The following is a 72,089-nucleotide window of genomic DNA, read 5'->3' as shown; positions in this document are numbered from 1 at the left end:
ACCTGAGACATTCTATCTCTTCAGGACAGATTGCTTTGCAGTTTCTGAAATGTATGTTCCTACATCAGCAATATTTTATGATATCTTTGTTTAAAGTAGGTTTACACTTCCTTTATAATACCTATGATAAGTATAGGGATATAGCATATGCCAGTCATACTATGAACAAATGATTTTGGAATATTTTTTTTAAAAGAAACTGGCTCACATATGCAGTGAACATTCACTTTGGTAAATGAACAGTTTCCTTTGCTTTAGTTAATCAATTAATTCTGTCAATGGGCATTCTTACAGCAAAGACCTCCATTTTATACTAGCGATTTCACTGTCTTTTCATGTGCAGGTTCCTATTTTGCTTTACACAATGTTTGCAATAAATCAATATGTATATTAACCTATGCATATTTTATAAATATGATTATCAATAAAGCCAATATAACGTATATGGACCTCTCATATGTGTATTTTTGTTAAACACTTCAATGTCTAGCTAGGCCCGTTTTTCTGTGATATCTTATGTTTTAGTAAGAAACATAATCCATTCTTCTCCAGCGTGATAAAGTGGACTGAAAAAGGATTGATCATGTCTGAGTAGCTAAGAAAGGTAAATCAATATTTCTGAATGTTTACTGTCTACAGTTACATTCATAATATGTCGGTTAAACCAAACAAAGGACAGATTACTTTTTTTTCTTCAGTTAACAATCAACTGCTTCACACGGCACTATAAGAAAACATGCCAGTTTTTTTTTTGTTTTTTTTAAATATTCAAAAAAAATACACACATGAAAGGTCCATATTGGTTAGGTAAGGGTTTGTCTAAAATTTCTGAAACTGCACAAGTTAATTCTACTTATTACAGTCATGCTAGTGCTGCTGAGTAATAAAAAAGGGGAAACTTCTCCTCATCATTACCCGTCTTTTTTATTAACAGAACGGGCAGGGTTATTGGGAACCTATTATTGTGTGCCTTAGAACTGCAGATATTATGAAAAATTGGAGGAATGCCCTTTCCAAATTTTAGAATTACATTGTTAAAATAATCTGGTGAGCAACAGCCCCAGTGGACGCATACCATGATAAGTGAACCAATGCCCATCGAACAGATCATTAAAATCAGAAAACCTAAATCTAATAGTTCTAGTATTGGATTTTTTATGACATAGTATGAAACAGAATAGGCTTTCTACAACATACATGTAATACAAATGTGGACATGCCTGTGCAATTTTTATATTTTTCTCGCTGTAAACTTTTCATAGGATGTTGGAAGCCAAATTAAAAAATAACTCGACTGTTCACTTGCTTCTGTGCAATGCAGGTTACAGTCACAGTTGACATTTATATGGCGCAACTCCACCAAACAGAATAGCAATCATAATATGCCTTTTGGTGCATCAATGACGATTGAACATGGGTTCTAGGTATAAAGCTAGAATTTGAATAGTTGTTTATAAAGTTGCTCAATTCTTGAAAATGTGTTTTTAATAGAAAAAAAATGCCACTTAAAGATAAAAAAGCACGAGCACATTTAAAACAGAAAGCAGCAACTTTTCTTAACCTAACAGGATATTCATCAATTAACAAAGTGGACGTGTCTCTACTATTGCTTGAAGAAGGGATCCTATAAGGCGCCAAAACAAACTTCAAACTTTTTTTGGGGGGTGTTTTGCTAATCATGTATTGTATACTCATTTACATGCTAGCCTCATCCTCTTTCACAATGTAACCCAATTGTTTAGATCCCTGAACCTTTAGGAGTGGACAGTTTTGAGTAACCTCACAAGTAGTTTCACTTTAGTCATATTTAATTGACTTAAATGCTGGTGATTATACAATTCTCTCATTTCTCTGTTATATGACAAATGTATCAAAATAAAAAAACAAATTCGTCCCTTTCCAAACTACAACCATTTAATTCAAATTAAAAATGATAAAATTTAATAAATCTCACAATAGAGATGATTATTAGAAACAAGATCATGGAAAAGGGAAACAATGTTCATTGCAACAGATTAGAATGATTGACCAACACTAGGTAGATAATATTAGTTACAATCTGAGTGCTAAAGCTATAAACAGCACTTTTTTTTTCAAATCCCAGTTGTGTAATTGTTTTCAACTTCTTTAGTAGCGTAGCCTAAATCATCTAGCAATATGGCAGTTTATGAGAAAACCATACTCACAAGAATCACCTTGAAAATAAATGCTCAGTTTGCAAAGTGAATGATCATGAATGGAAGATGGCTTATTTTGAATTTGCAGTCAGTTGCTAGCAGAAATATATAGATTTTTTCTGAGCTCATATAGTGATCGAGTGTGTACAAACAAGCATTTATATGAAAATCATGGCTTTTTGGGGCCCTCCAGGACTGGGGTTAGACAACCCTGCTCTAGTAAATCAACTCCAATACAACAGATAAATCTTTTTTTTTTAATTTTGTCCTAAATGATTCCCAAGAATCCTAAAAGCAAAGGTGTTTCTATAATTTGACAATATAATTAATTTTATATTTAAATATTGAGACAAAGGAAGAATTAATTTTTCGATCAGATGATTTGTAATGCCATATAGATTTGCTTTATATTATTTCACACAGTAAAGTATTGGAGTATATAAAGGTGTTAAAGTTTTTTTAAAAAAAGAGGGCAAACCATGACAAAGACGATTTCATAGTATTAGCAATAAAATGTTCATACCAGGACTTATACACATCTACAAAACTTTTAGATCCTGTTTTATTTAATACACATTTCTGGCATTTTGCAAGATCCATGTTATATGGTGGTGGGAGGGGTCTTTCATTATAGGTCTATTCGTAAAAATCCAAAGCATGCTGTATTACGAGTCATCCATTTGAACCTGTGCTTTTGCCTAGCTATAGAATTGCCCTCATTTAGAAATAACTGAACCCCTTTATGTTCAATGCCAGTGTTCTTTAATAGGAGCATTATTGTAGATAGATTAGGCCTTCAAACCAATAAGTGATTTTAATAAATATATTTGTCAAATATAAGAAACATATGACAATACCAGACTCTGAAAAGTCTACAGATATATACACACATACTGAAAGTGGAGGATCTATATAAATATCTGCTTTTGTAATAAAGCAACAGGCAGCATGCTGCAGGAGCAAGATAAAGTTACAACATAAAGTTACAGTGAGACTTTTTTTTTAGCTTCTCTTGTCGCATTCGGAATTGAAAAAACATTAAATACATTTTCTAGCTATTGCATATACATTATTTTTAGTTTCCATACATAATGTCAGTGGGAAAAAAAAGCTAATATCTAACTTATGTTTGTTTAAGCCTGGTAAGGAATATAGAAACATTTTGAATAATATTCAATGAGTAAATTCAAATAATCAATATACCTCCAGTAAACTTACCAAATAATATGAAGAAAATTCCCCTTTTATTGGGTTAGGTAGGTAACAGGCATGCGTTTCTTGCTGGCAGCTCACTTTAATGAATCCAATTCTAATGTAAGGCTGCAAATGCTGCAGCTGTTATAGGTTTTCTAGCATGAATGGGAAGGAGGAGGCTATCTGGGCGGGAGCTCTGCTCAGGTGTCTGAACTTGGAACGCTTTGATAAAAAGGGAGTGCATGAGGCAGACCTGTGTGAATATACTTTCCACAGCAGATCTAAATTACTGAGAGACAGGTGTGATTGTGATTATATCCCAGGAAAATATTATCACATTGCATCAAACTGCATGGTCTATATTCAGCACAAAAATAAAATTTATGTACATAAAACTTTCAAGGAAAATAGAACTATAACATTTTTTGGAAAGAGAAGAGTAGGAATAGTTAAAGCCTTTATTATGGATTACTTTTTTTTGTTTCCCTGTTTCACTTACATTGAAATCATGGAAATCTTAGAAATCACAATTAGAAAAGAGAAGAAATCACCTAGCCGGTCTTCAGTTGCTCTTCAATGTAGTTATTCTTTCGTATGTACAATTGTAGATATAACACAAGTTGATAACGTCAGCTTACCTGTATCAGCAGGATGTTACTGGTTAATCTGTTATTAGCAGAAGTGCTGTTCAAAACCTGTAAGACAGGTGTGCGCAGTGGACAACAGAAGTTGTCAAGGCATAATCCAGATAAATGATGATGTAAACGATACAAACTAATACAAATCATAGTGCCCCATTTGAAACTTTATTACAGATATTCTTATATTTTACAGAAGAAAATATACATGAGCAGTGCTCAAACAGTATGTGGGAAAGGGTGAAGGTGCCACCAATTTGAATTCTTATGTCATTTCCTCTATTTGTCTAGTTTTTTGTCCTTTATTAATAATCCAGGGATTTTTAAAACCAACTCAGAAACTAGTAGAATATATATATAATTTTTATTTTATCGTTTTACTGAATAATAATAATAATATTAATAATAATAATATATAATAAATACATTTTTATTTTTTTGTTTTACTGAATATTATTAGTAATAATAATAATAATATTAGTAATGACAAGATAGATAATACAGATTTTGTATTAGATAGATACTAGATAATACAGATTTTGTGGGGCCTCTCCTGTACTGCAACCAATAATTTTCTTTCATCATTTCCTGAAACTGATTTCTTGAACCTAGCAAGTAATACAAAAGATACACAGGAATCATAAACTTTTCTGCTGGCATGTTCATATATATTCATATATAAAATTATATACATAAAACTTCCTTTACAGAAGAATGCATTATCTGTGTTGTTGCATTTTGCATGAACTAAAATAATATTACATCATTATAATTTTAGTGCTGTAAACATTTTCCTTCCTGACGCTGTTAATCATTGTATGGGTATGGGCCAATAAGGTTTATACAGGGGGATTGTATGTCACGTAGTCACTGTTATCAATGGTTCTAATGAAAGGTAATCCTATTGTCTTAGAGACACGTAATGATTACCTGGACTCTCAGGGCAAAAGTTGTCAGTTTCCAACTATGTATGAGGATAATCTTGCCATACTTTCCAAAGACAAAATGGTCCAGACAGGTATATATTGGTCTTTTGATTCTCAGTGCAATGCAGACAGATTTTAGTTTATTGGGAAGGCAAACAGGATTCTGTATATAATTTCCCAAACACATAAAAACCCCCTTGTCTTAGTACTTCTCTCAAGGGCCCACTGTTCTGATACAGGCAGTAGGCTGACTCTTAAGTTATGAAATATTATAATGCCTGTATAGGCAGGTGTAATTATGGGGTAGTGTGCATCTATGTATGCTAGATTAGGATGCAGATTGCCCTCAGTAATGCTCACATGTGAAATTTGTGGGCTAGGGATGGTAAGGCTGTGGAGAAAAGTGCCAGATGAATCTGGATGTCCTCCAAGACATGGAAAGGAATCAAGACTCTAGGTGGCTTACTTGTAGCGTGTAATTTGTGAGGCCCTCACAGTGTGCAGTTGAAGCAGACTTTGTATTAAAAAAAAGTACTTTCAGTACTGAGATGGAGACTGCACAGCTAGTCAAGGCTGAAGGTAAGGTTGGAGTTCACCTTATCATGTACATTTACCATAAAGAAAGAAGGCCCATGTCTATATTTGGCAGGGATAATGAAGTTGCTTTTACATGTATAGTTATGTGTCACACCTTTTTTCCATCATCATTTTCCATAATCATTAGAAATACAATCTGTCATTTGCTACCCATATTTAATGTACAGCGCTAAGTAAAATGTTGGTGCTATATAACTACTGTTTATTATTAATGATAATAATATGTTTTACAATTTGTGGAACTATACAATAAAGTATATTCTTTGCTTTAATTAATTCAGAGTTGAGAAAGTACCAGAACTTGAATAAGTGAAGACATAGTATACATTGCAAGCATCGTACCAAGATGTCAACAATGGCTTAAACCATAGACATACAGCCATTACTAAGCCCTGGATCCTTTTTGTGTAGGTTATACCAAAGACAAACTAAGACATAAGAAGACCCATTCCTCCAGCCTGAACTATAATTTTTGTGAAAGTTATCAGCATTCTACTTTGTGCAGTGATCTCCCCTGTAACAATAGTTGGTGGTGATGTCTCACATGGTTATTGGTTCAAGACTTGGTAATGATATTTTACCTTGGACAGGTTAAGCAGTGCTAAAAGAGAATCATTATTTGGTGTCTTTTTCGATTTTTTTTATTTATTACATTCCTAATTTAATAGCCAACATTTCTGCTATTCTGCTCTGGCTGGACCCCATCTTTTCTACCACATTTATATGGGCCCTGGTTTACCTATCATTACCCTTTATATGATCAGAGCTGGTTTACAGAGGAAAAGAATGTTGCTGGCTGTTAACAATAAGATGTTATTCAAAATAATATAGAACATTTTAAAAAAAACACTAAATTTTGAAGTTTTCAGTGAAGTTTAAGGTTTAAAGGCATCAGATTATTGATGGATAACCCTAAACCCTATTACACCAGACAATTTCTACAAATACAGTAGAAACTCCAGTGCCTAATACATTTCAGTAATACTATATATTCAAAATGTAATTAAACATAAACTGATACGATGTTATTTTTTTAAAAGGGAAAACTGGCAGAGGATAATTTCACATGTGGGCAGCACAGTGGCTCAGAGTTTAGCACTCTGTCCTTTGCAGTGCTAGGTACCAACTTTGCAACTTGGCCAAGGAATCTGCATGGAGTTTGCAGGTTTTCCCCATATTTGTGTGGGTTTCCTCTGGGTACTCCTGCTTCCCCCCACATTCCAAAAACATGAAGTTAAATTAATTGGCTTTACCCCAAAAGTTGACCTTAAGCTGTAATAAAAGACATTTGACTATGGTAGGGTCATTAGATTGTGAGCCCCTTTGAGTGACATGCATAGGGACTTGTACAGCGTTGCGTAATATGATGGTGCTATATAAATTCTAGTTATTATTAATATTACACAGTATTTATATAGTGCCATCATATTACGCAGCGCTGTACAAAGTCCATAGTCGTGTCACTAACTGTCCCTCAAAGGAGCTCACAATCTAATGTCATTAATGTAGTCTAAGGTCAATTTTTTTTTTTTTAGGGAGAAGCCGATTAACCTTACTGCATGTTTTTGGGATGTGGGAGGAAATCGGAGTACACGGAGGAAACCCACGCAGACACGGGGAGAACCTGCAAACTCCATGCAGATAGTGTCCTGGCTGGGATTCGAACCTAGGACCTAGAGCCGCAAAGGCCAGAGTGCTAACCACTGAGGCACTCGCGCTGAGCACCATGCTGCTAGGTTATAACATTAATCACACTGTTCACAGCCTCTAAATCAGATCCTGTCTCTCACTCAAGGAATGGAAAGTTTGCAGCTGTTGGCGCAGTGACAGAAGCAAACTTTTTACCTACAGGGACAGTAATAGACAGATCTCACCAGATCAGATCTTCAGACAGATCCTCCTCCTCTTTACAGATGCCTGTCCCTACTTAGGACATTCAAATTGTCTGAGAGTTATGCTCTAACAGGTAATGAATAGGGGAAAAGATTGGGTAAAGGAATTCAGCTTTAAATCTTGAAAACCACTTTTTTGATCCCTTGTGCACCAAAATTCAGACTAAATAAAAGAATTCTGAGATACTGAAGAGAATACATTTTTACCGGATGATCCAAAAACATGGAATGGATCTGGTCCAGGATTGAAATTATTTGCTAACAAAAGCAATGAAAATCCATTACAGTTTTGCTGGATTACCCAGCTTCATTGATGAAAGTGTATCCTCTCCAGCCTTGGAGAGCTTTCATTTAATTTATTTTTTTTACAGTACTAAAGAGCAAACAAAGACCTCCTCTGTATATGTATGCTCAGTTTTGGTCCAATCAGCAGAACTGGGGCAGAGAAATATTTGCTATGTTATCCTCAGTTTACTATCTGTAAAAAGCTAGTACTGTTGTGAAAAAACAGATCTAGATCTACAGAGGAACTAGATCTACAAGGACATGGCTGAAATACCACTTTACTTTTTCAGCAAAAATTTACTAACTGTATGGAATCTAACTGGATACGCCCAAACCCTTGTCATTGTCCTATAAACTTGTAGATCCCCCCAAACATACTAATTCTTTTTTATTCAATTTGTATTATCCTATTTTTTGCCAAAGTATATTCACTCATATCTAGTTAACTTGGAAACAAATAAGTACTTTAATTGAATGATTTCACTTTGCAAATTGTATATTAACATACTGTTCCTTATCGGTACATGTCCTCTATGGCTTTGGCATGGGGAATGTTCTAGTATGTCCTCTTCATGGTTGAAAACTTCCTCTACATAAACTGTATAATTCGTAACATACACAAGTGGTCCTAGTGACCTTTATTAGCCCTTGCCAAACTTACAAAACTTACTTTTTGTCACTTTAATGGAACAAATATGTTATGTTTCTATATAAAAATGTTCCACCCCTAGCATGTGTTTTGCAGGTAACATTATATAATTAATATAAAAGGAGAACCTATTGGTGTAAAAAAAAAAGCTTGATTTATAGCTTGATAAGTTTAAAATGCATATTTCACTGTCAGATATAAAACCTAAAACAATGAAAAAGGTGTAAACTCAGATTTTTACAATCTATTCAAAGCCAGGTCAAATGATCAATGTATTATCCTGCTCTACTACTAAAATATAAATCATCATGAGGTTCTATTTCCCCTTAGGCTAACAATTAAAGGAGTTCCCTTATGTCTGTATATTTCATCAGATGTGCTTTGACATTTAAACATACAAGTGGTACAATCAAGGCTTCAGGCATAGGTGGTGCTACTTTTCAGGTTGTTTTATGTTACCTAATTCATTCAAATTTTTTCCAGGTTTTTAGAATGTAAAATGAAATAAAAAACTTAAAAAACTAAAGATAACGGTCAAATAATGTTTTTCCTATTACCCAGGGCTATAGTCACATCAAAAAATACTAACTGATTAAATAATTCATTCCAAATTATATCATATTATTTAAACAGTATCTACAGTACCCATCTAACAGGGCAATAACAAAAAGTGAATAGTGACAATAATTGGAGGATTTCAGAGTGGCAAATGTGACACTACGTCTTCCACATCATCAGATCAATATTGTAGTAAATGTTGCTGCTGAAGAACTAGATGGACTAGACAGTCCTGTTCTTCAAAGGTAAGAATGGTGCTGTCCAAATAATCCTGGGATAAAAAAAATAGGACACAAAAAGGGGTAAGAAAAAATAGACCCCATCCCTGATTCTACAGCCAATGAAAGAAAATAATCCTAAACCCCGGGCATGTTCAGGGACCTAAAGAGTCATGGGATATTATGGTAAATGAACCTGCAGTTTCAGTTGTCAACCTATAGGTAAAGTGAATGAAAAATTCTGATATTATGGCCTAGAATGTATGTGTACTTTTGTTGTACCTATACCAAATACAGTCCATAACTTTTTTTCTCAGCTATATTTAATTACTTTTATGTTCCTTTTCATGAATCATATGTATTCAAATAGTAATAGACTTTGCTTGATATCACACTAACATGATTTTATTGCTAATAATGTATGATCACAGTATGGTTAAGTTTTTTTTTTTTTCATTTTGATTTGTAGTATCAAGAGTAAGCCATTTTGGTTGATGGGGCTAAGAGCAGTGGGGAGGGTGGGAAGATACTCTGCATACTGGCAGGGTGGAGAAGTAAATTTTCACTACTAGCAAAGTAGTGAAATCCGGGGGCCAGCGAGGGAACACACTTCTCCCGAGGGAACTCACTTGTACTCTGACAATAAACTTTATTGCTCTCCCACTCAAGCGGTACTTTTCACAAAAGTAGCAGGAATCCTGTGCCTATGACTTCAAGTTAACCCAGGTGATATGTCACTACAGATGGTCTCCTGTTTATTCTGCATGCACAGTACCAGCTGCAGTCTCTGGCAAAACAGCAGCACTACTGCATTTGGGTATGCCCCCAAATAACTTTTAACCTGTTAAAATCATTCAGTTAACTCAAAACCACTACAAGCAGCACTGTATGTTTAAAAACATATGTTAGTAAATACCTGCCATGTGATAGTGGTACCATTTTCTTACAGACTCTTCAGTCTCTATTGCCTGCCATTGTTGGGGCATCATCCCTCTCTATAATTGCAACCATTTTTGAAACTTTTTACAGCGGCCACTATTGCTTCAAAATCGTGAAGTGATACATTTAAAATGTCTGACTTCAAAAGTCACCTTGGTTTTTGGTAATTTTGCAAGTAAATATTTTACTTTCAATGCTTTACAAAGATTTAAAATTTGCCATGTAAACTAATCAGACATTTAGAATATTATTCTGAACCTGTATTTTCTGTGAGAGGCTAAGACTAAGCAGTACACAAAACTCCATTATTATTTCTTGTATTTCTGTTTCATAAATATAGGCCATTCATCCATTTCTTATTTCATTTCCCGTCAATTACAGGTGATAGTGGTTTCACCAGATTGGAATTCAAGGGATAATCTCCAAACAACACAGAAATAAAAATTGTTTAAAGCTTTTGCCACTGTTTTTGTATTTTGTAACCGTTATCCCCAAGACAAAAAGTGAGGGGAAAGCTCTCTAACAAAGCATCATATAGCTAGAGTACAAACCTTACATGGATGCTAATCCTTCCCCTCTCTAATAAACCTTAAAACAATTGAATTGGATCCTTGTGCTATTCCTTTTCAAACTCCAGACCCTCTGGTAACTTTGAGAGGCTGATACCAGGTTGAATTCAGAAACATACTGCTTGCATTTAAAAATGCATTTAACAATGTATAAATAACTATAAACTTTATACTCCAATATTGGAGAAAGCTGTAGAGACATAATAATTTGCAATAAATAATTTGCAATAAAGCTGTATTCCTAGTTTAATTTTGCATATTTTAATATTGCATATTTGATATATTAAATCGGCTTTAACAATAAATCTAAACTTGAATGTTGGATAAATCTTTGGAAATGTATGCTACAGCAGGTCATTGACCAAGGTTATTCCCAAACTGTAAAATCTTGTTGCAGTGTACTGAAAGGATTGCTAAAACCATATAACCTATTGAAGGTTGGGTGGTCAGAGGAATAGGAGAACAGAATAATAGTTATATCTCGGATATTTTTATGCATACCTCTTTCATTTATATGTGCATGTTTTATACCAGTGGAAGTCAATTTTAAATTTTCACCGTTACCAAGGCCTGGCAGATTACAGTGACTCATATCCTGAATTAGTCATCAAGTACTCCTCCTGTATGCATACCAACACCCACAGATAACATACTTAATTTACTGGAAAAGGTTAAACTGTGATTGATTCACCAGAATTTATGAAAACAATGAATTCTATCACACGGATTCTGCTCTCATTCATACACACATAGAATTTTTAAATTGCAAAGTCATGATATGCTCTAACTCCAACTGTTAAACTCCAAAAAATGCCTAACAGCAAATCTGATTTAATACCAATACTATAATATTAATGATGCATGAATGAATGAATGCACATTAGCAGCACTTACACATTATAAAGCCAAAAAGACAAAATATGTTGAATACTTAGTTTAGTTTAGGTTAGAGACTGCAGAAAGGCGATGGTCAGAAACTGTTGGCATGCTATCGGAAGGTATATTGTTGAAGGCTGTGGACATGAGACAGTCATAAACTAGAGACATGTTACATGACACTGTTAGAGATCACTACATTTACAAATTATTTGTTTCACGTCTGTGCTCCTTCTTACCCATTTATAAATATTTGTGCCACATTTGATTTATCTCATAGCAAGATCCATGACAAAAAAGCAAAAAACAAGAAAAGAACTGCAGAGAAAAACATAAGTAGAAGCTAGGGTAAAGAATATTTTCCCTTGATTAAAATGTTTTCCCTTTTGCAAAACACAGAATTCAGTCTGTGAGGGACTGAGGACCACATAGTAAGGGCACCAAGTAACTACATAGTACCTTTTTATTTGCTCTAGGATTAGAAATCATAAATGCTTAAATCATATGGTGGGTAAAGGGACATTTTGGGGCTTCCCAGTACAGTTTGCTGTCCTGAGTGGATATATATTAGGACTTTTCAATGTGGGTGAAAGCAGATTTGGTTTACTTATATCCTAGGTAAGGCTTACAGTGACAAATCAACTTTGAGTATCAGTGTAAATGGGTTTATTCAGCTAGTAATTGTATAAAGCCAAACTCCCTACTGATTGAATAATGGTTCCTTTAGAAAGCAACAATGCCCAGGACTAAACTTGCACAAATGCTGCCTTCTTTGCTTGGCTTAACTTGAAGAATTAAACAAAACTGTTTACTAATGTGCCAACTCTATTCTCAGACTTTCATTTCTAAATGGTGTGAAGGTATGCTACATTATTTTTTACAGTTCATCTTTTTATTATACAGAAGTCACACAGAAAAAGATAACAGTTAAAAGCATTGGTGAGCACTGTTTTAGGGTGGTGTAATAAGAGCTATCTTTGAAAATAAACATCTATTAAACATAAGGGGTGTTTGGCCTTTGAGAAAGTATATAATATTTATCCTAGATCCATTGTATCAACAGAAACAGAGCTGGAAGAACTGTACATGACTTCTGAGAGAATGTTTGAGAGAAAATTGTGTATTAGACATTTAAATTGTATGCTTTACCTGGCCAAGAAAATAACAGTCCACCTGATTTTAAATTACAAGAATGAAGGTGTGTACTGTAATCTGCAGAGGAAGAAAATAATATAACGAAGACATTAACAACAGAAGGTAATAAGCTATTATTATCCAGTAACTGTTTGAACAATGTTGGTAGCCGGTTATAGCTGTCTTATGCTATTTGTTCAGTCATAGATTTGGTCTATACATATTTTACAGATACATTTTGTCTTGCAAGCCGTTACCAAAGGACAACCTATTTATTTGAAACAGCAGCCGCATTTAACGTGAACATTTAACATTTTTGGAGAAAAAGGTAAGTATACAAGACTTTTTGGGCATACAACAAGCCATGTAACAAAATAAATTCAAAGATCACAATAATCCTGGTTTACATACACATACAGAAGTATGTCTTAGGAAACCTCTATTAAGATGTGTGGCTGAAGTCCAATCCTATATATATATATATATATATATATATATATATATATATATATATATTCCAATATAGTCCAATCTATTAGGGTTCCAGCAAACTCACATTTTTTTCATTCTGAACCTGTTTCATAGATCAAACCTGCTTCTTCAGGAATATGGTAAGTTTAATATTATAGACATAGGTTCATACTGAAATTCAAAGAGTAAACAACATTAATATATTTGTACCCCATAAAATAAAATGGAAAACAAATACAATCATGATTAATGCAAAGACTCATGTGAATTTAATACAGAACAAAACATGGCAATAAACATTCACCTCAAGTAGAAGAGGGAGAGATGGAATTCTCCACCCATTGCATTGTAATATATAAAGGCTACACGATTCAATATTTGAGTAGTAGTATACATTTGTTTTTCTACATGGTAGTCACTTCCATTGGATTCCTAAAAGACTACATAAACTGCATTTTACTGAGCTGATGCTGCAGCAATGTTTTGTCAGTTGATTTCCCATGTGGTCTATGCCCACTTAGAAGACTTTGGGAAATTTAAACTGGAGTCTCAGTACCTGGTACTGGGGAGAATTAGGTGTAAATTTAATTTGTTTTTCACCACCAAACTGCTTGAATAATACCAGGTTTGCTGGATCATTCATGTTCACCCATTTTATTCTGTCATTTCCAGTCTTGGAAAGCTTTAATTAATCAGGCCCAATGCCTGGAGGAATTTGTTTTGACAATTTTGTATATAATTCTTGGTTCTGGATAATAGAGTAAGTGGCTTAAAAGAGGTTGGTGACATTTTTTAGGCTATTGATTTTCCTTACTGTTGTCCTATAGGGAGGACAAGCTACAGCCAATAAAACTTGCAGCCCAATCATGCAATCAATGACGTTCCATCAGAACATCCACTACTAGGCCTTGTTGGTTTCATGTTTTAGATTTTGGAAGATTATGATTTAAAATTAGAAAATGATTAGAAAATGTGAAAGACTCCAACTGGGTAACAGGTGATCCATTTATGAATAATAGGGTTGAGGGGTAGTTCTTCTGAAATTAATTTTTATCGCTCCAGTCTTGATAAGAATAAAGTGACACTAAATTAAATATGCATAACAACTTTCAGTGCCTGCATAGTTATATCTGCTTCTAATAAATAAAAAACAGCATTTTTCTCTTATTTCCGCCCTTTAGAACCTTTATGCACTGTGCTGCAACCCCCAGCTTCCCAAGAACTCTTCTACGTGTACAGCGATCTGTCACCAAGATAGGGACATTCCTGGGTAGAAGGGATTTTATAGCAATTTTATAATAATTAATAATGTAATGGGATAAGTGTCAGTGCTGCATTCACATGGAGTTGTAGTCTTCAATGGTAGAAAGCTAGGGAGGGCAGCTACAGCAAGTAAATCACAGGAAAAAGGGAAACACTGTCGCCCCCCTCATACAAAAAGTGCAAGCAACAGATTTTCTAGATACATTAAGCTATATTTGGAAGGCACAATATTAGAAGGATGCTAGCATGGTGAGTCCTGTAGTTTGGATTTTTATTCTTAGTGCTTATTGTCACTTTAAGATTCAAATTGTAGTTGCTACACTAGAGAACAGAGTTGACCCAAAACACACCTATATGCTGACTCATTACCATTGCATAAGAGTCCCAATGCTGTGTCATCTGCAGACTTTAGAACTTTACAAATGGGTCTGTGGGTGTGTAGGCATAGGGAAAAAAGCAGAGGGGGAGAGCACACAGCCCTACAGAGCATTAGTACTAAGGTTCAGAGAAACTAAGAAGTGCTTCCTTAGCCTAAACTCACTGTCTATTATCAATCAAGAATTCATCATTTATCCACATTCAAATTTGATCAGGTACAGACAGCTTGGAGAGTTAGCAGGAGAAATGTGCTTGGTAAATTAGAGGTTTGAATGGGATGAATAGGGAGGGGAAGCAGAGCATGTGGGTGTTGTAGAGAATGTCTGGCTGCTAGAAATCAAAAGTAGATCTTGTGATTAGTTTAGTGGTGGAGGGTTGGTTTTGACCTACAAGTTCCTAGGTTTTTTTGCAAGTTGCAAATTGTCCAAGTTGTCCACTGACCGTGATTTTACACATGCCCAAAATGTTGTTTTAGCCTTTTAAAATACTTTTGTGCTTGTTTTGCTTGTACAATAGTCTGTATCAAATTTGTAGAGATTATTATCCCCACTTCTGTATGTCTGTGAAAAAAAAGTAGGTAGTAGTAGGAGGTAGTACTATTTGACAAATAACTCTGCTTCTGATCGCTTTTTGCCAAAGCTCTAAACCACAGGGTATCAACCATTGGGGTTAAGGTAATTCCTGTGCACACGCCAGGTTTACATCACTCAATAAGTGGGGAGGATAGGCCTTCCATGCCTGCAGCGATGACAGGTCCTGGACTTGTAACTGCTGCAGAACTAATGCACGGGGTAAGTATGTGCCATAATCAGCACATATGATATTCATACTTCCTGATTATGGCACCCACTTGTTATTCTCCAATCAACACTAATCTATACCCTTACCATTCAACAGTCTATCAAACTGGTAATTTCAAGGGTGGGAATGGGTGGTGACACTTAGTGCCAACTTAGACAAAACCAATGGTCTAGTATTTAACTTGAAATAAAGGGGAACAACTTTTAGGGTTTATATAGAGTGTCTTATATATGATTTATCGGCACTATTTTTTTTGTCGCAACCTGAGGGCCCAAGGAGCAAAAGAAATCGGTGTTACTCTGCAACATCTGCAAAAGTTAGAATATCAGTTCTGGATAAAGGGAAAATTTATTACATGTTACATAAAAGTGAGACAGAAAAGATAAACCAATTATATAGCACTGCGAAGCAGGAAGCAGAAGTTCAAATATAAAAGCCACGTATGTATATGTATATGTATATATAAATATATATATATATATATAGTATATTGAACAAGTTAACATATATATATATTTATATATATATATATATATATATATATATATATAAACATTCCCTTAAAGAAGAAGAAACCAGTCCCAGTATATTTTGTGTTCTCCCAGTCTTTATGTGTATTTGTATCCATAGTAGCAAGGCAGCTTTACTAAGGAGCACGCACACACAAGTGAATAAATTACATTATATAATAAGTTAATTTATAAAGAAAGACCCAAAACGATAAATATCTATGAGTCACTTATTTACAATTTTACCCATCCCTATTTTATATACAACATTAATAAAATTCTTAATAGGTAGGACACTGACTTAAGGCGCTCCCATAATGCTAACATCACCATAGTTCAACTTCATCATCAGGCTCAGATGCCAGGCTTTGATATTCATCATTTTAAAATCCAGATGATGATTCATCCTTGGTGAATTAAACTTAAACTCTTGTTGAAACCTGGCGATCTTGGGACCTGAATGCTATGCAGCTATGTTGTATGACTCATCACTGCTTTTATTACCACATTCCACAAAATCATCTACTGTACACTGGCACATTGGCTGCCTGGATAGCATATAACTACTTTCTAATGAGGTCTGATAATTCATCAGTCATTTTTACATTAAGAGTTCTGACCGGTATCAGAATAAGGTGGTCTAACCTGTCATAAAACATAAAGTATCCACCCTATTCGATATACTTGAAGATACAGAAAAGCAGTATGTAAAATTTGTAAATAGGATATTCATTTGACAGATGTACCTGATAGAAAAGTGAGACGTGAGAATGGCCTCTCCTGCTTTTCCAGCTCAAGCTCTCCTGATAGGTAAGCGGCCATCGCTGGGGCAGTGGACTGGAAGTGCATGCAGAGTTGCAGCAGAGAGGTTTACAAGGTACTTTGTAGTGATCATCAGGCAAGAAGAACTAGGCAGATACAGGACATATAAAGTAAACATATAAAGTAATCTAAGCTAACAGTGCTGACCCCCTTTATTAAAAAATCTACAGATGGAAAAAAGCATGCAACAAATCAGTATCTTTGAAAATCATTTTATTTGTATTACAATGATTCAGAATGTATTGAAACAAAAACCTTGCCATATCTGTTAGTCAGCTAGCATTTTTTAGAGGCAAAGGTTAGCAATAGCTACCTACAAATTTCTTATCAGCTTTGCCCAGATCTCCATGTGGATTACAGAACAACACCCACCAGCACTTTATGTAATGAGGAGACAAGGAAAGTGGAAGGCATTCTGTAGTCCTAGCACTTTCTACCACTTTATAAGTAAAGCAGAATGAGTAAGCATTTTAGTAAAGTGTGTTACTAAGTGAAAAATAACTACCCTGTTTCCCCGATTATAAGGCACTGTCTTAAATTTTTTGAAATGCCAAAATATGCCCTAGGTCTTATTTTCAGGGGATGTCTTATTTTTCCATGAAGAAGACTACAGTACACATTTATTGTTGAAAGTCACTCATGATCACTCATGTGCCATTCATTGTCCCCTTCTGATCACTCATGTGCCATTGATTGTCCCCTTCTGATCACTCATGTGCCATTCATTGTCCCCTTCTGATCACTCATGTTCCATTGACTGTCCCCTTCTGATCACTCTATGCCATTGATTGTCCCTTTCTGTTCACTTACCGGCAATTAAGTGTAGGGATCTCCGTTAGGGAAGGTAACTCCATTAGGGCAGGGATCAGCAGTGTGCTTCCTGGTTCAGAATCGCGGGGGCGCGTGTGCCGGCTTTTTACTTTCAGTTTGGCTCTGCACTGCAGCCAGGAGGAGACACGCGCTGCAGCCAGCATCAAGGAGACACACACAGGATCGGATATCGGGGGATGTCTTATTCACGGGTGAGTGTCTTATTTTATTATTTTTTCAAAAATCGGGGGTGGCTTATTTAATGGGGATGACTTAAAATCGGGGAAACACGGTAGGTATTACTAGGTGAAAAAGGTGGGAAAATGCTTGAACAAAATAATGAAGCCACTACATGTACAAACTAGTAAACTGGTATTGTTAAAAACTGAATTGAAAAGTGTAGAATTTTGTTAAATTCTTCCATTTCTAAAACAATATAGTTATGGTATTTTACCTGCCCAATGTATATGGTTTGTGTAAAATACAGTGAAGTCCATCTCAAGGGAGTGTGAAAAGGCTGACAGACAAGAACATACACCTTGTATGTGAATATTGTGGTATTTTCTATTCTTATATGAAATGTAGACAATTGTACAAAAGTTTGTGTCCCAGCCAGTCTTTTCCAGCAACAAACATATGATGTCTATCTGTCTGTATAGGGATTTAAAGTCAGTAGAAAAAAAATAAATAAAAAGTGGGAATGTAAGGATCAGAAATCTCAAACTTACTACACAAAATATCCTGGCAGACCTGTGCTCATGTGGCTGCCATGTAAAAATGATTTCGGTCATTCTCATGGTGACCTGCTTGCAGATCTCATTTGCTGTTCTGGTTATGACCATAGCTTGTTCTGTTGTTCATGTCTGTAAACAGCAATCTCAATGACAATAACTGTTCAGAAGCTTTGCAATAAATTTGAAAAGCAGTCACCTCTAGACTTAAATACAAATATATACATTTTGGAATGCAAAAATATTCCAATAAAAGATCATTACAAAAAACATATCCTCTTCACTCCTCTTCACAATTTTGGTGATAACTATATGTTCAGTGGCTTTGCACACTAAAAATTGATGATTGATGAATAGGGGTGGCAGTGAGCGGTACCGTGAGCCATCAAATCCTCAGACACTGCTTTTTTTAAGAACCAGCACTACAGTGTGAGTGATGAAGCAGCTGGCACCTTACCAACCACAGGGGAGCGGCGTGGAATCACTCAATCCAGAGGCAGCTCTGAATCTGCCCTAACTCAAAAAGTTGTCAGCCTGCTTCAAAAAGGAAGCGAATCACTGCTATACTTTTTCTGTTGAAAAAAAATACATGCTATTTATTTTTTTTTGTGTTCCTAAAGCACCCATTAAGAGCCTCTGCTCCCTCACAATCTTGATGACAATATCAAGTTCAGGGGCTTTTCAATGAACTCTGGTGGCCATTCGTACAAATAGTTCCAGTTAGCAGTAAATAGATTTTAAGTACTTTGATATGACCAAAAGAATAAGAAGGAATAATTCCAGCAGGACTGTTGTGGGTGAAAAAGACCAGGATGAGATATACAAAAGGAGATTTTTGAGTAATACCATGAACATACAATCCTGAACAGAAACTGTTCTTTTTCCTAATGATTGTGTGGCTTTAAGAAAATGATGTTACTTATATGTTTTTTCTATTTTAGAACTCCTAGCAATCCTCTTGACAGCTGTGCAAATTTTTCAGTGTGCATGGAGGCTTCCTGTGAGAGGTGTGCACTTATATCATATTCTTCATAGTAAGATATTAGGGGGGGTTCCTTGAACCTGTAGTCTAATAATAGTAACTTACTGTGTTTTCAACAGTTCTTAGTGCCAGATGTACTCCTTGACTTGATCTAGCTTGTTTTCTTGCAGATCAAAGATACAAAATTCTCTTGTATAGCGTACGTGACAAACATCTCAAACAGGCAGAAATAACATCTTAAATCCAGATAACATGAAATGAGAAAAAACATCAAAGTTTCTTCCCTGGGAAAAGGCTTGGAAATAATTTAAAAGATTACCAAAAGCACAAAATCTCAAGGTGTCATTTTTCATTATGTTGTAAATAGAAGTACTGCATATTGTGAGAAAACCAGATCACCCAGGTTCACTGATGAAATTGTATCCTCTCCAGCCTTGGAGAGCTTTAATAAATCAGGCCCAATATGTGCCACAGACTCCCTGAGCATTCTGGTTAGCAAAGGTATAGTAGGCTTGCTACATAAAGCTAAGATATCCAGAGTAGGTAATATGTTTAATAGACTTTGTGACAAAGGTTGATCATTAATCTTCTTCTGTTTCTTTCACCATGCTTTTATATTAACACCCTTTGAACTCCAGTAAACAAGTATTTATATCACATCAGAATTCTTTAGATGATCTTCATCTGAGGAAGCCACTGAAATAAAATATCATGGTATAGTTAGGATCTCCTTCTCATCAAACAGAATACAATTCAGCATAAACAATTACTATGTAATATACATAGCCTTAACAATGTGAGGAATTACACAATGGTTTGCTTATGGCAGACTAATGTAAGAGAAAAGTAAAAAAAATAATATTTTATTATTCCATTTATACTCATTTTTGACAAAAAACAACTTGTGTTCTCATTACAAAAAAATGTGCCTTTAGAGACCAATTTTGAATTAAATAGTGTATCTTCATCATCTCATGTTGTAGACAAAATTTACAATTTTTTTACACTGGAATAAATCAGAAAATGTAACAATCAACTGTTACTTTTCATTCATTCATTCATTCATATATTTTTCTAACTGAATCCAATATGAAAAATATAGGTGAAAACATTTATAAATAGACTTTCCGATTTTTTTCTGATTATTCTAATATGCCCTTGACAGTAAAGGCTGATACAAACAATAATGCACCATTTTGCTGTTATAAAAAGTAAAGGTAAAGCTTTTTAATTAATGTGGAATTCAATGCAATTTTTTTCATATTTGTTTTGGATAGTGTAGGGAAGTATATGATCTGGCCGTATATGATTTTAACATTCATCTCTGTTGATTAAGTCATTTTCCCTAAATTTAAGAACAAACAACTTAAGGATGGTAGATCAATAGATAGCTGATAAATTATAGATGGTGGTAGATAGATAGATACTTTTTTTGAACAGCAGTACAGAAGATGTGGATGTTATATTATTAAATCAATACAAGTCTGTGCTTTCTTTCGTTTTCTGAGTTTGCTAGATATTACCACAATGTTTTCATTTATTCTTTATATGGAAGGTGAGGCTTTTGTGTCAGCCTATTAGTACTACCTATATTTTTACAATACATTATTTCATTCCCCACAGCAGTAATTTCTGCCCCCAGTAAATATAATGATGTTCTTATTTGTTTCCATTTATAAAGCATATGCGTGCTTATTTCAAAATAGATTGCTATGCAATGCAAGTGTCCCCTATTAAATAGAAAATATTTTTTAATCACACATTACTGTAAGCCAGGTTTTAATTTAAACCTGCCCATTCACCATACTCTATAGTCTGTAAAATATTTTATGCAAAGGCAAAACTTTGTTTTTTTTTTATGGATGCTTATATTTAAATGCAATCCAGATCAGACCAATTCTTCTTTTAACATCGGAGATGTATCTTGTGTTTTAGTGTTTTAAAGAGAATCAGTCAGGTATTAAATTTGTAAGAATCACTATTTCCCCTACTAGAGTAAACTTCCACATCAGAACATGTTCACCCCTTTTTTTTTTTTTTTTTAGCTAGTATTTGTACTTTGCTTGGGATAAAATGCAAATAACAGCACACACAGCCACCCCAAAGGAATAAGGTTACAATAACACTACAGTAATAAACTTAAAAAACCTTAAAGTGGAACTAAACTAAAAAAATAAAAAAATCACACCTTTAATTTCGCAGATCCTTCAATCGAGCTGGAGAACTGCTTGATCGGGTCCCGCACCGTCCTGGAATTCTCCTTCATCACCCCCCGATTCAGCCTCCCTCTGGCTACATCAACTGATCACGGACTGCTATAATGGTGGAATAAAAAAAAAGTGCTGATCCCACTGTGCATGCCAGAGATCGGCATCTCTTTCCCCTCAGTGTAGGAAATTGCCCCAGGGGCCTCCCAGGATATGTGAGGTTTCAAAAAAATGATGTTGCAAATAAAAAAAAAAAATGTACCTTTATATAAAAGTGTACAGAGGCCAGAAGGGGGAGCAGCTGCTGCACAAAAGTCAGAACAAAAAAACGAAAGTGAATTCTGTAATTTCCAACTTTCAGTTGGGAAGCCCCAAATTCTGAAAGGAAACTCAAAATTCAGAATGTTACAAATCCTCCCTAGGGCTCCAAGTTCGGCCATGTGCAGAAGGAGTAGCCAAAAGCCTCCCCGGATGCATGACGTAGTTATATCGGGTGGCTTTGCGCTCAAATTCTGTCCTGAATTGCCACGGCAATCAAGACAAAAAAGGGATGTGCTGCACCCTTTTTTAAAAAAAATAAATAAATAGAATTTTCACTTTACATAAAAGGGTTGTCTATCCTTTTATGTAAAGTAAACATTTTGAGGTTAGGTCCCCTATAAACTTAGGTCCCCTATAAGACTTGGTCTACACGTACGTTTTTAAAAACGCATGTAAACGCTCCTACTGTGTTTATATGCACTTTTATTCGCGTTTAAAGCTTGTCTTTAAAATGCTGGAAAACGTCTATGCTGCATTTTCTCGTGTTTTGTTGCGTTTTTACTGCGTTTAGGTTTTAAAGTGCTTATGAGAAATAAATGGAACTATTTACCCGCGTTTTCCCTTGTTTTTTGCTGTTATCCCGAAAATATAAAGCTCATAAACGTCAAGGAAACATCCTGGTGTAGATAAGCCCATTGGAATGCATGGGAATTTCAAACGTGGGCTTTTAAAGCCTCAGGTTAAACGCTGGGGAAAACGTCTGTCCGTGTAGACTAAGTCTAAGGCAGTTTATAACAAAAAACAACTTGGTGTCAAGGGTTATTTTTGTTTAAAATGTATCATAAACACATTTATTAAAATGTAAAGTCAAAACACTTGGGTTAAGTAAGGAGTGATGGCCTCCTACCCTGTTTCCCCTATAATAAGGCACTGTCTTATATTTTTTGAAATGCCAAAATATGCCCTAGGTCTTATTTTGAGGGGGATGTCCTATTTTTCCATGAAGACTACAGTACACATTTATTGTTGAAAATCACTCATGTGCCATTGATTGTCCCCTTCTGATCACTCATCTGCCATTGATTGTCCCCTTCTGATGACTCATGTGCCATTCATTGTCCCCTTCTGATCACTCTGTGCCATTCATTGTCCCCTTCTGATCACTCTGTGCCATTCATTGTCCCCTTGATCACTGACTCGCCGGGTAACAGACTCTGTTAGGGCATGGATCAGCAGCTTGCTTGTCCTTTGAAGTTACTTTCAGTTTCACTCTACACTGCAGCCAGCATCGAGGAGTCACACAGAGGCACACAGTATCAGGTATCAGAGGATGTCTTATTTGCGGGGGGTGCTTTATTTTAATTGTTTGAGCAAAAATCGGGGGGTGGCTTATTTGATGGGGATGCCTTATCATCGGGGAAACACGGTACTTTGATGACAGCAGTAACAATTTTCTGTAAATGTTTATTCAGAAAGACAGTAAAAAAAATCCCGACAGGTCTTTTAACCTTTACCTTTTTTGTCCAAAACAAACATACAAAAAGCCTTGATACTCTTTAATGTAAAACTGTATTCCATCAAGAGTGTAAAGATGATTTTTCAAGGTAAAAAAAAAAGCTGGGTTTTTTTGGCAGTAAATAATTATATTGATGTCAAAATATCTGCTACATCAGAAACAATCAGTAACAGATATTTTGATATCAATATAAATATTGTTTGCCAAAAAAAACCCAGCTTTTTCAATTTTTTTTACCTTGAAAAATCATCATTACACTCTAATTATCAAATTGGGGTAGCAGTACAACCACCTAGGAGGAGGATTGAAGCCTTTATTTTCCAGTTCTGTATTCTACCTTTAATAGGTTTACAGGTTTATTACTGGAGACTTGTGTGCCTGCACGTCCTTGTGCTATACCACTATCTCTAGTGGAAGAACCAGCTGGGAAGCTGTTTGTGTATTACGTAATATTATTCTGTTTCTAAAATAATACTTTGAGGGGGTGCTGAGAAGTTTCTGGCTTTGCCCCCTTCCAGATGAAATAGAAAAATGAGTGTGGGGGCATATGACAGCCTAATATCTTAGTAGTAGTCCAGGGAAAGTCAGCAAAGGACATTCACACTGAGATGTCACAAACACTGGGGGAGAAGTGTCCTTCCTTTTCCTGGAGAAAAAAAAAAACTTCATGACGGCCCGTAACTTCAACGATGTGAAACTTGCTTGTGCCTCTGCCATCACAGCTTCTCACTAAAAGAAAAAACAGTTATAGGAATCACAAACCTGATATTTGCACAGTTACATACTAAGATATTAGGCTGTCATATGCCCCCACACTCATTTTTCTATTTCATCTTGAAGGAGGCAAAACCAGGAACTTCTCAGCACCCCCTTTAATTAGCCACTAGATTTTGCTCTTTATGTACTCGTATGTAACATTTACTCCAGCCCATATCTTTGTATGGCTTGACCTGAAGTTTCAAAAACATTGCTTCTGAAAGTAGACCGCCTCTGCTGTGCCCTTTCTTAGAGTGTAATGGACTTGTGTTTAAAGTTTATATAGGGATAATACATTTATGAAGGTCCTCATTTATGTAAGGGATAGTAAAACTAGTAATAATTAGTGACATTTACTTGGATCTGTTCTTCAATGTTGAAGATGTTTTTACTGTTTATTTAAACAACTTGTAAGCAGACGCTGGTTCTATTAATGGATACCACTATTTTTGGCGGAGGAATCAGCTGGGAAGATAATGTTTGTGTATTACGTATTCCTATTCTGTTTCTACAATAATACTAATTAGCCACTAGATTTAGCTCTTTTTGTATGCTGCTGCCATCTCAGGCTGCAAGGTCTCTAGACAGAGAGCAGCCATATTGGCTAAGATTAGGTCAATGTATTTTTCTTTGCTGCTGTCATGCTGGTCACGCCTCCACAGTCTGTTCCTGTATACAGTGAAGGTATATGATGAACTTTATGTTATAAGAACTGTTTCCTATTGGACTGCCTAGCAGATAACAATATAAAGATTTCTGTTGAAACATTTTATTGGCTCTGTGAAATTCCTTTTAGCCACTAAAATCTTTGCTTGGCTGGTTTACTTTCTGCTTATGATCTATTCAAGCATTTGAATAGATCATAAGCAGATACCACAAATTATCTTCAGCTTTATCAAACATGTCAAGTTAAATGTGTTGAACTACATCAAGCTAAAGTCCAAGATAAAAATTAACTACTAAATTACAGTCTATATCAACACCAAAGCAAAATCTCCAAAAACAGTAGTGTATGCTTTAAAGTATATACTGTACAAATTCCAAATCAAATTTACAGTAGTATGTTTGACATCTTGCTTGAAATGCAGTGGGGACCATGAAAGTTCTTGAACCCAGCTTGCCTACTGACTGTTATATATGTCCCCCTTTTGCTGACCTTGGCTTTTACTAGCTTATTCAGTACCTCCGCAGCACAGTTGTTGCCAACATCCACCCTTCTGATGATTCTTCTTCCAGCTTCTATGTGTCCCTTTCTTAAGGCTAAGTACAAGTCACCGGAAATGCTTATGGTCTCCCTGCAACTGGCCATCCTGATAGTTGCAAGGATTTTCCTTCCTTATGTCCTAGTGGCATACAAAAAAAAAAAACAAAAAAAAAAAAAAAAACAATCAGCAACAAGGTATTGACTTTGTCAAATCTCATATGCTAGCAGTCAAATGCATCATTACCTTATGGCTAACATAATAACAGTGTTCTCCCCCGAAATTTGTTTCATCTGTGGGGGGGGGGGGGGTCGTTTAGCTGGGTGGTCAAGTGAGCAGGACAAAAATTAATGCTTCCAGTTATTTGTGTCATAGGTGTCCTATATCCCCCTATTTGTGTCAGTTTTCCACCCTTCTCCTATACAGGTAGTCCTTGTGAGATGCATTACGATGACCCCTTTCTAACTAGAAAACATTGTAAGTCAGAAACTGGCCTAGCCTACCCACGAGTCTCATAGAATGTTGTTCAGTCTGGAGTAGTACAGAATACTGTAATTGTGTCGATCGCTGGGGCAAGGTGAGAGATGTGTACATCCTAGCATCATTCCCATCGCATTGTCACTTCCATATCGTAACTTTGAAATATCGTTATTCAAACCATCGTAATTCTGGGAGTATCACTACGTTCTTTTAACTTTCTATTGCCGGTCTCATAGTACATCATATTTTTCCATTGTCTCTGTATTATTCCTCAAATGACCAGTGCTCATGTATTGTGACTCCTTAGTGTCCCATTGTTCTGTAAATACTGTAATCACTTCTAGTGGTGTAATAGTGTAATCAATGTAGTCTAATAGAATGTAGGCTTAGTTTACAATATTTGTAAAAAAACAACTGAGCACTTACTGGCAACTGCTAGGTGCCTGAAAATGGTAACAAGAAGTAACTGCTAGGCATTTTCAGATGTTTGCAAATACCTGCAAAAACCTATTAAAGCATTGCTCACAACCACATTCAAAAACTGCTAATGTGAACTAAACCCTGGTGGCTAGGCTGGTGTTGAGGTTGCAGTGCGGTTACTGCTTTATGTAGCAACTAACCACAGAAGCCTAAAAGAGAATGAAAGTGGACAGCAGTGAGCAGTCACCTGCTGTTAAATCTGCAAACCCTATTTTTATAAGGACCAGCAAGCACCTAATAGCTGACAAGGTGCTGTGCAGGATTGCTGGCTCCCAATGCAGATCTGAACCTGATACACCAGGGCACTGCTGTGGACTACATATAGGTAATGATCTGACCTGAACTGTCAGTTCTTCTAGCGGACTTCCACAGAAAGATAAAGAATCAAAGAAAGAAACATTGTACTGTATATACATCATCTTTGAGCAGAGCTGTCAGGCTGTCCAACCTCACCTACAGATATCTCTGCACAAAGCCCAGACTGAGGAGTGTGATGACAGCCAGCTAGGCAGGCAGGCAGGAAGGGAAAGTTGAGGTGGCCCACCCAGCAATATTGGTCCAGGAAGAACACTGATATAATTATGACGATGTAGGAATAGTAACATACCTGGGAACAGCCCCCTTACTCTTTCTGCTTTAGGTGGGTAAGTGGAGCTTTTTATCCAATTACCAGCATTCTCATAGTCTCTTGCTGTCTTCCCATGGCCCCTTTAATGTAATGCTACCTGATACTGTGATATACTTGATCCCCTGCCACAGGACTGGGCACTAGACAACAAGGAAAGAGGACACGATGGCTGGGCAGGAAAGTAGAAAGTTTAAAGATTTTGAGTAGATCAGCAGGAAGTAGGTGGGGTGAAGGACAGGTGCTATTCTCCTCTCACTGTAGTGCTACTGACTGCTGATTCCTTCATTTAGACTGTGGGATCCTCTAACCTGGCTGACCTCCTAACCCTGGATCTGACCTCTCTTGGCTCTGACCTCCTTTATTCCTTTGTTCATGATGTGACCCCTCCACCATGGCTGACCTCGCCATTGTGATTATGCCCTCTCCACTCTGTTACAGCCTTATCCTAATTCTGACCCTTAATCCTTAGATCTCCTGGCTGTGACCTCTACACTCTGGCTGACCTTTCTGTCATTCCTGTGACTCCTCCATCCTGGCTATAACCTCTATTTTTCCTCTGCAGCTTGTCATGTGTTCTGTCAAACGACAACTCTTTAAAATCTAAGCTCTTTGCAATAGTTTCCAGGTATGCATGCATGACCCTGTATCTTGAGCAAGCACCCATATGCACGTGGTAATAATCACAACTTACCTATGAATTGGCTAGGGTTGCCACCTCTTCTGGGAAGAAATACTGGCCTTTTTTTAATAATAAAATTATTATTTTTCAATTCTTTTCAAAAACAATAAATAGTTCTCCCCTGCACCGCCGTCATAGATGGAAACCCACTTTTGTTTTCTGTGGGTGTCAATGTCATATGTCTCCCGAAGAGCGCACTGGTTCCTTCCTAAAAACTCTGGAAGTTTCTGTTTCCCAGTTTCAAAGAAGGACTTAAAAATATTTTCTTTTTCAGGTATGTTTTTTTGGATTTTTTTAATCTAATTACAGGATTACTTTAAATGTAGCTTAAGAATTACATTTAAAAGCCGTGATTAGTGGAGGAGAGTAGCTTAGTCTAAAACTATATGCATGAAATGTGAAGTCATCTGACTGGCGTTCTGCAGCCTCCCAACATGGCATAAACTGCAGATAAGTCTTCAGACATACCTGTATCATGCATACAATCCATAGCAAAGTTTGAAACACAAAATGATGTTAAAATTATTCAATTTTTTTTTTAATTAATGTATTATTTTGACATGGTTTTCTGTTTCAAACTTTATTATACTCATATTATTATACTATACTGTAAAATACATTTTCACGAAAAACAATGTACTGCCCAGGAGGTTAAGCAATTGTGACAGACAGAGTGCAAGGAGAGTTCAGGAAAGTCAGGAGTAAATACACCTTTGTGCACAGTAACCTAACTTTTTAATGAATTAATTACACTGCATTATTATGAGATACTTAGACAACACACACACTGGATATTACTTGCCTTTTCCTCATATCCATGATGGTGGTATGGCTTATTTGTTTCTCCCTCATTATAACACTGATAACCAGTTTCAGTACTGGAGGTCTATACAGATGGACGTTGTGTTGCAGCGTTTGGAAAGTATTTATGGTTAGACAGGGTCGCTTTAAGGAACAAAAAAGAAAGCCCCGCCCTCTTCCTGACACGTGATATGACCAAGATGGAATCTGTAAAGGTTGGCTGCTCGATTTCTTCACGTTGTATGTTATTTGTAGAGCGGGGTTATCGGTGTCTGGTGGTTTCCGGGATATTATTGTGGGAATATTCCCGGTAATGGGGTGATATAGCCGTGCTCATACACTGATAGGGCGGCGAGCTGTGTACATGGTGTAATGCAGTCCTCACACACCTAGCACATGGCTATTATTCCTCTCCATGTCACTGTATCCAATAACATTCACCTTGTACAGCAGAGATGTGACATTCACCTGTATGCATGGCTGGGCGAATGCAGCTCATCAGGCAAAGAATGTTACATGGAGGAAGTATGTGTTCTATCTCATTGTATAAAGGGTATTGTACAAAGCCTGCACATGTGCTGATTACTGTTATATATCTCCCCTCGTCCTAGATTGTAAGCTCTTCAGGGCAGGGTCCTCTCCTCACGTCTCACTATCTGTCATTTGCAATCCCCAGTTTAATGTACAGCGCTGTGTAATATGTTGGTCCCATATAATTCCTGTTTAATAATAATATGAATGGTGCTCATGGGGAAGTAGTCTCTCTCTCTTTCTGTGACATTTAGTACATGTTCTTTTTAACATCTGTAAGTGATATTTGTGCTTATTTGCTGCATATGTAAAAAGAAATGTATTGACTGGTAAAAGTGGTGCTAGTTCTACAGAGACAGGTATATCATTGGGGCCTGGACTGAGACAATAGGTAATGCTGTACACATATGCAGCAATCCAACGGCATAGCTACAGATCTATGGGACACAGTGCAAATTTTCAATACTCATCTGTATGTACACAGAGTGCAGGAGCCAGGAATGTGTATCGTACAGAGTGCAGGGGTCAAAAGTGTGTAACTTATAGGAGGTAAGGGTCAGGAGCATGTACCGTACAGAATGCAGGGGGTCAGGAGCATGTACCGTACAGAATGCAGGGGGTCAGGAGCATGTACCGTACAGAATGCAGTCAGGAGCATGTACCGTACAGAATGCAGGGGGTCAGGAGCATGTACCGTACAGAATGCAGGGGGTCAGGAGCATGTACCGTACAGAATGCAGGGGTCCAAAGTATGTAACTTATAGGGTGCAGGGGTCAGGAATGCACAGAAACTTGGGAATAAAGTACACCTTTGTGCACAGTAACCCCATATTATTCAATAATTACACCGTACTACCCCTGTGAGACATTTTGACAACACACACCAGATATTACTTGGCTTTTTGTCAAATCCCCATGCTGGTATGGCTCTTGATCCTTCAGCTTCTTTAGTCCATGGGCCCTAGCTTATGCACGCACCTGAGCAATAATAGGAAGTATATAATTAAAAATAAAGTATTAGAACTCATGTAATTACCAGTAAGGATACAGCGCATGACTTCCATCCTGCTTTACAGATCCCGTACCTCAGTTTGGCCTCCTACCCCAGTTTATGTTGTCTAATGGTTGGACTGCCCCTATTTCTGGCAGCAGTAATTTCTGCAGTAAGCCCTTTTAAGCTCGGACGAAGTTAAACCACCTGCATTTCCTGCCAGGGCTCTAGTTCACATCGAAGTTGATTTCTACTTGGATCAGAACTCGGAATTTGAGCAATCCAAATTTCAATCTGATATTACAATAGTAATTCTCGCAGGTATAATAGGGCTCAGCCAATCTTGCCACCAGACATTGACAAGTTTAGAAGGCCCCGAGTGATGACAGCTGAGCCATATTATATCTGTAATTGACAGGTTTATTTTGGATCAATTCCAATTACAAATTCTGAATCCAGTCAGATTTCCTAAACACTCCAACCATATTTGATCCAATTCAGAATTTGTGTGTTCTGAGGACCTCCACTTCCATCATTGCAAAAATCAAAGGGCCTGGGCTAACCCAATTGCTGGGTTTGGATAAGCCAAAAAGAGAGATAAGTGCAAATGGGGGGTCAGGCTCAACTTGCACCTGGCTCTCTATGGCTAGACCGGACCCTTCACTTCCTTGTTGGCTAACCCAAATCAGATTAGTTGTCCTGTGAGTGCAGTGACCTACTCTAGTCAAAATTCATCTGGAGTCAGACATGAAAAGAGGTTTAGCATTGGTTGCCATTGGTTAGAGCACTCAGGGATAAACTTGTGTACTGAATAGTGCCATATTTTTTTTTTTTTTTGCCACCTTTAGTGCTTAAATCTAATATTGCTGCTAATCTTAACCCCAGCCTCCCTTCTAACCCCCTGCCCTCTCCCTGGAGCCTAAAACTTAACCTTCTAGATTTCAATCCTTCCAGGGAGCAAAACATGATGGGTAGAAAAATCTGCCAGAACAATATCAATAGGAGTGGCAGAGAGGGCGATGCTGTTAGCACACAATAGGGGAAGATCTGCTCACTCTTTCTACTGCCAGCTGGAACAACAAAACAGCCAGCCACCTCCATCTCTTCCCTACCTGAGCTCTTCTAGTTGCTTGTTGTCAGTTCTCTCTCAGGCCAATAGTTGAAACATTCCCAACTACATTGTTTTTTTTTCAGCTGGGTGGGGGAAAGTTGTAGTTGGGTGGTCAAAAAGTAAGCAAGGCAACACAGAACAAATGTAGTACTCCAAGTTCTTTCTCTCATAATACCTTTCAAGGCCTAACAAAGTATTTTTTTAAACTGAAAATTGAAACTGTGTTAAATAAAATGTGAACACTGAAAAAAAACCCTGCATAAAGCCTGCTGGAATAAAAAGAATGCTAACTATTTTTAAGCAGTTAAACCACTTGCTAAAACTGCTAATATGAACTAAAGCATAGACTGTTTAGACTTAGCAGTTATATTGCGATGCAATTACTGTTTCCTCACACCAGTGAACAGTTGTCTTGGTGCTGCTTGTAGCATATCCATACACCAGCCCAAATAATGGGGATGGCTGTGAGTGTCCGCCTGTTGTCAGATCTGCATTTCAAGCGCCAAGTGGCCAACAAGGTGCCAGCTGTTAGGTGATGTGCAGGATTGCTTGCACCTGCCACAGGTCTGAGTCTGTATTTGTACAGCAAACCTACACCTTTTTACACCAGGGCTCTGCTGTGGGCAACAAAAAGTTAACAATCTGACATTTATTGAACATTCAGGACGACACAATCATGGTGGCCCAGATCCCTGTTCCTGTGCTATTGCAATAGTACTTGCACCCAGAAAATACTTATTTACTATGCACATTACCTAAAGGGTAATTAAAAAAGGAGAGATGAAACAGCATTACCATTTTTGAGAGTACCTTGATGCCTCTGTCACTACAGGGACAAAACAGCAAGTAGCAAAACATGTAGAAGGAAAAAAAATTCAATTGATGAGCTTAAGGTCCTGCATAATAACAATTTTGGGTACCAGTGAATTTTTGTTGTTTCTTAGACATTCGCTTTGAGGCTTGGCGTATTTGGTATTTACTTGCCATGATAATTTTATTTTGTACAAAACTATCGAGTGTATTGTGTGTTTCCTAAAAATATATTGTTTTTGTTTGTCTTTTTTTCCCTCAAGCAGAAAAGGTTATGTGTGGTAAGCCTTTTTCTTTCAAAGTTGACATGCATTCGATTTCTTTTAACAGATTGGAATCATTGGTGGATCAGGTTTGGATGACCCAGATATTTTGGAAGGCAGAACTGAGAAGTATGTTGATACACCATTTGGAAAGGTATACATTGTGCTGATCCAGTGACTGAGACCAAAAAGAAACAAATGGGATTTTACAAATGAAGTAAATTTTAGCGTTCATAAATATTTAAAACCAAAAATGTCATATATATATATATATATATATATATATATATATATATATTAAGGATAGCCGGAGTCCTGATAACCATGAATGGTTTTAAATATGTAGGAGAACTATAATTGACAGTACCTGTAACTGCTATCTTTCTATCTACATTGGTATTGCTGTAGTGTGTATCTATGTGACAGACCTTGTGTTGTGTTCATTTTTGTCAATGTTGTATTTTTATGTTCTCACCTTTTTTTTGTTTTGTGCAGTTTGACTTTTTCTTTTATTCTTTTGTGTTGAGCAAGACAAAAAATATTGGTTTACCTTACAAATGCTTTTTTTCTCATCTTTTTAATATATTGTACTTTCAAGATAACACATACAAAAATATGGAGGTTATGGATCATAATATGATCATTATATTTTAGAATAATACATATTTTATACATCATACCAAAAAACATGAACAACTAAAGCATAAAGATGCCTATCCCTCCAAAATCATGGATAATTTGAGCAATGCATAGGCTTTCCATCTCTGTTAGGAATGCAAATGGAAATATGATATTTTGAGATTAGCTCTCCATGCGGTTTCTGGAAAGTTGATTATGGAATTAGCACACAGATTGAAAATTTATAGCAGAAATATTCAAGCAGCACTTTTTAATATCTAATAAATTTTACCTCATTCTTTGTACGGAGTTAAACCTGTTGGCAAATGGAAGATTGAGTTTTCTTATCCTTCTGTCCTGTGGACAGCCCTTTAACCAGAAAGGAAGTGAAGGAGTCTACCTGACTGTGACAAAGCACACGAGTTTCAGTCCGTCTTCACTGTATGGAAAATGACAAAAAATAAATCAAAATACTCTCAGCAAATAACATAATTTGTCCTTATATGAAGGAAGCACCCCAAAAACGTTCATCTCCATATTAAACACTGAAATGAAATCCAAAGGTACAAATCTCCAGAAATCAGATATATAGAACCTCAACTTTCCAACCAATCGAAAAATAAATTCATAGATGCCACAATCCTGTGTAATTTAGGCATGATTTATAATACAGACAAAACAACACGTAGTTGATAATGGGACTTAAGTCATCAATCACTACCAGAACATTGTGAATATAAAATGCTAGTGGTCTTTATTAAATTAGCAGAACAAGTTACAATGTAATTCCAATAAAAACATCACATTTATACAATGATAGTAGGTCCATCAATAAGCATAATTGAAAAACGCGTTTCGCAGATACCATGTCCGCTTCTTCAGGAAATGAGAGACCTATATTAATGTTCAAAATATAATTCATCATATCGTATACAATATAAAACATATACCAATCTATACATTTACAAAATCAAGATTTACCTTTCAACTTACTGAACCAACAAGGGATCAAACCAGTAGAAAAAGCACAGGACCTCCTTAATACATAGTGCTACAATCTACCTTGCTGTACAAATGCAATGTTTTTATTGGAACAACATTGTTATTTGTTATTTTAATAATCATTTATTAAAGACTGCTAGCATTTTAATTTCAAAATTGTTTGGTAGTGATTGATGCCCTAAATTATCAATTGCTTGTTGTTGTTTTGTCTGTATTATATATCATGTCCAGGAATCAGACTTCGAAGAGTTAATCACTCTGTTCTGCAGCAGCAGACTCTTTCTGCTTCTGGCCAGAGATCAATACAATCATAAATATGAGCATAGCATGCACTAGCGGCTGGAAATATCTGTAAACAGCAAGCAAGATAAGACAGCACTGTGATAGTGTTGCCAGTTTATAATAGTTAAAAGTAAAAAGACAAGTTGGATGAACAGCCACCTCTCAATAAACAAACCAGGTGTGATGACTGGGTGTGTGCGAGGCTATGCCCAACACGTTTCACTTTAATAGTTGTCCTCAGAAGTGTAGACTTGAGGGATTGCTGGTGCACTTAAAGATTTTAATTGTGACTGTGCAGCAACCGACTCTAAAGGCTTGCAGGTTCAGTCTAGGGTTCAACCAGAGAGTAAACCAGAGTGTTGTGTGTCCAAAACAGCAAGCAGGATAATACAGTATCATGACAGTGTATCCAGTTTATTAGATGCATACAGTAAAAAGACACATTGTGTACAGGAATAAAGAAGTGATACAGCTGCAAGCTCAATAAATAAGCTAGGTTTGATGAAGTAAAATGTGCAAAGCTTTCCCAACACTTTTCATTAAAAGTCATCAGTAGTGGTGGAGACTGGTGTGATTGCTGGTACACTGGATGCCCTGACCTGTGATTGTGCAGCAGACTTTTTAAAGACTTGCTGATTCTGTCCAGAGATCAACGCAATCATAAATCTGAGCATAGCATGCACTGGCACCGGAAAAACCTCCAAAACAGCAAGCAAGAATTACCAGCACTATGATAGCCAGTTTGTAAAAGTTCCGTACCGGAATACCAAAGGGATATAGCCACATTCTCAACAAAAAACCCAGGTGTTATGGCATTGGGTGTGTGCGAGGCTCTGCCAAACATATTTCAGTTGAATAAACATTGTCGGGGTGTAGACTGAGGGGATTGCTGGTGCACTTTGAATTGTAATTGTGCAGCAACAGACTCCTAAAAGGCTTGCAGGTTCTCTCTAGGGTTCAACGTAATCGTAAACCAGATCATTGCAAGCATCAGCAATGCAAATATATCCATAACAGCAAACAAGATAAGACCGCACTGTGAACGTGTAGCCAATTTTTAAAAATTTTAAATAGACACATTGCGTACCAGAATAAAAAAAGTGATACAGCAATTTTGGCAGACCTGACATCAAATGTGGGAGGTTCCATCCAATGGTTTTGTTTCAAAAAGCGTCTTCAGGGGTGGAGAGTCACCAAATGTTCAGATTCACAATCCTGTTGAACCCTGGACCCAAAGAACAAGCCTGTAAAGAATTGATTCCTACAGCATACATAGATAAACACTTCAAAGCCCTATTCCTGAAGTTGTGTACCTTTGCATTTTATTGTGTATATGTCTCTTTAGTGTTTTCATTCAGAGTTGCACTTTTGTTTGTGGTGCTGTCTCTAATTACGGACAGTATTTTTTTAAACAAGGTATTTGGAGGGAGTATTTTGATTGTACCTTCTCTTTTTATTGCTACTATATATATATATATATATATACTTGGAATATTTATTTTATATGTTATTGTATTAATGCCAAAACTGTCCTGACAAGATTGAGTGCCCTTAAATGTGTCATACCAAACCTGTTGCAACTCTAGTCATTATGTTGCAGAAGAATTAGAAGAGTGTACTGGGCATGTAATACAGAGGAAGGCTTTTTGTGTCTACCTAAAGCTACCAATCTAATTATCTAGATATTCCTCACTATAATACATTTTTAATGCAGCATGTCTAGAACGTATAAAAAAAATTACAAAATGAAAACTTGTAATGGGATCATTATTTTATAAGTCTTAAACCAATTGTTAGATTCGTTGCCCAAATGTAAAGATTTAGAAATGAGCTTCTGACCAGCCATGCAACCGTAACTAGTCTAGGTTTACAAGTCGGCTATGTTGCAAGCAAGAATAGATGGGGCAATTGATGGCCAACTGCCCATCAAAAGAACCTCAACGCTTGTTCATTTTTAAGGATCATGGCGTTGGTGGCTGTTTATCAACTTACAGGCTGTGAGCGTTGAGGAGATGCCTGGAAATTGTCCTCATGAACTTAGCCTAGATAGTCCAAAGACTGATCTTCAGGCAGTTTGGTTTGTTTCTTATCCCTGCTTCATATTTGTCAGCTCTATGTGCACAGCTCCATCTAGTGTTTTATACTTTAATTTTATGTGCTTCTTTATTTCCTGGTACCTTGGTAAAGTGTATGATATCTAGTAAGAAGTTTGGAGAGCTGACGAAAAATGTAACTTTTGGAAAAAGTAACTTTTTTTTCTGCTTCCTTGGCAGATCCTTTCCACATTTTGTCAGAGTACTTAGAATATTACAAACAAAATGCTATTCTACAGCTACAGAAGGGGCACTTTTCCTATTGTTGCACAAGGGGATTCAAAAAAGCAGTGAATTTTAAGTTTTATGTATCCCATTTTAAAATTGCTTATTAAAAATGAAATAAAACTTATTAAAATGTTAAGACCAGTCTTTATACTCTAGTTCCAGGAATGTTTCTGGTGTTCTAAAAACATTGCAAAGATTTTTTTTCCCAAAACAATTTGCTATTGGTTTCACTTTTTTCCTTTTCAAAACTGAAATTTTAAAGCAAGGTCAGGCTTCATTACCACTATATGGGCACAGGCAGTGGGGCTGATTTATTAAAGCTTTCCAAGGCTGGGGAGGATACACATTCAACCATGAGGCTGGGTGATCCAGGCAAACCTGTTAAGCAAATGTTTTCAACCCTGGACAAGATCCATTCCAGGTTTGCTGGATCACCCAGCTTCACTGTTGGGTATCCCCAGCCCAGCCTTGGAGAGCTTTATTAAAACAGGGCCAATGTCATTATTCATGAGGGTGAGGACAGACCTTTGAGAATACCTTTAAAATAAAAATTCCTGATGCATGAGATGCTTGCAACTAAATTTGTACCTCAGTAGACTTCTGGGAAAAGTGGTAAGTCATTTACAGCCATAAACTAGATATTTGTGAGCATTCTGTTGGTTTTTAACTTAAAACCACTTCACTAATGCATACCTGCTCACATGTTTTCATGATCTTAGCAATGCGTATTCCTCCCATGTTCTGTTCCTTTCTATTTAAAATCAATTGAAGCCGCCTGTATGGCTAATTAGAAGGCATGTAGAGTGGAAAGGATGCAGAATCATGATCAGAAACCTGTTTCTGGATAATATATCCTAGGTTGTAAGCTCTTCAGGACAAGGTTATTACCTCCTCCTGTCACTGTCTGTATCTGTCTGTCATTTGTTACCCCTATTTTTTGTACAGCGCTGTGTAAAATGTTGGCACTAATAATCCTGTTTATTAATAATAATAAAAAAAAATATATATAGGGATCCACAAGCATATGAAGATTATATAAAGATAAAGTAGCAAGGACCTTTTTTGGGATGCAAAAATCAGAGATTTCATTTTCATCATGATATATCATTAGGGAACAGCTTGAAGAGATTAATTTGCCAATTGCTTTTATTTCTTGTGACAGTAATATCACCAATATGTTTTTGTTCCTGCTCCGAGTTATTGAATGTTACTGGGGACCTTGATCAACAATGGTTTTTTTTTTTTTTTTTTTTTTCAAGCCATCTGATGCATTGGTCTTAGGAAAGATTAAGAATGTGGACTGTGTGTTACTTGCAAGGTAATGTTAAAGTAAAAGTTTCCTTTTTCCCTATACAGTATATTTGTTGTATCTGTAATGTTTATTACAAAAAAACGTTTTCTTTATGAATTTTTAGATGAGTTGATTTTGTTTTTCTTTTTTTTAATTCAGACATGGCAGGCAGCATACAATTGCTCCAACAAATGTTAACTTTCGTGCAAATATTTGGGCTCTGAAAATGGAAGGCTGCTCTCATATCTTGGTGACCACAGCTTGTGGATCACTGAGAGATGAAATTCAACCTGGAGATATTGTTCTAATTGACCAGTTTATTGATCGGTAAGTGTAGAAACTCATTTATATTTGTTTTTTTATCAGACCCTGGCATCTCTAAAATTCTTTGAATTGAAAAGTACTTAGTTGGCAACATTTGCATGTATATTATGCTTTGTTGGTACACTAAAGCAGCAGTTGCCACCCAGTGGTCCATGAGAAAATTTTGGTGGTCCGCTGCGGCCTTGGTCAGTTCGCCCCCAGCGGGGTCAGCAGAAGGACCCTGCTTGGGGGGCGCACACTGGCCAGAGCCGCGGACCACATCTCCTGATTGGTTGGCAGGCTCAGGACGGGTGGGCAGGTTGTGGCATCATGACGTCACCCTGGGGGAAGTTTCCTTTGAGTTATCCACAGCATGCGTGGTATGTAATCCATAAAATTAATGGTAGCATTATATCAATCTCTGTTGTCAGTGTTAGGCATTTCACAGGACTTGACAGATTAAGCTGGAGAAAGGTAATATACCTTTACCTAATAAAGTTCCCCATTTGCTAGGATTCTCAGAGTGTTTCAAAAGTTGTGTCTTGTTTTATACTACTTTTGTTCTACTTTTAATTTGCATTATTGGTTTACAGTGGAATAATGGTATTTTAAAAGGATAAAGCTTACCACAGGTTTTTGTCTCCCAGTCCTGTGATGGAGGCAGCCCTTGCACAACCCAAGGAAATCATGCTTCTTCTGGTGTAGTTAACATATTCCGTTCTGTTACATTTAAATTCTTAAAGCCACAGAACCAGTATGTGGTTTCTGTCAGAGTGGAATCTTACATCTGAGTCTACTGAAAGTGAATTGCAGAAATCTTTAACAATAATTCTGTAACTGGTCACTAGTAATAGACTGTCCTATTCCGCCACTGTTTTTGTAACATCACTGTAGCCACATTATGTTGTTTTCGATAGAGTGTAGAAACTTTAGGAGCTAAGCAGGGTAGGTTTCCAGTAACAGGGAAGGTTGGGCAGCCTCTACTGTTGGAATGTAATCTTTAATAAAACTTTAGCAAAGACTCTTTATTATGCACTATTTTTGTGACTCTGTGAGCACATTTGCTTGCATATTAGTCCAAAACTAATCCTTCTTAGGTGGTACTGCAATAAAAACTTGATGGTCTTTCTAACCCTTTCCATTTTTATCAAAAACAAAAAGCGATGTGTGTTGTTATACATTAATGTTTAATTTATTCATATAAAACAGTGGTCCCCAACCTTTTGCAGGTCGCGGACCACTAAATGCGTGGACTCCGGACCGCACATGCAGGGGAGCCATATGTCACTCAAAAGGAAAGAAACTTTGCCAGAACCCGCTCACTCTCCCATCACAGGTCTTTCTCCTGACCCTGCTGCTGGGTGCACCAGCCAGAGCCGCAGCCCACTAGTAGGTTGGGGACCTTTGATTAAAAAAAACACATTTTTATGTTACATTTTTCAAATACACTTTTACTATACTTTATCAGTACATACTCGTGGTTATCCCCAGCTTAGGTAATGCATGCTATCCACTAGATCTTACTATTGCAAAATATTTATTTGAAGGTGCTGCAGATAAATTGACGAACCTAAACCTTTTTAGAACACTGTGACTATCTTCAACCAGTAGCCAAACAGACTCTTTTCAATCCCTTGTTCTCTGAATGGTCAAACTGACATTCAATGCAATATATAAAAATTAAAATATATGTGTATACAATCTCAAATGAGTATAAAAAAATATATAAATATGTATCTACATATAAATCACGGTCTATTGTAATTTTACTATTGTAAGCAGATACAATATACTGCAATACTCCATACCATGATAACATGTTCATATACATGATAAAATGTTCAATAAAATTTTACAGCACAGTGAAAGGAATAATGGACAACAAACTTGATGTTCACTCACCAATGAATCTTTAATGCAGTTGAAATGCAGACTTTTGGCATTATATTTATAGGTTGAACAAAAATATTGAATAAATATTTTAGGAATAGGAATCAATTTTATTCCCAACCCCCTCATTTCAAGGACTCAAATGTAACTGACAAATTAAAATTGCTGAAAATAAAGTTAACTTTTAATACTTTGTTAAAAAATTCTTTGCAGGCAATGACTGCTTGAAGTCCTGAACCCACAGACACCACCAGACACTGGGTTTCCTCCTTTGTAATGCTTTTTTAGGCCTTTAATGCAGCAGTTTTCAGTTGTTGTTTGTGAGTGTTTCTGTTTGAAGATTGGACCTCAGCAAGTGTTGTGCTTGGTTCGAGGTTAAGTGACTGACTAGGCCATTGGAAAACTTTCTATTTCTTTTGCTTAATAAACTCCTGGGTTACTTTTGTTGTATATTTTGGGTCATTATCCATTTGTATTGTGAAGCACCACCCTATCAACTTGGCTGAATTTGAGCAGATAGTAAGGCCCTGGTCTATTAAGTTAATTATAATATTATTAGTAGTAGTAGTATTAATAAACAGGATTTATATAGCGCCAACATATTATGCAGCGCTGTACATTAAATAGGGGTTACAAATGACAGACTAATACAGACAGTGATACAGGAGGAGAGGACCCTGCCCTGAAGAGTTTACAATCTAGTAGGTGGGGGAATTTACACACAGTAGGATGGGAGATATGTAGTGGTGGGAAGAAGTGATGGTTTCAAAAGGCAGAAGAAGATGGGTAGGCAAGTTTGAAAAAATAGGTTTTGAGTGCTCTTTTAAATGAGAAGAAAGTAGGAGCAAGCCGAATAGGACGAGGAAGACCATTCCAGAGCCTGGAGAGAATACGCTTTCATCAGTGAAGTTGGGTGATCCAGCAAACCTGGAATGTATTGAAAACATTTGCTAACAAAGAGCTAATGACTTTTAGGGAAACCATTCCAGGTTTGCTGGGGTACCCAGCTTCACTGATGAAAGTGTATCCTCTCCAGCCTTGGAGAACTTTATTAAATCAGGGCCTATGTCTCTGTACACCTCAGAATTCATCCAAATGCTTCTTTTTCATCATCAATAAACAATAGTGGCCCATTATCACAAGCAGCATTGCACGACCAACTCATCACACTGCCTATTCCTTGTTTTTCAGATGACCGACTTTGCTTTGGATCTTGAGGTGTTCCAAGCCTCCACACTTTTTTCTTGCCATTCTGGTATGGGCTGATCTTAGTTTCATCTGTCCAAAGAATGCTGTTTCAGAGCCGTGCTCCAGATTTTTAGCAAAGTCCAATCTAACCTTTCTATTCTTGAGTGATGAGGCTTATGAGTGGTTCGCACCTTGCAGTGAATTGTCTGTATTTGCTTTAGCCTCCCCCAGTGGTAAGCCTGAGTGTGACTCGGGGTAAAACAAAAACCTGCTGAAAGCGGCAACCCCAAGTGTAGTTAAAATAGTAAAAACTAGTGTCATCGCCGTCCTCCGGCATTCTCCAGTGTCCTGCCATCCTCTGGCCACATCCTCTTCCTCGATCTTTCCCCTGGTGAGTGCAGTGACGTTCCCCGGGAGTTCCTGGTGATGTAGATGCGTACAGCCATCTCTAGGGGCGCGGCGGGAATTTCAAATTATTTTGTATTGCATTCAATACAAATTTACTGTATTGAATGCAATACACTGAGTTTATGCCCCTGATTCATCATTGAAATCCGTGAATAGCGCGATCGCGCACGATTCCGGATCGCTAATACGACTGCGCGATCGATAATACGATTTGGCTTGATGAATCAGGGGCTATATGTCTATCATGAAAATACAGTATATTATAACAGTATGAGTATAGTAAAGTTTGAAACACAAAATCATGTCAAAGTTTATTAATACATTTGTTATTAAATTTATTTGTTTTAAATGTATTTAATTTATTATTTTGACATGATTTTGTTTCAAACTGTAATATACTCATACTATTTTATTACACTGTAAAATAAATTTTCATGGAAAACAATGTACCGCTTTTAGACTTCCAGACAGAAATGGACCAACCAGGAGGTTAATGAAGTCTCTTTATGGTAGACTTCACTTGGCTGGATGTTGTGAAGTTGTTTTTCTACACCATAGAAGTGATCCTGCGATCACCCACCACTGTTGTCTTCCATGGACGTCCAGGCCATTTTGTGTTGCGGAGTTCACTCAGATTCTATTAAACTATAAATGTTGCCACTTCCAATATTCTTGCAATTTCTTGGGTGTTTTTTTTTCTGTTTTTGCAGCCTAAGGATGGTTTGTTTCACCTTCATGGAGGGCTCCTTTGACTGTGTGTTGTGGGTTCACAGCAAAATCTTCCAAGTTCAAACACACGCAAGATCAACTCCAGACCTTTTATCTTCTTACCCTCCTTGGCGTTTTACTGATGTCTGGATTTCTGTACCAAAAGCGCTACACTGTTTTTCAATAATTTCTTTTTCTTTTTATATTGTAGACCTGTAACCGAAATACGTCCAAACAAGGGTCTAGTAGATATCCTAAATATAATAAAGTTTGAAACACACAATCATGTAAAAAAAAAAATTTAATTTTAAAACGGGGCAGCACAGAGTCCAACGTCACATACCTATAGACAAAACCACATAAATATATTTTGTATTATTTTGTACAGGATTGGATACAGGAGTTTGTATTGAATCCAATACAAAATATTTGCATTTCCCGCCATGCCCCCCGTCAACGGGTGCACGCACCGACGTCATAGGAATCACCAAGGGACGTGAACGCCGAGCGTTCTAATTCTCTCCGTATTTCCATGCAAAAAGCGTTACCTTTTTTTGCATAGAAATTTATTTTACATTGTAGGCTAAATTCTTAGGCATAACTCACCAAAATATGTCCAATAATAAATAAATGTATTAAATGTAATAATAAACTTTAAATAAAAAAACACAAAAAAAGTGTATAATGTAATATATTAGTACAGTAGCTTATATAATATATATATATATATATATATATATATATATATATATATATATATATATATATTATATATATATATATTATATAAAGCATTCTTTGTATTGGCCTCAATAAAGCTATTTTCCAAATTTCCTGCCTCCCGCCCGCACCGACGTCATCGCATCGTCTCTGCATTCAGTGGCTGAAGACTGAAGAGAGAAGACGTCTCCGGAGGAGCTGCAGGGACAAGGTAAGTAGGGTTTTCCAGGTGTAATCTGATTGTCAAACAATGTTGTATGACAATCAGATTGAACTGTAACGGGAATGTTTGATTCTATTTTTAGCTACCCTGACCCTATTTTGGGGTAATGCTTTGAGCAAGTTTTTCCCCCAACTAGGCTCGGTGTAACCGCCCAGGAGGCTAACTGATGATGATATAACATGAGGCATAAAGGTTTGGAGTCAATTGTCCAATTACTTTTGGTTCCTTTGAATAGAAGGTGGTACATATTAAAGAGCTGTAATTCCTCAAATTAAAGCAGAGTCTGCACCTTATATCCACATTCCACATATTCATCATTAAATAGCTGTAACTTGAAAAGGTTTTAGTAAACGGGTAAAATAACAAAACTTGTGAGAGCTTCCAACTATTTATGGACCTAACTATATTATTATTGAAATAAATTAATACACTTGGTGTAGGCTGCTACCTATATTTATATCTATTTATATTTGTTTTTTTAGCACAAAGCTTTTTCCACTTTTTTAGTGACATTCTGCATTTGCTGGTCTTTCTTGGGCTCTGCATGATCTGAAATCTCAGTTACTGGTCTCAGGTATGTCATGTAACCTAGAAGTGTTATATGATGTCATAGATTTGGGGCACAATCTTCTGGGGTGATTTGATAACGGGTCGCCATGTTTTAAAATTGTCAGATTGTCACTTTTAGAACACCAGGTTAAAAAACAGGAGTTAGGATTTTGTGATCAGTGCTTTGACCATAATTTCTCTAAATTTGTAATCAGAAGCTCCAGTCTCCTGAAGTGTATATCGCCATATTTTCTATTGTAGCCACGTTAGCACCTTTTAAACTACTAGATGTCCCTTTGGATCCCCATTGGATTTTATTATTTATTATTCAGCAGGTTATAAAATGATTTGCTTGCTCCGTGGAATAAACCAAATTTCTGGTAAATATCATTATGCTCACTTCTGCATTCCTGCTTATGTAGCATCCAGACCACCCAGGTTTGGCTCTGTTTTCCCCTTGACTTTAGGACTTCTACTGCTTGGTCTTTGGTGTTTTTAATTTGACCAAGAGAAATAATATTCTTTGTGGTGTATTTCTGGAACCTTTGGTTCTGCCTTATGTTGGAGACCTTCATACTGTCACTCTATAGTTTGGTTCTTTTTAGAGTTTAGTACTGGAACTTTTAAGATCTCCAGGTTTCATGTACTCCAGTGTTCATGCATATTTGTAGACAGTTAAGACAAATCTTCCTTCTCATAGTCTTATTTTTAACAGGAGGCTTTACACCAAACTGACCTAGTTCTTTTCTTAGGTTGCCAGGTTCTGACATATTTAGGGGTGTTGTCACTGTAAAGCTTGTATAAGGCTGGTTCTGAATTCAGCTGTGTTCAGCTTTCTTCAGTGGCTTATCATGCTGACATTTTATACTGGTGGTGGAAGTAGCTATGCCCATTTCTTAAGCTACGTACACACTTCCAATTATTATCGTCGGAAAACGAACGACGAACGTTCCTGCACGATATATACGAACGATCGTATAGCACCGATCCTGCACACGACAACGACACGATCGTTCGTAGATATTGTACACACAATAGATACGATCGTTTAAGCGATAGAGGAACTATGTGCACGACAGGAAAGTGAACGGACGTTCGTTCATCACGCATGCTCTGAACATGGACGATCAACGAACGACCGTACACACGAACGATGTTCAACGATCGTCGCCCAATCCGATCCGTCGGTCCGGTCGTTCGTTTCCAGCGACTTTCCTCGTTCGTCGGCGTCGTTGGTTACTTTTTTACGAACGATTTTTTGCCCAATCGATCGTTCGTCGTTCGATTGGAACGATAAAAATTGGAAGTGTGTACACACCTTTAGTTGGCTGCTTATGCACACAGCTAACAAATGTACTCATGATAGCTCCTTTAGATTAGTGCAAATGGTTAGAATATGCCACATCCTTTTCAATCTAACATTGTAAGACACTTTGTTTTGGCTGGGTCATTGGCCTTGGGACTTTCAAAGCATATAAAATTTTTTTAAACACTTCAAAATATATATTTAGAAATAATCCAATTATTTAATAATTTATAATTCATAAAACTATGTTAAAAATGTCACAAAAATCTAAAAGATACATGGTACATATTAAATCCAAAGGTTAGTACATAATGAATAGGCTAATGATATATCGACGCGTTTTTCAGAACAAAGTCCGCTTAATCAGGAGTTCATTAGCCTTTTGAATACAGACATTTACATAATTATTATAACAACTCAGCATTATCTTTATGCAAATATTGTATTGACATGTGGAGCACTTACTGCTATCAATAGAGATGTCTATTTTCTGGATAAATGAGTCACAGGATCCATCAGTGCAGGTATCCTATATCAGGTTGGAACAGGCTTCAGATTAAAATGAAAGAGGCTAATTAACTTTAACAGCTTACTTTGATTGCAGTTTCACACCTTAATGACAAGCCAAACAAGTGAGGATTTTGAAACCCTTCATTACCACATCTCTATCTGTGAGTGTGCATCAGACACTATCAATTAACTAATTAATCCCCATTTTGAATTTTACCTAATATTCTCACTTATTAATGCAATCGTTTCCAAAATAGTAATTTTCTACATTCATACGTATTCCATTGTTAGGTGGATGATTTGTTTCAAAATGAACTAGAGCACAAAGAGAGGGGGGCAATCAATGTAGTCATATCTATCTAGTGCTACTGAATATACTATTTCATATCAGTCAATAAATACTATTTGAAAACCATCATGCTTAAGCCTATCATAGACTTAGTAACATATTAATATTTAACAGGTAAACTATAGTCATGAAATTATCGTTTCATATTTTAGAAAGAAAAAAAAAACAGTTGCTACATAATATCCATGATTTAAACTACAAAGTTCACCACAATATAAATAATTAGTTCAATGGTCAGCCTATTTTCTGTATGCTTTGTAGATAACTCTTATTCAAATATATTCCTTCCTTTAGAAGCATGCCCTATTGATTGCAAAACGTCCACTCACCAGTACCCCTGTCCTATTAGGATTTGGTTCCAGGATAAGTTTGATTCCCTGCTGATCCTTAGTATGCTCTCCTTGTGTCACGTTTTTAAATGGTCTGGCCCTTTCCTCTGCTGGCGTCCCTCGTAGCTATGTATTGCCACTCCCACATCCAAGGATTGGGCTCTATGTGATAGACACATGCTTATTCACACATCTTATGTTGTATCTACAAATATTCCTCACTTGCTGACTTACCAACCAAGAATTGTATAGTGTACAGCACTTCGGTATCTGTTTATCGCTCTTCTCCACTCTGTCCTCCGCCATGTTCACTGTTCCTAACACTCCGTCATTGATCCTGGTCTTGCAGGTTGTCATTGATCCTGACACACATTGCACATTTGCAGCTCTGCAGACTGGCTCTTTAATGTGCTCTTTACTTATTAACCAATTTGCCTAAAGACTGGGTCATAGGAAAAGAGCCTGGTTGTTAAGTGAGTGTTAAGCTGTAGCTGGTTCCCTTAATAAATGCTAAGGAAGATTTTTGCAGGAAGTCATTTCCAAGAAAAGGATTTTGTGTTTAAAAGTTTCTCCCCTCTTTGGTATGGTCATGCTTTTGGTATGGCTTGCTACATAACTGAAGCATGGAGTAGGAGCTCCTAGCTGTTTTTTTTTTTTGCTAGTATTCTAACATCCTGAAGGTGGCAGCATGACACAAAGGTTTTCCGATTCCCTTGTCCTATAATAGACTGAGTTCAGAAAACTTTGAATTTCTATTTTGGTCTTTATTAAGCTATAGTACCCTTGTGCTTCTGTGGTTTCCTCCGTGTAGCATGCCTGGACATGTCTCCTCTGATAAATACATACAAGGCAGGGTGGGGACACTTTGTGCAGCTGATGCTGTTTCTGTGATCTCCTAAAGCATAATAAAGGAATACTGTATTCATTGAAAGCCTTAGTTAAATTTGACTCATTATTTTATGACAGGAGATTCATTCATTTATTCTCAGTTTACAAAAAAAAAGTATTTAGCATTATCATTATCTCGTATTTGCGTTGTCATAATTAAAAGGGAATCTTTAAGTTCACTAAAAGCATCACCTAATTTGTGACTTTTTCCTCATTAATACATTTTGGAGGTTTTTTTTGCTTATAAGGCCAAATTAGAAATGATTACATGGGTTATTTACTTTTGAAACCATCAGGTGAAGTTGTTGCAGATTAAGAGCACTATATCAGCACACTGATAATTTTTTTTATGAAGATAACTAACCAACTGAAAATGAACCATTTTTCAAGAAAATTTATTGAAAAAAAGAAAAGTTTAACCCTTAGTGAAGACAAAGCTCTATGTATGTCTAAAACCCAATGTTTTCTTGTTCTGATTACAGGACTACAAAAAGAGAGCAGACGTTTTATGATGGAGCAGCTAACTGTTTGCCAGGAGTGTGTCATATTCCTATGGCTGAGCCATTTTGTGGTAAAACCAGAGAGGTGAGTGAAGTATTTCTGAGTACATCTAGTTATTCATAGCAGTGGTGGATCTAGTCTTAATATTTGTTTTTCATCAGCAAATTATGTATTGCCATACCTTTTGATTAATGAAGAAAAATGTATGTTTTGCAGTTGATATATTATATGACAAACTGCACATTTTTAAATACATTTTACAACTATTTACTATAGCTTCTTTCTTTTGTAGGTTTTGTTAGATACTGCCAAGAAACTTGGTATTAAATGCCATTCAAAAGGTACAATGATTACCATAGAAGGACCAAGATTCAGCTCCAAAGCGGAAAGTAACATGTTTCGTCTTTGGGGTGCTGATGTCATCAATATGACCACTGTTCCAGAAGTGGTCCTAGCAAAAGAAGCTGGTATCTGTTATGCCAGTGTTGCAATGGCGACTGATTATGACTGCTGGAAGGAACATGAAGAAGCGGTATGTCAGTACTCTTTTGTGGCATTAGTACATATATGTATAATTTGTTCACTGTGTAGTATTTATGATTTATGAAAGTAAGGGAAATAGAAATGAAAATAGCGGATATGGAATAAGCAAAACTAGCTAAACACTCGTTGGATATTCCAAAATACCATGGCGAATACTGAAGTGAATGACTGGTATGCTAGGTTGTGCCAAAAAAAGGAATAGCGCTGGCATTGGAATTCACATGAGCAAGAACACAATCCTAAGGACTCCTTACTTAAAAGGTAAGTAGGAAACTATATAATGGGATCCTGCAGAATTAAACTAGTGGCCACGTTATTAGGCATTTACATATTTTAGCAAGAAATATAAAATTTAAAACAACTCAATAACTGTTGCAGCTGCAGATGCAAGAATAGTTTTCTCTGCAGTGCCTATAGCTCCAAATGTCAATTATTTTGAAGCCCATTTGCTGCTTGTTAGGACCATGTAATTATTTGACTTTTTGTGGGAAAGGGGGTCCTCTTATCTTTTATATGTTACTTACTGCAGTAATGTGGTGCATCCCTTAAGCTTTTTCTACACGGACTGTTTCCCCAGCGTTTAACCTGAGGCTTTTAAAGCCCATGTCTGAAGTCCCCATGCATTCCAATGGGCTAATCTACACCAGGACATTTCCTTCAGGCACGTTTTTGAGCGTTATCCTAAACATTGCTTGCAACATTTAAAAAATTAAAACGCTGAATAAACGGGGGAAAACGCATGAAACCGCTTCTATTGAACTCAATGGAGGCTTTTTCAAGCATTTTTAAGCTTTTTATGAAAGCTTCCATTGAAAATAATGGGGGCTTTTATAAATGTTTTTAGCAGGACTTTGGACTCTGGAATATGGAGACTCCCAGATCTCCACCACCCCACCCTGGGGAATAAGTACAGGGGTACATAAAAACCCTTACTCATTCCCTGAAAGGGTTAAAATATATGTAAAAAAAATAGGACAAGGCTTTAATGTTAAATTATTTTATTCAATGTGTGTGTGTTTGTGGGACAGCCATGGGACTCCTCCTGACAGTGAGGGATCGCAGGGCACTAGGGGTTAAATGAGGACAAGGCTCTCCACTCACTCCTAGTGCTCTGTGATTGGGTGAGGTTTTACGTTTCTCAGCCATTCAGCACTAGACATGAATGGGGAAACTTGTGCCCATTCATCTCTAGTGCTCTGTGATTGGCTGAGAAATAGGAAACCCTGATGACAGCTCAAGCATCATCAGGATTTCCCTTTCCTCTGCCAATTAGGGAGCAGAGCAGTCAGCAGAGCATGTCATCATTTAACTCTAGTGTCAGGGGATTCCTCGCTGTCAGGAGGAGTCCCATGGCTGTGCTCATGTCATGATTGCAGCCATGGGAATCATCCTGTCATTGGGATAACCTGTAAAAAAAAAAAAAAAAGTTTAGTTACACAAACACACACACATTTAATAAAATACTTTAACATTAAAGCCTTGTCCTATTTTTTACAGATATTTAAACCCTTTCAGGGAATGAGTAAAGGGTTTAATGAACCCCTGTACTCATTCCCTGAAAGGGTTAAAAGTAAACCTTTTATAAACACCTATGTAAAATTGCGGTAAAAGGCGTCATAGACGTTTATAAAAGTTTTTTAGCGTTTTAAAGTTAAGCTTTAAAACGCTTGTAAAAGTGCATAAAAATACATATAAACGTGGTAGGAATGTGTTTTTAAAACCGTTCATGTAGACCCAGCCTTACCTCTGTAAACACATGAATTTCTGTATTTATGTCTGCATACATTAGGCATTTGATCTGTAGCATCATACTAAAAAAACATATACAATAGATTCTAGGGAATCAGAAGTCGCATAACTTCCTTTTTTTCATTGAATTAAAGGTGTTACTCAAATAACAACTATTTTTTCCAACTAAAAGTTTAGTTTTGGATTTTTTTTAGCTGTACTCAGCAGTATCAAATATGACTACAATATATTGCACATAAAAAAAATGCGTAATAAAAAATATATGAAGAAAAAAGTTTTTCCAAAAACCTGTATTCATTCTTACAAACTAACAATATCCACTGACTATAAATGCAAATATGAATCTGAATTAAAAGCATGAAGGAATTTGGATGGATTAAAAAAATAGCCAGGAGGCAGTACACTAAGGCTAATAAAAAAGAATTCAGGTAGAATATAAAAAATACATGAAGGTACGAAGGGGTGCCGAGAAACTCCTGGCTTTGCCCAGAAAGAAGAGAGCCAGAGTTATGAAATAACACATTTATTCAACATATTCCCCCCTGAGACTGCTGCACTTGGTACAGCGTAGTTGCAGCTTTTCTAGACGGTCCTTTGGTTGGGCCACAAACCAGCTCTCAGCAGCATCTTTGACATCAGAAATGTCCACAAAACGTTACCCCTTCAAGTGTGTCTTCAAATTCGGGAACAGATAATGGTCCGAAGGGGCCAGGTCAGGTGAGTAGAGGGGGTGGTGTACCAATTGGAAACCCAGTGTTCAATTTGGCAGCCACAAAGTTGGACGTGTGCGCAGGTGCATTGTCCTGCAAAAAAAGTATCTCTTTGGTCAACTTTCCACGGTGTTTCATCTTAATTGCCTCCTTCAGCTTGTCCAGGAGGTTAGCATGTTACTGTACGGTGATACTAGAGCCGTGAGATAGGTAGTCTACCAACAGAATACCATCTTTGTCCCAGAAAACGGACGCCATGACTTTTCAAAATGGTCCAAAACAGGTTTGGATGCTTAAACTCCTTCTGATCACATTTCAAACATTTTGGCACCCACTTCGCTGAAAGCTTGCGTATGTCTAGGATGGTGGTGATAACAAACCCAACACGCACCCGTGAGATGTCAAGTATCTGGGCTATCTTTTTTGTGGATATTCACCGGTCCTTAATAATCAGCTCATGGACAGCATCACAGGCTGCCGGGTCAGTTGAGGTTGGGGGCGCCCACTGCGGGGCTCATCTTCAACGGTGAAATGCCCAGTCTTGAAACTGGATATCCAGGTTATGACAGTGCTGTAGGAAGGACACTTCTCTCCCAGTGTTTGTGACATCTCAGTGAGCATGTCCTTTGCTGACTTTCCCTAGCGAAACAAAAACATCATGACAGCCCGTAACTCCAACGACGTGAAACTTGCTTGTGCCTCAACCATCACAATTTGTACCCATGAGTGTTGCCTATTAGGGAATTTATCCATTTTGTTGCACATAAGGAAATGTAAATAGAAGCAGTGAGACAGATATAACAGCAGCTTTATTTTAGGGTGCATCACATGACATCACGACAGAATTAAACATGAATTGCATGTCTTTTTTACTATACATGTGTGCTAAATTGCATGTGTATCTATATTTTTTATACATGTGTGCTCTCCACATATGATTTTTGAAGCTCCTATATGTGATATACGTATGTATGTATATATATTACCTTTCCTTATTTATATAAGACTGGGTCTACACGGCCGTTTTTTAAAAACGCATGTTAATGTTTCTACTGCGTTTATATGCATTTTTATGCACTTTTACTAGCGTTTTACTGCGTTAATCCAGCGTTTTAATTTTTTAAACATTATCAGCTCATAAACGTGCCTCAGGGAAACTGGTTTAGATTAGCCCAGTGGAATGCATGGGAATTTCAAACATGGGCTTTTAAAGCCTCAGGTTAAACGCTGGGGAAAACATCTGTGTAGACTAAAGCTGCATACACAGTTGCAATTCTTGTCGTTGGAAAAGATCTTTCACGATCCTTTCCAACAATAAGAACCGCACGATGCATGAACGAGTGCTGTACATACAGCACCGTTCTGCTCTATGGAGAGGGGAGGGGGAGAGCGGCGGAGCGGCACCCTGCTGCGCGCTCTCCCCCCTCCCTTGCATTAGGATCGTTCATCGTTCGTGGATTCGCCAGGACGGATCCACGGACGATGAATGACGCGGGCTGTACACACGCCAGATTCTCGGCCGAATATCGGGCGAGAATCTGGCGTGTGTACAGCGGCACCCTGCTGCGCGCTCTCCCCCCTCCCTTGCATTAGGATCGTTCATCGTTCGTGGATTCGCCAGGACGGATCCACGGACGATGAATGACGCGGGCTGTACACACGCCAGATTCTCGCCCGATATTCGGCCGAGAAAAATTTGACGTGTGTACGTAGCTTAAGCCTAATAAAGAAAGGAGATAACATTGATAGAAATAGGCACATTATAGTTAAAAAAAATAAAAAATAAAAAAAAGAAACAATGTTTCAAAGAAGAAAACAGGCACTATATTCCCCATGTTGAAATGTATCAAGAAGATCACTATTAGTAATTTAGTTATACATTGAGGATGAACTTTATGGACTCATAAAAAACAAAACATAACATTTTATTTAGTAAACACAGCAGGGCAGATGATAATGAGCAGTACTACAGCAGGGCCAAACAAACTGTAGTCCCCGGATACCTTCAGGCACCTCAGGACAATACAAATAATTTAAATTTGACAAGATTAGTGTATATAAAAAAAAAAACAAATCACCTTCTTTCATTTTCTTTGGGGAAGCAAAAGGGCAAAGGCAAGGAGGAATCTAATATGATCCAAAGTGTCAAAAGCCAACAAATCATTAAAGTCTGGTTAGGTCTGTAAAAAATCATAGGAAGTAAATGGCCCTGAATTTTCACACAGTTAAATGAAGAGGAGATCCAAATGATAGGTGGTCCCAGCCTCTTTTTTTTTATCTGATAATGGTTGAAGGTTGCTGAGTGTTTTAAAAGAGTTCAGTCCACAGGACCCTTTTCCCTGGGTGCTCTACATAGTACACCTCAGGGCCTGTCTTTGGAGCACAGGTTACCTACACCCAACATTTTTTACTTTACATAGAAGGGTAGACAACCCTTTTTTTTTTTCTTCACAACAGCTACGTCACCCAATCTCACACCTGCACAGTCCGAGATTGGGTGATAAAAAAGAAGATGGAAGAGACGTGTGAAGATGGCAGCTTCCTCCGCGACTGTAATCAATACCTCCCTAGCAGTTGCCAAAGAATGAGACACACTTTACTGGAAGGATCCCCCGTCCCCAATGTCATATTGCCTCAGTCGGTGCCTGATGAAGTTGACGGGAAAAAAAACATATACCACCAGATCTCCTGCGTGCTATTCAGACATGTTGAAATGATGGCTTTTTAGATGCCTGGTTGGTGAATATAGTAAGGAAGTGGTGGGAGCTCTAATAAAACGTGTTCATACCCAAAGAGCTTAAATTTTTATTACAATATAAAGTCATCAACCTCACGTGAGTGAAGCAATTGATGAGTAATATAAGGGTCTTTCTCTCCTAATTATTTCTTACATATACGTTTTATATGCAATGCAGTTATGTCTCCATCGTTAATAAACACAGTTTATATTGTATATTAAAACTATGAAAAAATGTAAATGCCAATATGGGTTGTCTAATTTTATGCTATTTTTACAGTGGGTGCCAAATGGTTCGGAGGGTTCTTCTAATAAAGTTACTCTAGATTTTATAATACTGGATATCCTTTAATGGTAACAGTTTCTATATAAAAAGCTTTTTTTGTCTAAATGCCTAAATTCCCTATATAGCTGTCGGGGCTATGGAAGCTGTCAGGTGGCCTTATGCCCTGTGAAAAAAAAATGCTCAAAAAGCTGGTGGACAGATTTGTCTTAATTTTTTAATCTCCTTATTGAATGACTTAATTAACAATGGATATTACTATCTTGGCATTAATAATTCCTCTTTTGCACCTGCAGGTGTCTGTTGATAAAGTACTGAAAACATTAAAAGAAAATGCAAATAAAGCTACTACTATGCTTCTGACTGCTATCCCTCAGATTGCAGCCATGGACTGGTCCGATACTTTTCAATGCATGAAGGTACTGTTTTATCAAAATATCTTTTACAACAAGCTTAGATTCTTTTCCCTTATTCATGCAAGTTACTTAACCCTGTTTAAAAGCACTTAATTTAACATAACATTTTATTTTTAGCTCTGTGGTCGGTTGACCAAGTGCATGACCCTAATAAATGCAGCAACAAGTCACTGCGCTTGTTGGATGGAGCATGTTCATTTTGCACACTAGCACTAGCTGCAGCTTCCTATATTCATTTTCCATCCATCAGATCTATCTTTTAGTTGACAAAGAAAATAAAGTAAATGGGACATCTTGTTATTATCCAGTTTTCTCAAACAGTAAATTCTACAGATATGTATCATTCATTGTTTTCTCTAACAAAGACAAATGTGAAAAAAGTGAAGAATCGATAGATTACAAAGTCATCTTTTTTTGTTTTGTTTGTGCACATTTAGGCTTGTGGAAACTTATGAATGTGAACTTGTACACTATTCCTTTCTTGTTGTTCTATTATCTTGGGAGTTGGCTTAAACAAGAAAGAGTAATATGCAATATACTACTTCCTGGCTCCCTCTCTTGTGTTTTAATTGCTATTAGTGAAAGAGGAGAGAAAGATGAAAATATAACAAATTACTTTGTGATGAAGTGGAGCCTTGTCCACCTAAAAATGTTTTACAGACTTCTTTTTTTCCCTGGAAATTTAAAGCTGAACTCCAGGGAAAATTAAAAATTACCCCTGCAGCAAGACACCAACTGTTCCGAATAGGTTCGAAGTTGTTGTTTTTGTTTAGGGTATCTGATAAAAGGTACTTTTTACTTCATCTAAAGGCTGATTTGGACTACATCACCCAATTTACTAACTTTGTTCAAATCAGGTGATTATGTTTTGTCTACTAGCTCAAGAGACACATGGAGCGGTTTCTAGTGAACATTGTGCGTGACGGTCATATTAATAATACATTTACTTCTAATCATTCTGAATAGTTGGCAGATATGAATTGCATTTTAACTAATTTTGTTTTCTGTTTCCAGAGCACCATTGAAATGTCTGTCATGTTGCCGAAAAACTGATGATTTAAAGAAAATGAAAAAGGCATCTTACCTTATCTGGAGAGCAGCCCTTGAAGAATAATACATTTATGGTACCTGCAGAAGGCTATAAAGCAATTTTTACCAATGCTTGAGTGCATCATACATGATTATAATTTGTAGGCTTGGCTTAACAATATTTACTTTTGTATTTGAAAAAAAAAGCAAACAAAATATATCGCTGTAATAAAGTATTGTGCAGTGGAATTACCAGCGACCTGTTGTAAAATAAGCATACAGGTTCCCATTTCAAGGAGTCCAAATCACTGACCCAGAACAAGTAGGCAGAGCTCTAACTTCCTCTTTCCGCATTCTTGTTCCAGGTCAAAGACTGAAACATTAAAGCTAGATGATCAAGATCTTGCAATCCTGGCTTAACATGTATGTTAGATAATGCTGACTTACCATTGCTCCCAATATACTCATTTATTTTGTACTTTGAGAGTAAAGGTGGCCATACAAGTAGCTATATGTCAAGCGATCTGATATCAAATAAAGAAGACCACCACAACACTTGCTATTGTTCCATGTCTTATAGCCAATTGATAATACAGATCGAAAATAGGATGTATCAGTCTAAAATGTAAACACTGATTTCATTTATCTTGATATAAAAAAACAATCAACAACATTCTTTCACTTCTGATTATCATGGCAGGGTCAAAAAGGATACATTTGTTGCCATTTTAGTCTCCATCTATTACCCTTTGATTTTTTGGGTGTTATGGAGACTTACTGTAGCTGAACACTTACTGCAGTCCCCTTCTTTGCTATGTACATAATACAACGTCATTAGTTCTGGACACAGACCATGGAGATTTTTACTCCATGTGTCAAGAAGACCCATTGGAGTAGAAAATCTTAAAAATAAGTTTAGTATTTTAGAGAAATCATAAGTTCCTCTTCGCAATTATGCATATACTAGTATTTTTTGTTACAACACATGAAGCGTGCCAATCCACATTAAATAGGACTTTGGTGTGTGCTGATAGGCCAAAACATTGCTCTTTTATACTTTCATTCAGTACACTTTATTTCAACATGTGGTATTTAAAGCCAAAATTGTACAAAGCACATAATCTCAAAATTTGGAACTAAACTTGAAATCCAAAAACCCATTTTGCTCCTTCAGTTGGCTGTAGCTGTGCATCTATACAAAAATTCTTTTCAGTTGCCTGTTTACAAGTAGACAACTAGATTTATTGACCCTAATGCATATGTGCAGGCCGCTTTTCTACCCAACAATGACAGCTTTGCATGTTCTTATATGCTTTTTCCTGGATAGTAAGGCATGTCCGTTATTTTGAACTATTTAAAAAACATAATTGTGTTCATTACATGCCTATTTTTAGTGAAATGATCGCTAGGTCATTGTGCTTCGCTTTTGCAATGCAGGGTATGCTGTACATAATTTCCAGAGATGAGCGAATTTCTCAAAGATTTGATTCGGCCGGTTCGCCGAATTTTTCGAAAAGATTCCCTTCGGTTCGAATTTATTTGCGGCCTTGCAGTAACACGCATAGGGAGTCTGCTGTGGTAGTGAAATTACACTGTGAGTCAGTATGACATGCAGATGACAGGCATCGCTATTAGAATCACTGCACACTTCACCTATTTGGCAGTCATGGGGCCAAAACTGACCAAATAACTCAAGTATGAACTCAGCCTTACAGGTCTATGTTAGCGTCAAGAAGAAGTGCACTCCTTTTACACCTTGTCAGCTGATTCCACAAAGATGTCTACAGAACCTGTTCTATTGACTGCTTATACAAGTAGAGCCCCCCCCCCCCCAACAGAGTATAGAGCGTGTCAGCACTAAATTTGTGTTGACGTCACTGATTATTTTGCCCTTCCTCTGATCCATCAGAACAATAACCCACAAAAAACGGATCCTGTCTGTGGAGCATATTCCTTCACTTGGTCAGCATTTGCTCAATAATCCGTCAGCATTGCTAATGCCAAAAAACAGGATCCAAAACAGAGATGACACATGAATGGAATATTTGCATGTCTTCTGTGTTTTGTACCCACTCCTGCTTTTGGCTACCAAATCATAAGCCAATTCTGATGGGACCATACAGGCCTTACAGCTGCTACACAGACAGGATCCATTGTGCGTCTCTTTTTTCCTTCTGACAGATCAGAAGAAGGGTCAAATAAATAGTGATGTCATCCAGGCCAAAAAGTGAAAATAGTGGCCCAGTCACGGAGTGGGGAGGGTGGGAGAACAGCTTGAGAAGTCCACAGTGTGGCACAATGACATAGTGGTGAGGTGGAAGCAGCATGAGGAAACCACAGAGTGGCCCAATGACAGAGTCTGGAGGTGGCGGCAGCATCAGGAGTCACAGAGTGGCACAATGACAGAGCCTGGAGGTGGCGGCAGCATGAGGAGGCCAAAGAGTGGCACAATGACATAGTCTGGAGGTTGCGGCAGCATCAGGAGGCCACAGAGTGGCACAATGACAGAGCCTGGAGGTGGCGGCAGCATAAGGAGGCCAAAGAGTGGCACAATGACACAGTGTGGAGGTGGCGGCAGCATCAGGAGACCACAAAGTGGCAGGTGGCGGCAGCATCAGGAGACCACAAAGTGGCACAATGACAGAGTGTGGAGTTGGTGTCAGCAGCAGCATCAGGCGGAGACCACAGAGTGGCACAATGACAGAGTCTGGAGTTGGCGTCAGCAGCAGCATCAGGCGGAGGCCACAGAGTGGCACAATGACAGTGTGGAGGTAGCAGCAGCATCAGGAGGCCACAGAGTTGCACAATGACATAGTGTGGAGGTGGCAGTGGCAGCATCAAGAGACCACAGAGTGGAAAGGTGACATAGCGTGGGGATGGCAGCGGCAGCATCAGGAGACCACAGAGCAGCAAGGTGACATAGTGTGCAGATGGCAGCGGCAGCATCAGGAGATCACAGAGCGGCAAGTTGACATAGTGTGGAGATGGCAGCGGCAGCATCAGGAGACCACAGAGCGGCAAGGTGACATAGTGTGAAGATGGCAGCAGCAGCATCAGTAGACCACAGAGCGGCAAGGTGACATACTGTGGAGATGGCAGCAGCAGCATCAGGACACCACAGAGTGGCAAGGTGACATAGTGTGGAGATGGCAGCAGCCGCATCAGGAGACCACGGAGTGGCAAGGTGACATAGTGGGGAGATGGTAGCAGCAGCATCAGGCGGAGGACACAGAGTGGCAAGGTGACATAGCATCAGAGTAGTAGCTGAGGCCGGTAGCCAGAAGAAACCGGTCTCTTTTGTCACGGTTTGGGTCAGGCGGCATGGATCATCTAATCAGATGCATCAGGCATTGGTGGGCGGAAATCCTGGCTAATCCACGCCTGATTCATCTTGACAAAGGTCAGTCTCTCCACTGCTCTAATGCCACACTACTGGCCGGGCAAGACAGCTTTTCAAGGGCAAACTCGGCCAGTTGTGGCCACAAATCCAGTTTGGCTGCCCAGTAGTCCAGCGGATCTTTAATGACGGCTGGCAGGGTGCACTCCAAGTATGCCACCACCGCCTGATTCAGGTTCTGCTCTATGTCTAGCTGCCGGTCAGTAGTTTCTTCACTATGCGGGTGCAGAAAGCTGCTCATCAGCGACTCTAGACTCAGGCTGCTGCTGATGGAGCTGGTACTGCTCCTGCCACCCCACGCCTCCACAGCAGCCATGGCAGTGGAACGTGAGTGCAGAGGGGCCCCCCTGTCAGACCTGCGAGAGGATGGACGATGGCGCAGATAGGCAGCGGCCAACTGACTACTGACTAAGGATGTCTCTGTAGTAGTTCAGTTTGTCCTCCCTCTCAGCGGGTGTAAAAAAGGCCCCCATTTTGGACCGGTAGCAAGGGTCCAACAAGGTGGAAAGCCAGAAGTCATCCCTCTGCCGAATGGTGACAATTCGGCTGTCATTGCGCAAGCAAGTGAGCATGCAGCGGGCCATTTCTGCAAGCGACTCGGAGAAACTCCTTGCTTCCATCTCCACTGCATACTGTCATGATGTGTCTGAGTCCTCTGCCTCGTCTTCGTCATCTCCTATGTCTACTCTGCCTGCTTCTGCTCCTCCTCCCCTGTCACCTGAGTAGAAAAACCACCCATTTCGCTATACATTCGCTCCAATGTCCTCCTCCTCCTCCAGTTCAGCCCCCACAGGGCTCATGTGCCCGTGAGATCTAGGCGCCACGTCTCCAGTCCCCTGACCAGCCAGATTTACCAGCATCTGTTCCAGGACATAAAGTTGTGGAATGACGTTGTTCATCCCGTAGTCCTTGAAACTGACAAATAATGTGGCCTCCTCAAAGGGCCTGAGCTGCCACTGGCTGACATCAAAGTTACACATGGGAGTACTCCTATCCGCTTGGATCATCAAGAATTTTTTGATGGTCTTTCTTTGTTCGTATAGTCGGTCCAACATATGGAGGGTGGAATTTCAATGGGTGGAAACCTCCCAAATCAGCCTATGTTGGGGATGCCGTTCTGCCGCTGCAGCTCAAGGAGGGTGTGCTTTGTGGTGTACGAGTGGCTGAAGTGCATGCAAAGTTTCCTGGCCATTTTTATGATGTCTGGCAGATGGGTGGAAGACTTCAGGAACCGCTTGACAACCAGATTGAATATGTGTGCCATGCAGGGTGCATGGCTCAGCCTACCTTGACGCAGCACAGACACAATGTTCTTCCCGTTGTCGGTCACCATGGTTCCGATTTTGAGTTGTCACGGAGAAAGCCATGATTCAATCTCTTGATGAATCACACGGAGCAGCTTCTCCCCTGTGTGACTCCCTTCCCCCAGGCAAACCAGGTGCAGAACAGCGTGACAGCGCTGTGCCCTGCACATGTGGTATGTTGGTGGAGCACTGTGAATTGTCCCTGCAGTGGAGGATGAGGACACGGTGGAGGATGAGGAGGCAGAGGCGGACGTTGTCGCAGGACTAGCAGCATGAGAACGTGGAGGCGGAAGCGGTGTCACCTGGCCAAGTTGTAGTTACAGCTCCACACGTCGGCGCTGCCATGCACTTTGGCAGACACCGACAGGCTCAAGGACTGGCCCACTTTCTGTTCTACATATTTGTGCAGGGCTGGTACTGCCTTTTTTGCAAAGAAATGACTGCTTGGGACTCTCCACCTCGGCTTGGCACAAGCCATCAGTTCTCTGAAAGGTGCACTTGGTCCACTTGGAAAGGGAGGGACTGCAGCACCAGCAACCGTTGCTGAGTGCACTCATACTCTTTTCTCTTGGCAATCGCTTCGGTGATCGATTGCTGATGGAATGACTGATGAGGAGTAGGAGGAGCAGGAGCATCTGGACCAGCAGTAGATGGAAATGACATACAGCTCCCTTCGGGTGAGGTGGTGGAGCCTTGACTGCCTGAAAGCCGGTGCGTGCCCCTAGGTGATGCAGCGGTTGCTGCGGCAGGCTGGACCACCACATCGGTGCCACGGTTCTTCCAGGCTTCTTTATGGTGACACTGCATATGTTGACTCAGGGCTGTGGTGCCAACATTGGCACTCTGGCCACGCTTCACCTTGCTGGCTCAGCCGCTGGCTCACAGGCAAGCTGCCACCCTCTTCTCCTGATGATGATAAAGCCCCTTCTTCACCCGGCTCCCAAGTGCGATCGGCTTCATCATCATAGAGTAGTGTATGCACGTCACTGATGTCCTCATCAACGCTCTCTGGGTCAGGAGCCTGATCGCTCGCAACACCACCTCCCACGCCACTCTCCTCATCACTACTTGCCCACCTAGCGGAGAAAGCGGCGGATGTCTCCTCCAGATCTTGGCTGGGCAGTAGCTGCTGACTGTCCACTACTATCTTGTCCTCGCTGTAAAGTGGAGCTGAGCCCACAGCATACAATACTTCTGTGGCTGAGGGAACAGCAAAGGACAGAGGCAGGTTGGGGACAGGTGAGGGCACAGGGTCTGCTCCCAGGCCATGCCAACTAAGGGTTGTGTCTAACGAACCAACCGACTGTTTGCTGGGGGTGTCTGATGTCACTTGGGATGAAGTGGATGACCAAGTTAACCAATCAAGAATTGCTGGGTTGCTGGTCAAGACACAACCGCTAGATGACACCGGAAGCTCAGGCCTCTCGCTTCGACTCCTGCTGACACGCCCCCTTACTCTGCTGCGACCTCTGCGTGTGCCAGAAACATTTAGGCCTCTGCCACCCCTCTTTGCATGGCCTGCCTCTTCTCTGTCTGACATACTTTTGCTTGAACTAAATAAAATTGAAAGTAAATAAAACACACCTAAAAGTGACGAATATATTTTTTTTTTTGTACAGAAATAGGTCACTAAACGATTGTACCACAAATAACTGCAACAGTGAACTAAGGGATATATTTATATTTTTGTACTGAAATACGTCACTAAACGCTTTGACCACAAAAAACTGCAACAGTAAAGTGCGTAAATATTTTTCTGGATATATAAATTGATGGAATGACAGAGCTGTATAATGGCTATTTGGATCCCCAAATAATCTTTCCCTGTACTTGTAAATCGCTTTTCTAGCACTGTCCCTAGTGCCTTCTGAAGTCTCTCCCTGCACTAAGATGCTGTGAAATGATTCCTTCCTATCCTTTCCGTGCACTTGTAAATCACTTTTCTAGCACTGTCCCTAGCGCCTTCTGACGTCTCTCCCTGCACTAAGATGCTGTGAAATGATTCTTTCCTATCCTTTCCCTGCACTTATAAATCGTTTTTTCAGTTTTTTTCTCACAATGAGGTTTCTCCTAACACTCTCCCTAGCGTCTGCACATCTCTCCCTGCACTCAGAAAGATGTCTTAATCCAAGATGGCTGAGGCTATTTAAAGGAGTGTGACATCACAGGGCTGGCTGGCTGCTGATTGGCTGCATGCATGGCATTATGGGTCATCTCGCTTTCTCAGAGTTCCTTGCCCCATGTCCTCACATGTGTAGCTGCCATTTTAGAAATAATTGCGATTCGTTACCACGAATCGTGAGGAAATTTGGATTCGTTGCGAATCAAATTTTTTCTGATCGAATTGCTACTTCGGATCGAGTTCCACTTCATCAGCTTCGATTCACTCATCTCTAATAATTTCCTTTAAAGTGGAGTCTGTTGTAAACCCTCATTTGTTTTTCACCCTCACTCTGTAATTGAAAGAGCAGTGAATCTTGGGGTTGGCCACAGCTCAGTCAAGCATTCAGTTGTGGTTTTCATTTTAGGGTGAGGTACAGGCCCCTGCTGTCACCCTGAAGGGGCATAGTGTGAGCCAAATTACTGTAGATTGCTGATTGCTTCATCATCTGTAGAATTTCCACTCAGCAGCAGGAATGGACTTGTTCACTATATGTCACCTTTCTGTCTGCTTTTCAGGCCACAACTGCAATGTTTCCTCCAACAGATTTAAATGAGGAATTTACATCTACAAATAAATATTTACTTTTAAAAGTGTTTACAGATAACATACATAAAAATACATTTACTCTCCCATGCAGTCAATCAAAAGCTTGCACTCCTTTTATCTGGGGAGGTGGGCATGCATGCTGTAGACCTGGCAGCAGAGACAAATGCACAGTATGTGGTCGTCTTTACAGAAAATATAGCAAATTTGGAGAGATGATTGGAGCTCTGCATTAATGAAGTGTTAACATAAAAACTCCTCCTTGAATATTGCCCTGGATAACCATTTTGCAAACAACAGCTGGGAATCTGTGGATACTTCTGCAACCACCTTGACGTTTGCTGGGAGGAATGTTTGTAGACGCTTGCAGAAAAAGTGAACAGCAGGATTGAACGTGAACAGCAGGATTGAACGTGAACAGCAGGATTGAACGTGAACAGCAGGATTGAACATGAACCTCGGCCCAGCTGTCCATGTATATAAAGTGCATTTGTGAGTACAATTTGTTGTATTGGGGATACTGCTGTGCTACAAATAATAGGATGGTAGTAAAATATATCAGTGGCTGCTGTTAGTTGAGCTATATACTTTCTGGACACATAAAATTTTTATGTTGCATACACCAACCCCTGGGGCTGGGATTTAAGATGGTGACTTTTGTGGTTCTGCATTATATACTACTGACCTCTAAACACTCACTGAGCAATATGTTTTGTGCTACATATGGCTTTGCATTCTTACAAAGAATTATTACAAACTAATGACCCCTACATACTCTATCATGCTTACTACTTACCTCTAAACACTAAGTTACTGACTACGGTCTTCTGCTTTGTGTTACATATTACTGCATTCTACATGTTTCATACCTACTACTGACCTCTGCTCTCTGCTTTCCATATTATTGACTGCTATCACTATTTCCTGCCAGATTTTGTGGTACTTTCCACTGACACCTGGACCCTCCAAAAATACTAAGTCCTGGAATCCTCTCAGGCATCTATAATGATACATACTAGTGACTCCTGCTCTTTGTAATAAATACAGCTGACCTCTGCAATGTTACATACTACTGACCCCTAAAAAGGATATTACATGCTACTGGCTCTTGTCTGTGCTATGTGATCAAATATATATCATATATAAGAGAAACAATCCTTTATGCTGAGGTGTCTCTGGGTTTTTACTTGGCAAGGAAATTGAAGCTGTTTTAGTGGACACATAGACCGTGTGCAGGGTAAACAGTAGGCTCATTAACAATGCTGTCTAAAGCTCCTCCATTATTGGTACCATTTTGTCACATCCCCAATTTGTTCTGCATTTTTACTTTCCTTAGGCATGGTCCCTTTGGAAATCCTACATTTGGTCTGGATGCAGAGCCCAAAATCTGACATGCCCTTCTCTATCTCAGGGTAAACTTTATGCTAATCCTCCCTTGTGATTGAAGGTGATCGGAACCTGAGTAAAGAAGCACCAATGTCTAATTTCACACAGGGTGTTGAAAATACTGGGACTAATCCTGATGGTTAATTGGAAACTATATACCCATACAAGAATACCCATACAACTTTACTTTACTGCAACATTTCCTTTTAGGTAGATATAATCCCAGAATTAAATAACTCTAAATTCAAAGAATTGTATAAACTAATAGAATTTACAGAATTAAAGCAATAGCTACAGATGCAGGCTATCCTAGTGATTCAATTCTCCCTATGTAGGCTGGGTCTACTCGGACTTTTAAAAGCACGTGTTTTAAAGCACTTTTATTAGAGTTTTAAAGCTTGCCTTGTTTTCCCGCGATTTTAATGCGTTTACGTTTTAAGTGCTTATAAACGCCAGAAAACGCCCTATTGAAGTCAATGGAGGCGTTTACCTGCATTTTCCCATGTTTGTGGGCGTTTTCCAGCTTTACCCGAGCGTTTTAGGATTAAGCTCATTAACGTGCCTCAAGGAAACGTCCTGGTGTAGATTAGCTCAGTGGAAGGCAGGTTAAACGCTGGGGAAAACGTCTGTGTAGGTTTTATGTACCCCTTAATGTACAGCGTTGCATAATATGGTATTGCTTTATGAATACAGTTTATTAATAATAATAATATTAATAACAACATCCTGACAAGTTTAAAGTTTAAAAATCAGTGAATCAGGAGCATAAAAGCCAACAGACTTGATTGATTTGTTTTGTACAGGAAAGAGAACACTTCTCCAGTTCCATTGCTCTAGATGTAATACCAATTTCCAACATATTTCTTGCCCTGATGTCACAAAGAGGACATTTCTCTCCAACTACGGCACAAATAGTAATAGAAACTAGACAAAATTCCTGACTCTTACACACCATTTATAACTACAATAAAAGCTTTGTCTTATGCTCAGTTTTAGGTACCACATTATACACACATTTTAAGTTGTACTTTTACAGTTGTTGTCAGGGCTGGGCCAAGACACAAAAATCACAGCTCTCATTTTGTAACCATGGCATTATGTGAGCGGCATTCTCTCTGTGTAATTTACATAACTGCCTCTCAATTTGACAACCCAGGCCCTGCTCTGCATTCATTAAAAAAACTCCATAGCATCAACCCAAGTAGTAATCATTGTGAAATGACTTTCCAAGCCAGAGTAGTGTGAAAGCTGATTTAGGCTTAGTTTACACAGACTGTTTCCCCAGCGTTTAACCTGAGGCTTTTAAAGCCCATGTTTGAAGTCCCCATGCCTTCCGATGGCCTAATCTACACCAATGGGCTAATCTATACCATTTCCTTCAGGCACGTTTTTGAGCTTTATAGTAAACGTTGCTTGCAACGTTTAAAAAATTAAAATGTAGGATAAACGGGAGAAAACGCATGAAAACGCTTGTAGCACATACTACAGTTCCTCTAGGGCTGCAGGAGCAATCAGGGAGCGGACGTGAAAGCATAGCAGAGCTCCGCTGATTGCTTTACTCCCTGATTGGCTGAGGATAGGGACATCCTGATAATGCTTGAGCTGTCATCAGGGTTTCCTATTTCTCAGCCAATCACAGAACACTTGAGGTGAATGGGCACAAGTCTCCTCATTCATGTCTAGTGCTGAATGGCTAAGAAACTTAAAACCTCAGCCAATCACAGAGCACTAGAAGTGAATAGAGAGCCTTGTCCTCATTTAAACCCTAGTGCCCTGCGATCCCTCACTGTCAGGAGGAGTGCCATGGCTGTGCTCATGTCATGATTGCAGCTCGGGTCCAATCATTTAGTTGACCTGTAAAAAAAAAAAAAGTTTAGTTACACAAACACACATTTAATAAAATAATTTAACATTAAAGCCTCGTCCAATTTTTTTACACATATTTAACCCTTTCAGGGAATGCATAAGGGGTTTTATGTACCCCTGTACGCATTCCCTGAAAGGGTTAAAAGTAAAACTTTTATAAACGCTTATGTAAAATCGCGCAATTCGCGGTAAAACGCGTCATATGAGTTAATAAAAGTTTTTTAGCGTTTTAAAGTTAAGCTTTAAAAAGTTTGTAAAAGTGCATAAAAACGCATATAAACGTGGTAAGAATGTTTATATGCGTTTTTAAAACCGTTCATGTAGACCCAGTCTTAAGCAGTAATGCCTTTAGTATGCCTTGTGATACAGATTTCAAATAATATTATATATTGTGTGCTGTTTTCTTTTGTGAGTGTGCCATATTTTTAAGAGTAGGGTAAGAACAAGATACATGTTTTACAGACTTTTATAAAAAAATATTTGCTTTTACTAAATTTTCAATGTCCCTGAACATGGTATTATCGCCAAAATTGCTGGATGGGGGATAAGGGTTCACAAGAACTTGTGAAAGCATGTGAAAACAATAAAAACAACAGGTAAAGTTATTCTGTGAATCAAAATGCTGGTAATACTGGTTTATGAGTGGCTATTGTTCCTATTTACCCCACTAGGTGGTGCTGTGTTTGTTTTCATTTACTATAATTGCAGTGCAACGGCTGTGAATCTCAGTTAAAAAATATACGCATTGTAATACATTGTATTCAGTTCATGACTTATGATAGTATGCTGTATTCATTGGAAATGTGAGAACCTCAGCTAGTACACTATTTGATCAATTCAAACCAATGTATTTCCAACATAACCCCAAATTTGAAAAACATTATCTTTTTTATCTATCTGTTTAAGGTGTTTTCCCACATGTACTCTTTCCCTCAATGTAATGTAGAGCTTATGGCTGAGTGATCATTAACCCCCCTAGCGTTCTAATTCTGTCATTTTTTGATGCAAAAAGTGATCCTATTTTTTTTGCGTAGAAATGTTTGTTTATATTGTGGGCCGCACTCATAAGCTCCTCCATGTATTGAATATCATTTACCCTGGTCAACCATTGCTGCACAGTAGGTGGAGCAGTTTGTCTCCATAGCGGGGGGATGCAAGCCTTGGCTGCATTCAACAAATGTCGCAGCAGCGACCTTTTATAGCATTTCCTTGACATTGCTGATACATGAAGCAAGACAAGCTCTGGTTTATCCCGTATCGACACTTCTGTCAGCCTTTGCAAAATATCAGCTACAGCCGCCCAGAACGATACTAAACTAGGACAGTTCCAAAATATGTGTAGCAACGTACCTACATGTTATTTATGCATTTTAAAAAAAGTCACAAAAAATCAAATGAAAACATTCCTTTTGGCTGCATTTAACATTTGTTTTGTTTTAATATTTCTGGAATTACAGGGCATGTTTGCCCATACATATCACAGCTTTTACTTTAACACCTCTAAAGTCACAAATACTCATTCCTATGTCCATGGGGACACATGGAAGCACATCTATTATTGCAATGTGCAGCAATACACATGATAGTTGTGGATAGCATGCCCTGCATTTTAGTACAATGTGGAGTGTTGCCCTGCACATACAGATGGAGCAGGCTGCTCTCAGCAACCCTCCTGTGTTTTAGATAAAGCAATACAAAGCCATCTTGTGAATAAGGCCTACATCATGGGGTACACAAAGAATACCCTGGGGAGATAATGTAAAGATGGGCATGGATGCATTATTATATGAAAGACTTCACTGGCAAATAGTGCAATGAAAAATAACATTTTTAGGGTCACAACATTGAACATTTTGCAATTAGTCTCAACTTTTTTGGAAGCAATGTTGTAAAATCAGCCAACAGCTATATGTGGCAGAGATACCATGCACAAATAATAGCTGAAAAATCTATAATATACAGTTTGCACTAGTTCAGCAAAGATGAATAAAAAATTCAAGCACAGACATAAAATATATTTATTGTAGTCCAGATAACTTTGTCAAACAGTAGTTTATATGTCAACACAGAGGGCAAAATTGTTCAAGCACAAGCAACAAATAGCCCTAATGTAAACAAAATAACATTCTCAAGCAACAGTTAAAACATAAGGTGTCAAAATTCAACAGCCAATGATGCAGATAAATCAGAAATATTTCTTCAAGCAATCATTTTAACATGTCAATGATACAGCTAGCTAGAAATCACAAGGCCTCATTGTAAATTTGTATGGGAAGCCCAGATACATCTGCTAAATTATTAGGCTGTGTTCTTGTAGCAGCTCTGCACAGGGAGGAGCAAGCATTATATAATAGGAATATTTTCCAAATTAGACTCTTCAAATCCTCGTAGAATAGGGTATAAATCTTATTTTAGCAAAAATAAACTTCTACAATAACATGAGAGATACAGCCCCCCATGCAGTAAAGCTACGTACACACGTCAGATTTTTATCGCCCGATAATCGGCATCGGGCGAAAATCTGCCGTGTGTACAGTCGGTGTCGTCCATCGTCCGGACGACCGACCTGCCGGATCCACGGACGATGGACGACAGCCGATCCTAATGAAAGGGAAGGGGAGAGCGCGCAGCAGGGTGCTGCTCCGTGGCTCTCCCCCTCCCCTCTCCATAGAGCATGAACGGTGCTGTATGTACAGCACCGTTCATGCATCGTGCACTCCCTTGTCGTTGGAAAGGATCGTGAAAGATCCTTTCCAACGACAAAAATTGCAAGTGTGTACGCAGCTTAAGTGTGACTTTGCTGTTGGCTTTATTAGAGCATTCTTCTTCTGTATTGAATCAACCTCAATCAAATGTCTGTAGCTCAGCAAAATAAGCATGATATAGAAATGACTAATTTTACACAAACATAAATACATATATACATACATTTTTTTATTTACGAACAAAAAACAAATCACAAATATCTATGTCATGCAACAGGAACCTTTCATGGTTAGTGTAATGCTGCTAGGGGCTTTGTATACAAATATATGGATACAAAAGGAATATTCCCTGTATTTCGAATATATACTTTAGATGAGAACTAATGCTGCCAAGTGGAATTGATTTAAATAAAATGGTTTTTTAAATTAAAAATTATCAAGGTTTTCAAAACAAGATATTCACCTGACCTCAGCAGCTATGCTTATTAGTAAACCATGATTGCCTTAGGGCGGTTATAAAGTTAGACTTGAAAAGCCTGACAATAAATACAAGTGACTCATTTATGATAATAAGCAAGTAAACTCAGTCACCAAAAGTATTGTCATATATTTTTATGATGCGTGCTAGCATGAAGCTCTTTTCCACTTTTTATTTCTTGGAATCCAGTGGCTTTTTGAAAACCGTCTAACAAAGTTAGAGGCATTACTGACTCAGCAGGGGATTTTTAGGAGTTTCCAGAGGCAGTTGCTATTCACGCATTTGAGCTTGGAGAAATATTTACTTCCTCGTCCTATATAAAGAGATGAACATTCAGAAAATCACAATATATATAAAGCTGGGGAATAATTGTTCTGGTATTATCAAGCTTCCAGATTCTTCTTTCATCCAGTGGTTGACCATTGACTGCTGAGCTTTTCTTTCTGATCCACAAATTGTAATCCAAGACTGGTTAAGGGATCTGAGTCTCTTTCATTTCAGCAGGTACTGTAACATCAGGTTATATTTTTGTCTGTTATTATACTTGTCTGTATACTATAAAGTTGCTATGCTGTTTTTGAAAACTGGTGATAGACATTTGATGGTAAGGTTTAAACTTAGAGCAAAATATTATGATACAGGTTAATAATGTAGGCGTGGTGGGTAAAATTGTCACAGCTAGACTATTACTATATAATGAGGATTTGTAGTAAGGAATTATGGAGGATGTCATATAGATAGCCTTTTCTTAAAAATACTAGTGCCCTGGCTGCTATGCTGATACAATAGCTTTAGTGCTTTTAATGTTAGGCTTATACCAAGCAAATTTCTAGTATTTTCAACATTTTGATTCATTGCATATGAACCATCCACCTATTCAATAATTAACCTGTATTCATGAAACAAATCAATATGACCAAACATACATTGCCCAATCAGTTTTTCATCAACATTCTATTTAGATGTCAGTTGATTGTGGCATTCTTTTATTGTCTGATTATATATTTTTGCTTATTCAATCAAAAATATTTAATACTGTAAAGTGTATACTAAAGCAGTGTTATTAGAACTAGTCCAAACTAGTTAAAATGTTTAGGTAAACTGGCACATCACAGGTTTTTTAATTATTTTTATTGGAGGTGTTCTGCAACTGTATTCAGAACCAGTTTTAGAAAACTTGACTGGAATAACTGTTATGTGTAAAATCTCCTAATCATTAGAAACATTATTCTGCCCCAGGGTCAGTGATAGCAATAAATATAGAAGTGTCTGTAATCAATTAATGTATTATTTGCACCAATGTCAGTTGTCAGTGGGTGTAAAAAACGCCCCAGAGTCAGCGGTCAGTGGGAAAATTAAATGATGCGGCATCACTTGTAGTAATGTAATTTCAATAGGTGTAAGAAATGCCCATGTGTCAGTGGTCAGTGAGAGGAAAACATTCCCTGCCTTCAGTGGTCAGTGAGAGTAAAGCTACGTACACACGTCCAATGGTTCGCGCCTGATAATCGGCTCAGGGCCAATATCAGACGGGAATCTGCCGTGTGTACAGCGCCCGTCGACCATCGTCCGAACCATGGACGATGGACTACGGATGATCCTAATGCAGGGGAAAGGGGAGAGCACGCAGCTGGGTGCCCTCGTTCTCCCCCTCCCCTCTCCATAGAGCAGAATCGTGCTCTATGTACATGGATCGTGCAGTCCTTAGTCGTGGGAAAGGATAGTGAAAGATCCTTTTCAACGACTATAAGTGCACGTGTGTATGCAGCTTAAAACATTCCCTGTGCTCAGTGGTTATTACTATATATTCAACATATTGAGAATTATACCCTATATGTCTTGGAGATGCTATGGGTGACACCACTGGTTAGACAAAAGAATCTAAAACAGTGACAGTGACATACAACAGTTCATTGTACATACACATAAACAAAAAAAGGTAAACAATGCACACAACTGATCTTTTTTATCCACTGTATATAAACATAATAGCCAAATAGGTGATAAAAAAACAAAGTGATCTCACTGTGTACAAAAAATATCTGGTGAAATGTTCTTACTTGTTCAGAATTTTGTAATAATAGTAGTAGAAGAATTTGTACTACACAACAAGAAACTCCCAAAAAAACCCCTACATTATTCAGCAGTAGAAAAGCTGGATTTTTTATAAGGTGTGATGCTTGGCATGTCTAGACACATTTGGGGAAGATGTTGTGAAGTCATTGCATGCCTGCTGCACCCCAATAACAGGTAACATTAACTAAGGCTATGTACACACGTGCAATAAATATCGTTGGAAACGAACGATTAACAACCGATCGTCCGATAATCGTTAATAAAAAAAGTGAACAACGATGCAGATGAACGAGGAATGTTGCTGTAAGTAAACGACCGCCCCGGTGGATCCGATAGAGCTATCTATCCAGTACATGTCTTTTCCTGCATCCTTCAAACGATCGTATCTAGTGTGTGTACATTATTGGTGGATTATATTTGAACAATTGTATCATTACAGCATGTACAGAACCGTGCAATGCGATTGTTCAAAATAATCGTTGATTGGTTGTTAATCGTTCGTTTTCCAACAATAGCTTTTTTTTAAGTGTACGTAGCAATAAGAATTGTTTGTAAACATTAATGGCTAGTAATAAATGAATGTCAGGTTCACATTCTATATATATTCTCCTCTTATTTGATTCCAACCTCACCTAAGCAATTCATTTGACAAAGTCGAAATCAATCAATCAACCAGATTTGGCCTGCAAGGTCCTTTTTTTTTTTTTTTTTTCCCCCATGGAATTTCGAAGGTGAATTGCATCTGGCCCGCCTGATACTACGTATTGCAGCGAGTGATACTGCTACTACAATTCCTGGAATCACTTGCATCACTGCGTGGCCCGTTGTTCTGTTCCGTTCTGTTAGACACAAGTAATGTCGGGAATTGTAGTCTCGGCATCACTCGTGTCCCCGCCCCCTTCTCAAACATTACAGGCAATGGCAATGGCAAAAGCAAAGCAAAAAGCATGTCTATAGGGAAGCTGGGGATGTCTTTCTGTGTGGGAAGGCTCTGTGTAACAGTGGGGAGTGGGGAGGGAGGCAGAGAGGGCAGCACATCATTCCCCTATGACAGGTAAACTAGCTTTCCTGTCACTATAGTCTTGTAGTGCAATGTCTGTGCAATGTTCTGCCATTCAATGTCTCATTAGCTCCAGTCACTTCTGTGTCATACTCGGGATATATATAAAAATAAATATATGT

The 72,089-nt window shown here is 38.2% G+C and overlaps 1 protein-coding gene and 3 long non-coding RNA genes across 4 annotated transcripts in view; 2 read left to right on the top strand and 2 right to left on the bottom strand.

The window, feature by feature from the left end:
• Positions 1-19,952: 19,952 nt before the first annotated feature.
• On the bottom strand, positions 19,953-21,831 carry LOC140326071 (uncharacterized). The gene is made up of 2 exons (XR_011919777.1): positions 21,608-21,831; positions 19,953-20,115 (listed from the first exon to the last, which is right to left on the bottom strand). It is a non-coding gene; the product is annotated as an uncharacterized lncRNA (long non-coding RNA).
• A 1,791-nt stretch (positions 21,832-23,622) lies between these two features.
• Positions 23,623-28,553, bottom strand: LOC140326070 (uncharacterized). The gene is made up of 3 exons (XR_011919776.1): positions 28,431-28,553; positions 25,343-25,502; positions 23,623-24,132 (listed from the first exon to the last, which is right to left on the bottom strand). It is a non-coding gene; the product is annotated as an uncharacterized lncRNA (long non-coding RNA).
• Positions 28,554-28,581: 28 nt separating this feature from the next.
• Positions 28,582-55,237, top strand: MTAP (methylthioadenosine phosphorylase). Its single transcript, XM_072404342.1, has 8 exons — positions 28,582-28,644; positions 32,203-32,289; positions 37,618-37,676; positions 37,809-37,976; positions 47,503-47,605; positions 47,814-48,053; positions 53,840-53,962; positions 54,974-55,237. The coding sequence occupies exons 1-8, from the start codon at positions 28,621-28,623 to the stop codon at positions 55,010-55,012; spliced, it is 843 nt and encodes a 280-aa protein (XP_072260443.1). The 5' UTR covers positions 28,582-28,620; the 3' UTR covers positions 55,013-55,237.
• Positions 55,238-68,814: 13,577 nt separating this feature from the next.
• The window catches only part of LOC140326067 (uncharacterized), a 55,166-nt gene continuing 51,891 nt past the window's right edge, over positions 68,815-72,089 (top strand). Inside the window, exon 1 of the long non-coding RNA XR_011919775.1 lies at positions 68,815-69,335. This is a non-coding gene — a long non-coding RNA (uncharacterized lncRNA). The remainder of the gene's footprint in view (positions 69,336-72,089) is intronic.

The sequence above is a fragment of the Pyxicephalus adspersus genome, chromosome 3 (genome assembly GCF_032062135.1).
Source record: "Pyxicephalus adspersus chromosome 3, UCB_Pads_2.0, whole genome shotgun sequence".
In the NCBI taxonomy this organism is placed as follows: domain Eukaryota; kingdom Metazoa; phylum Chordata; class Amphibia; order Anura; family Pyxicephalidae; genus Pyxicephalus; species Pyxicephalus adspersus.
The sequence above is the reverse complement of the archived record's forward strand: the minus strand, read 5'-3'. Positions and strand labels throughout refer to the sequence as shown.

Coding starts and splice junctions, on each gene's coding strand:
- MTAP (XM_072404342.1), top strand. CDS start 28,621: ATGACCAAGATGGAATCTGTAAAG. Junction 28,645..32,202: donor CCAAGATGGAATCTGTAAAG/GTTGGCTGCTCG, acceptor TTCTTTTAACAG/ATTGGAATCATTGGTGGATC. Junction 48,054..53,839: donor GGAAGGAACATGAAGAAGCG/GTATGTCAGTAC, acceptor TTGCACCTGCAG/GTGTCTGTTGATAAAGTACT.